This window comes from Coptis chinensis, chromosome 4, assembly GCF_015680905.1.
Source record: "Coptis chinensis isolate HL-2020 chromosome 4, ASM1568090v1, whole genome shotgun sequence".
In the NCBI taxonomy this organism is placed as follows: Eukaryota; Viridiplantae; Streptophyta; class Magnoliopsida; order Ranunculales; family Ranunculaceae; genus Coptis; species Coptis chinensis.
Genome location: NC_141459.1, coordinates 30,766,029 through 30,837,527, shown reverse-complemented (window position 1 = coordinate 30,837,527; position 71,499 = coordinate 30,766,029). Strand labels below are relative to the sequence as shown.

The window sequence follows — 71,499 nt, the reverse complement described above, 5'->3', positions numbered from 1 at the left end:
TAAAATTGTCCAAGTTACTTCAAAAAATCTACTCAGGTGTAATGGAAGATTGATTCTCAATATCGAGTCTTTGGTTACTAAAAACAATATTAAAATGAGACACACCTCCATGAAACAAGTGACTATTGAACAAGGTGAGGGTCACTCAAATTCATGGAAATTATATAAATAAAATTAAACCAACTTAAATAAAGATTTGAAAAAAATACCAAAGCAATTGAGCATTCAACATTTGGCAACTGACCGTAGAAAAATTCCAATCAATTAATTTCATATCAATACTTTGCAAGAGAAGCTTGCCAAAATAAAAACACACCAAGGCAAAACTATTTTACACTATTTCACACATGGCAAATAACCCAGCTTCTGAAAACATACTAGTGTAAGTGTTTGCTTAAACTTTCTATCGATTGTTAGCCTTTTGTTTTTGAGTAGAACATGCAGAAAATTATCCAATATATAATAACTTCAATAATTCTAGCAATGTGTAACACTTGTTGGATTAAAATTGTGTCCTTTAACTCAATAGTGTGTATGTCCCTTCATCTGAAAAAAAATTAGAACACGAGACAAACTAGAACAACACGCGATGCCCTCTTCGATATCGATCGGAGGAGACTTTGACACCAAGCCCGACAACAAACAGAACAATACCAAAGAAATGTTCCCTTCTTTTCCCAAAAATTCCTTCAAGCATGCACACGATTAATAATTAAACATAAATTATGATTCCAATTTGCTTAACATTCATAACATATTTGGCATCTTTAGTATTCGGGTTAATTTTCCTCGTGCATCTGCGACCTAGTCGAACACACACAAGTTGAGAGATGGGTACATAAAAGCACTTGAAATTTCACTAAAAATATAGTAGAGACATAAACTTGAAGAGGCTGCTCCTCATGCATCATTTTCTTATCAAAACAAGATTATATTGACTCGAGCAGCAAAACTTGTCTAATAACACCATACTGCCTATTGGAAGCCCAATCTAGCATATCATCAAACATCTAGTACGCACAAAACATAACCCCCACATTAGCAAATAATTTCAAATAACTATTCAACAACTTAATTACCGATCAGGAGATGTTTTCCAGCAAATTAAGGTAAGAAGCAAGGCATGACACATGAGTATCTACAATTTCTCAGTGATAGTACAATGCTAAGAAACAACACTAAACATACTACAAAATTCCCCAAAACAATAACACCAATTAAAGTTTGCATTTTTAGAGAGATCGAGAGTTACCCGAGAAGATATTTAAAGCTTCAAACTTTGATTCAATCCCTAACTTGAAACTAAACAAACAAGAACACAAAATTATTTCAAGGCTTCAAAGTTTAGATTCCTAACTTCAAGCAAATTGAACTTGAAATTTGATACCTGAATTGAAGAACGCGGTGGAGGTATTTCGGAACGAAGAGATAAGTGTTTTCTATTTTGCTGTTACAAAATAGAAAGAAGGGAAAATGAAAAAAAAAAAAAAAAAAAAAAAAAAAGAAAGAGAAAAGGAAGAACAATGCCGGCGATGGCAGCGGTTTTCTCATCACTTATCTCACGCTTTTTTGTTCTTGAAAGGGTGTGAGTCCGAGAGCTAAAGCGTGAGAATGAAAACATTTTCACCCACTTCCAATTGTTTTCATTTTTTATTTTATTTTCTGTATAGGCAACACTCAATTATCCGTTACTTAATATCAAGTAATTGTTACGAAAAAAATCAAGTATTTGTCTTGAGAATATGTAACGGTTGGTAGCATTTCCAACGGAACAAAAGTGTGATAAACTTTGTAACGGATGAATAAGTGTTAGCAATCAATTTTACTATATGTTGCAAAATCAGTGTTATGGTGTAGTGCAGTCTTTGGGCCACATTCCAGACCAGTCAGCTCAGCCAGGAGTTCGTCGTAGCCGACGAAGTAGAAACCCTGGTTCATCTTCTGCTAACCCTGGGGATTCCTAGTAGTTTTTTATTTTCCTTGGTTTAGAAATGACTATGTCATTTATTTCCCTTATGCATTGCCTTTTTATATTTCTAGTGATAAAAAATTATATATCATTTGATTTCTCATAATTTTGTATCTCTAGACGGTTTAAATGAGAAATTGTTTCTGATATGAAATTATTGTACTTCGTAATATATTAGTTGTTCCTTGATACACTGGGCCTACTCTCAAAGCCCAATGGACTGATCCAAACGGTTAGATGCCCAACGGACAGATTTCTAATTATAAATCCAACTCTCCTCTTCCACTTTCACTCATCCCTTTCTCTCACTCTTCAAATATTCCTCTTCACAAATTCTTATTTTCTTCAACATAATGAATCAACTTGAGCGATGGGAAAAGGAGCAACGTGTATGGGCCATCATAGTATTCATGATAACAGTGTTTATCATTATACTACTGTCGATCATGCATAACATGATCCAGAATATCTAAATCTATGTAACCGACAACTTTGTTTCCTTCTGTCATTTTGTATATTAGTATGGTGTGTTAAATAATTCTCACACATTTGTACGGTTTACGTATTAAATGGAGAAGTTCCATATTAAATATTTGTGTGTATTAAGTTGTATTTTTACCTATTAAAAAAAATAAAAAAAAAAAATAAATAAAAAAAAAAAAAAAAAAACAACAACAACAACTAAGAAAACCATAACAAAGAAATTACCATCCAAATCTCACCAAAATAATTCTATCTCTACTCATGGTGTTAAGAGAAGATCGCGCACGCTACACGGTATGCATAACACTTGTCACACACGCAGCTCGATTATTCTATCCATATTATATTACTGAGGTATGATCATAAATTCTGAAATTATGGGTAGGTCTAACTGCCATGTGAAACCTTCCCCCATACTTTCTATCATTTTAACATCTCATTAATTATTTGTGGAAATTTGACATGAAAAGACTTACTATGGATACCCATTGTTGCTGTTCATAAAGGTCGGTGTCACAACAACACATGAGTCACTTGTGTTTTCATATATTAATTTTGGATTTAACTAAACTTGGAATCCTGATTGGTACAGACTCATAGATTGCCTATAAATTTTTTCTTTTCAGCCATTCTCTTTTAAGCATTCTTCACTATACTTCTCTCCGTAATACTTCCAAATGGATCAACCAAGAAAAATAATGCCTGAGAAAGACTACCTGATTTTTTTTGAAGATGGCCGGTTTTCTCCTTATTTTGACACTGAAATTGTACGTCGAGGATGGACGCCTCTTCTATATCATTCAGCAACTGGTTATTCCCAAGAATTGGTTATGATGTTCTACCAATTTAGCGGAACTAAAAATGGAAAATGCTATTTCAATGCCTATGGACAACGATTGGAATTGACTAGGGAAATTATCTCCGACATACTTCAAATTCCAATGAATACCCAGGAGTTCCTTTTTCCAGAGTCATCATTTGATTCCGTCAAAACTTTACTATGAGCTACCGTATCTCATGGCGAAGTCGGAAATAGACATCACATTGTTCTTCAATGCTCTTTGAAACAGAATCAATGAGTTGTGTTCCACTGGTTGGGACACAATGTGGTAGGTACATCACACCAATCAGAAGTCACAAAGTCTTAACTTCACCTACTTTGGGTTTTGCAGACTCAAAAGGATGATTTTTGTCTAATCCAACACCTCTGGAATGCAATCACCAGGAAAACAAAAAGGTCAGCACCTCTACCTACTTTAGTCACGCAGATTATGATGCGTTGGGGTTATCCAATAATTTCTCCAGAGACACCCCTTCAAAGAGCAAATATTAGTGTGCTCCAAACAGATTACTCCGTTGGTTTTTGGACTCCTGACACTCTGACAGATGAACAGAACGACCCAAGTTCAAACTCTGAACTTTTCTTTGATGAAAATGCCATGCTAAACAATTTTAATCCCATGGAAGGCATTTAATTTCTTCATCACGGCATGCGGGAACTATACGCTCGTCAGAATATCATCATTACAACTCTTAAGGATTTCCAAGAACGTCAAACAATGCATGATGTTGAACAGGAGGAAATCTTGGAAAATTATTCTCAGTCCTTGCAAAATCACGCTCTCCTAATGGAGAATCAAACTACACTCTCTGCCAGCCAATGGGACATTCAGATGGTGCACGATATGCGTCTCTAGTAGCATCATACTAATCCATGATTTTTTTATTAAATAAAAATGGAATAATAATACTAAGTCAATAAATAAATAATCGTATATATTATTACGTTTTTCGTCGTATTATGAATTTTGTTGCTATCTTTATGTATTCTTTTGAAATGCTTACTAGAATTGTCATCATTTACGTTGTGACTAAAATAATTTTAACATGTGATTTTCAATGTCATTACAGGAGGGTTTATTTTCTTCCATACTCATTTATCCATCCAGTTTGCCTTTTTCATTGCCCATTTCTTTACTTCATCCACCATGGCATCTTTATCAAACATGGCATCTTCATCAAACATGACACCTCCAAAAATTATTCCTGAGCAATACTTTCAGTCTATGATGGATTCCAATACTTATGGCCATCTCTTCCGTGAATACATCACTAACATTGGGTGGTCTTCCCTAGTTCTTTAACCTAACCAAACTTATTCTCCGAGTTTGGCCGCATACTTTTATGCTAATATGGATGACACACCAGCATTCAATCATGTGCATGACTTCTACTTAGACGGGTTCACAATCCTAGTTGGTGACACACATCATATTTTTTCTGAACAACAGCTTGCCCTAACTTTGGATCTTCCATATCACGAACCGGTTGCATCATGACATTACATCTATCATAATTCTTACTGTTCCTTTCAGTGGCAAGTTTTTCACGAAACTTACGGTGATGGTCTTGAGATTAAACGAGAAGGAGATGGCCATGTACCATGGCGCGACATCACCATTCCCTTAGCAAGCATAACCATGAACATAGGACTGCGATGTTGTTTATACTCCTGAACATCATGTGGGAGATTGACATTTTTCTACTGCCAATGAGGCTGCCTGCGTAGTATTCAATGCACTAGCTCAAGGTCATACATTATTTAACATCTTAGGTTGTGTTATCTCCAACCTGAAATGAGCTCGCACTTTTCAGGATCAGTATATTCTTTGACCTGTAACCGCTTGCCGAATCATGAAGACACATTTTCCACAGTTTGCAGCTACTTTTCATGATTGGGTCAAGGTAGATTCTATGTGCCCAACAAACAAAATCATTTGCTCATTAAGGTTTAGGCAATGGAAACGTCCCGCTCGGTACCTGAGGCATGTTCGTTGTTACCCGAAGGATGAAAATATGAAGAAACATTTGAACAAATCCGGAGACAAAGAATGGGCAGAAATTTGGTAGACTATTATCTTTTGGCGCGATGCTAAGGAAATGAATTTCCTTATTGAGGACGTCAGACCTACACGGATGGTAAATTTGAGCTTGCCATTGTACATATATCTAGCTAAAAATTATGTTTCGTGTGCTATGTTTCGTGTGCTATGTTTCGTGTGCTATTATACATTTCATTGTTCCTTTCTGTATAATATATTATGTTCTCCAACCTTTCTGTTCCAGCAATCTAGCCCTAATTTTGCTTACGGTTCTCAGGTAATTTATCTCTTTATTTATTGATACTTCGAGGACTAAGCATCATTCTGTTTGGGGGTGCTTTTAACCTGTAGCAAAAATTAGGCAACTTGTAGCCTGTATATAGTTTTTATTTTCTGGTTAATAATTGCACTTAGTGACAAAGTCTTATTTCCTTTTCAATGATGAAAATTGTCTAGAAATCTCACATTAGTATCTGAATTAGGATTCGTTTTTAAGAAACTTAAGATAATACGTATGCAATAGTTTATACATCTTTTCATGAACATTCATGTACTGAGTATCATTGAGTGTACATAGCAGTAAGTTTCTGGAATCAACGGTTAGTTACTTAAACGATCAATCCTATGAGAATCTAACCAAAAAGCCTCGATATGTATGATATGTGAGTAATGACATAGAGGAGTAGTTTTTCCGATTAGAGAAAATCACGCGTCTACTTACTTGATCACCACCCGAATCCTAGGCGAGAATTTAGGCCTTTTTTGGATCGACATAACTAAAAAAATTCTTACCTGTTACAAATTTTACCGCTAGTCACTCCATTGAACCTTTCATCAAACCTTTCACTTTCACCAAAAATTCCTTACCCATCTATTAAACCAAATAAAAGAACCTACCTAAGTGATGAGTATGAGAAATAGGATGAAATGTGGAAAAATAAGGAGAAAGACTTGTCCCAAATAAAAGTCAGTTACTTGCTTTAGGAAAGAAAAATAGAATCATGTTCTTAAGTTAAAAAAAAAAAAAAAAAAAAAAAAAAAAAAAATCATCAGTATCCAGAGGCTTAAGAACAAGGTTGGAAAGCGCAGTTAGAAGAAGGAAAGAAAACAAGAATTTCTCTAGTATAAATATCTTGAAGACCCTATTCTCTCATACTTGTAAATTTTGATTATCCATTTCCATTTTCTTCTACACCACCACTTAAGCCCCCACTACAAGAAAATCGATTTTTCCCCACGGATTCCCGGTATTTTTAGCCACGGTCATAAACCCTTGCATAGTTTCCTACGAATTTTGACCGTAGCAAATACATTTTTTCTCGTTTCGTGCCTTTGATACCTTTAGCCATGGTTTATCTCTTTAATTAATTGGGTGGGTGGAGCTACGATAACCAAAACCGGCCGGGTACAATTTTTTAACCATGACACTGTTATAACGCGTTTCGACCGTGGGCTTAGAGCTGAAAAGTTTGGGCGGGCTGACCACTTGCTTCCCTCCCAACAGTTAAAACACTTCTAAAAAAGAAAAGAAAAGAAAAGACCGGACTGTTCCTTCTTCTCTCATCTCAAGAAGGTATTTCAAGCACCGATTTTTTTTTCAAGCACCGATTTTTTTTTGCCAAAACTGGGAGAACTAATTTTTCAATTTAAATTTTCTTAGGATTTACTAATGGGAAAGGGATTTTCAAGGTTTTTAAATGCGATTCCTCCATTACAAATTGAAGGTGACTTATTTTTTTTTTTTTTTTTTTTTTTTTTTTTGGTAAGGTTTTTAAATGAGGGACTCTTTGACTGGCGGGGTTCGAGCCCCACACCTTTGGTATCATCACCCAAAGGTTTTCCTTCCATTACAAATTGAAGGTGACTTATTATGCTATTAAACATTGATTTTTTATTTGATTTTTTTTTTTTTAGTTTTTAATCTAATATTAGATGTTGTTGTTATCAAAGTAGTATTCATTCCCTATTCTCTCTGTCTCTCTAAATTTATATTAACCGATCGCCATGTCATGTTTTCAGAACCATTTTTTTAGGGTTTTATATCTTTTGTTGGGTTTTATTTTATGAATCTGTTTTCTTGTTTTACTTTGTATTGAAATCATGACTTGTTTTGGATTGTGTGTTTCTTTTCTTTTTTTTATTATTCTCTCGTGCCGTTCATTATGCTATTTCTGAAATGTTAAACTACATGGTAATTCGACTCGCTACTTGAAAGGGATGTTTTTAATCAAGACCTAATCTATCTCGACCAAACACCCTCATTGTTCGATTGTCCTCAAAGTGCAACCTTTATTCAAGGTAAAGAATTTCTATTTATGTTTTGTATTTATGTAATACCAAATTCCCTGTATAGAACTGCTTGTAGTGCTTGTTGTTGGAACATTAGAGCTACCAACCATCCCCCGTGATAGAACTCGCTTTCGTGTCAATTTAAAAATGGTTCTTTGTAATTTCGGGACAAGTCTCGATACATTCACTTATGATATAATGTTCGATTGTCTATAAATTTGTGAGATAGCCTATGGATTTTAGAAGGTCGAATTGGAGATATTGGTGATTAGTCATTACTAGTCACTTTACTTGCTTTTTAAAGTTTGATTAGTTTTACTAGTCTGGACAGTTGTTATGAATATTTGATTTGTTTGACTAGTCTAGAGTCTGGGCATGTGCTATGAGTTAATCTTTAGTTGATTAGTTTTACTGGTCTGGACATGTCCATGAAATAATCTCTAGTTGATTAGTTTCACTTGTGGAAGTTTGAAATTTGTAGCTAGAATAGCGCTCATGAAATCAAACGCCATTTGCACATTCATTAGATTCATTTGTACGATGCATTCTTCTAGGCATTTTGGTATTGTAGATACGAACAAGATTGGATTAATGTGGTATATATGCATGGTGATATATTATTATGTCTAACATTTTTGAATGTTGTATCTTTTATTTATTCCTAGATACACCATGGAGGGTTCTACTCCAATCGATAGAAGTTGGATTGAATTAGATCACCATGACGAACGCTTTCTAAAGGGTGTTGATGAGTTTCTAGAGTTTGCAAAAAAATACCATCATAATAAGGTAATCGATACCGCGTCTGTCGCATATGTAGAAATGGGGAAGGCATTGACACACCTAAACCGTGAAATTTCATGTTTATAAATGGAGGTTTGATCCAACATATTTACGTTGGATTTTTCATGGTGAAAAAAGACAAGATGCACATGTAGAGTCCAATATGAATTCTAATGTGTTCGAGAATATGAATGATGCATTTGCCACTGTGGTAGACGAATTTGGTGGTGAAGATTTGGATGCATTTCTTGGGGGTTTGGGAAGTGGTGCTGAAGAGGGACTAGTCGATGATGATGAAGCAGAGCCATTGGTGTCGGATAAATTTTTTGAAGAGGCCACAAGTGCTTTATACCCTGACTGTAAAGACTTCACCGCCTTGAAGTTTGTAATTGCTATTCGAATTAAGGTCAAGCGTGGGTGGGTGGTCTCGACATAGGTTTCACAGAGTTGCTTCGCCATTTAAAGTTGTACTACCGCATGGTAATAAGATCCCGAAAAGATACATATCGAAAGAGAAAAGTTTGTTAAGGATTTGGGACTAAATTACCAGAAGATTGATGCTTGCCCGAATGATTGCATCTTGTATTGGGGAGATAACGAATTCCTGGAACAATGTCCTACTTGTAACTCATTCAGATACAAGTTTGCAACAATTCAAGACAGAAAAAAAAAACGTGTTAGGCAAGCTGCAAAGCAATTGCGGTACTTTCCTATAGCAGATAGGTTGAAGAGAATGTACAGTGTTGATTGGGTAGCAAAAGCAATGTGTTGGCACTCTACAAACCGATTGAAGGGTGGTGAGTTGGGTCACCCAGTTGACTCCTCATCTTGGAAACATATTGATAAAACATACCCAAGTTTCTCGTCAGAGCCTCGTAACGTTCGATTGGGTCTTTCTACTGATGGGTTCAATCCGTTTGGAATGCAAAGCACTTCGCATAGTTCATGGCCGGTAATGTGTGTCACATACAACCTCCCCCCTTGGCTGTGTATGAAACCGCAATTCACTATGCTTGCATTGCTTATTGAGGGTCCAAAACAGCATGGAAAAGATATTGATGTTTACTTGCAGCCATTGGTTGCTGAGTTGCGGTCTTTGTGGGATACCGGAGTGTTAGTTAAAGATGTTAATAAGGGAGATGTGTTCACCATGCGTGCGGTGTTATTGTGGACAATTCATGACTTCCCTGCATATGGAAACATCTCTGGTTGTATGACTAAGGGGAGATTTGCTTGCCCCCCTTGTGGTCCTAATACTTCCACTTTGAGACTCGTTCATGGGAGGAAAAATGTTTATCTTGACACGAGGCAATTTCTAGGGAAATCGGATCCAAGCAGATTTGATGTGAGAGAATCGACTTTCAACAAGAAAGAAGAACATCGGGCACCACCAGACAGATTGTCTTGTAAGAAGGTTAAAGAGCTGACCGAGCATCTTAAAGTGAAATGGGGAAAACGAAAGAAAGGGAAGGGTGGTGATTCTGAAGAGGAATATGATACCAGTGACTCTTGTTTCTACAAGCAGTCAATATTTTTGAAGGAGCTAGACTATGTGGAAGAGCTTCCCATCTTTCATAACCTTGATGTAATGCACATTGAGAAGAACGCATGCGAAATACTTCTTGCTATGATGTTGGACACAGTAAAAACCAAAGATGACATTAATGCACGTAAAGACTTGGAGCTCTTAAGGATTAAAAAGAAGTATTGGTTGACTGAAAATGCTCGTAAGAAGAAACGTGGGGTTTTGTGTCTGTTACCTGAGGAGAAGAAGTTGTTTTTTACTACTTTAAGGAATATGCGTGTTCCGGTTGGTTTTAGTAGTAATTGGAGGATTATCGCCAATGAGGGATCGTCTATGGAGCTGAAAGGGATGAAGTCTCATGATTATCACATTTTAATGCAACATTTGCTCCCGGTATTAATCCAACATGCGTATAAAGATAGGAAAGAGGCTCGAAATGTTCTACTAAGTTTTTGTACCTTTTTCCGTGCTCTATGCTCGAGGAGAATTGATGTTGAGTCGCTGACTATACTTGAGATGGGTATGGTACGAACCTTATGTGAGCTTGAGAAAATGTGCCCCCCTTCATTGTTTGTCATAATGATGCATCTGCCTATTCATTTGGCATATGAGGCCCGTGTTTTGGGACCCGTGTTCTACCGGTGGATGTATGTTTTCGAAAGGTACAATAATTTTTATTTTTTATAAATAGTTAGAATTTATTTTACAGAATCTTCCTAACTCATTTTAGCACTCGAAGGTTAATGAAAACCTACAAGGACTCTGTCACGAACAAAGCACGTCCAGCAGGTTGCATTGCAGAGAGATATTTGAAGGAGGAAACAATGACATACTGTGGAGAATATGAAGGAGGGGGTGGCATCCTTCAAAAACTAGATGAAGATGTCGAGGGTTCTACGGTAACAATACCTCCAGGTTCGATTCTTAGTGTTAGTGAGGAAGACGAAGTTGGTCCTCTTGGTCCTCAGAAACGTTATCTTCTAGAAGGTGTTGAGTGGGAACAAGCACGACAATGGATATTGAAAAGCCACCCCAAGTATGATATGTGGAAAAAGTACGTATTTTTCGTGTTGTTACATTGTGGATGTGCTTTTCAATTCCATATTTTATTTTTGTATTGTATGTGTTTTACATGAGAAATTTGCTCACTTTAGGGAGTACGATAGCTTCCTCGAAACATGTAGGAGGACCATGGGGAGAAGGGCAGGGCAGTACAAAGTACCTGAAAAAGACGAGTTCATGCCATGGTTAAGGAGACAACTTGACGCTCAAAACCCGAAAGATGATGAGCTCATACAAATAGCAAGGGGACCAACACGAGAGGCCAGAACTTATGATAAGTACACAGTGAATGGGTTTTTATTTGTCACCAAGGATTACAAGATGACTAAACGAAATCAGAACAGTGGAGTTTCTACCAAGTGCCCAACTACCTTTCGCTCGAGTGCTAAGGATAAGAATCCAATTGATGGGTTTGCTGAATACTATGGTGTTATTAGAAAAATCATTCAATTGGAGTACCGGAGTATTGACTATGAACCAGTTATATTCAAGTGTGACTGGGTTAAGCTCCAACATGGTGTGAAGGTCGATAATGAATCAAAGTTGTTGTTGGTCAATTTGTCCAATATATATGGGTCATCCCAAAGGAGTGACGAGCCATTTATTCTTGTTGAGCACGTATCACAAGTCTTTTACTCTCAAGACCCAGTGAATCCTGATTGGCATGCGGTGATTGAGGTTCCAAGAAGGGTATACTCTGATCTAGATGCAACAAGATTGGTGTCGGAAGATGTAGTTGTGGATGAATCCTTTTGCGGGCTAGTGAATCAAGAACCAATTAGAATGGAAGACGAAGTGATATTTAATGACCAAGAAGACATGGTTGAGGCTGTTGAAGTTCCTAGGCAAAAAAAAAAGACTTAGAAAGAAGTGAATGTATGTATCTATATATTGGAACTTAAAATAAGTGTATGTTTTTTAAAACTTTTTTCCTTTACATATCGTTTTTTTTGTTTGACGTATTGCATGTCTATTTTAACTCTGTAAGGACATCTATTCAATTTTAAACATCTTGACTTGTAGCCCGCGATAAAACACTTGACCTCGCTGAAAATATTATTAGCTATTGTGGCATTGTCTAGTGTAACGCCCCATGTGTGATTATTTGTTTGATAATGCATTTTTTTAATATCGGGTAATTTACAATGGTTAGCAAAGACATCACATGGTTCGGTTCCACTTCGAGGAGTCCCTAGGGCAGGTACATAACATTAGGCTACATAACATTTTACCGACATTAGGCTACATAACATTTTGCTTCTCTGACTTCCACCCATTTTATGATCAAGTATGTCTGCCACTTCACGGCGAAGGTCGGGTAATACTAGAGGCCCAGCTATACCGCTTTCGAAAAGGTTGAAACCGGGTGAGAAAATTGTTCTTCGATTAACTGAAGACACCTTGCAGCCTTGCTCCCCTAAAAAGGGTGTACATCACTTGTCTAGTGAAATTGCTACACTTGTTAAGCGCGAGATCCCGATTTACTATAAATCTTTTCCAGATATGATCATAGGTTGTGCTGAGAATGATATCTTCCCTTATAAATCCATAATCGATAGTTTGAATAATATGTTTCAATTTGAGGGTGATGATGATGATGAGGGGGTTGCTTGTGATTATGTTCGAGACAAGATAATGGCTGCTTGGAGGAGTCGCAAGTATGACTTAAAGAAGACATACCTTGATGGTAAGGATCTAGAAGAAGTGAGAACAATGGAATCCCCAGAAGACATTCCTTTGGAGGATTGGAGAGCTTTTGTGGAGCTTTGTAATTCAGACGACTTTAAGGTTTGTAAACCATACCCAATCATTTTACATTACCTATTTGATAGTATGTTGTCTGATAAATTGTGATTTCTCTTTGTATACTGGTTTGATTTTTATCAATGACGTGTAGGAAAAAAGTGCGAAAAATAAAATTAATCGCGCGAAGCAAACAGAACCCAATTGCTCAGGAAGGACACCGGCACAACTTGTTCGCCATGAGATTGCAAAGGAAAGAGGTGTGCCAAATGTAGAAATTTTCCGTGGTGACCTGTACCTAGGCATGCATAGCCATGGGAAAAACAAAATTCCGCAAAGACAAGATTTGGTGGTAAGTCTTTATATGGTACCTTTTGTGATTTTTCGATTTGCATACATATATGGTATTGATAACCGGAGTTGGTATGTTTATCTATCAATAGGGTAAGATTGGTGAACATTCTGCCTCCAATCCTCAATCAGACCCGACTTGTGATGCTGTGGCAGAGGTTTGAAATTTAATTGTTTTTTTTTCAAAAGGTAAATTAGTCTAGAATATTAGTTATAAGCATAAATTAAAAATTTTCAATTAAATAGGTTCTTGGCAAGGATGGTAGAGGTCGATGCGGTTGATGGGATCAGGTTGCTCCAAATCAAAATTGAAGAACCCGTCTCCTTATGTCAAGAGGAATCGAAACAAAGTGAAGGCTACTTCGGACTTAGCCGCTTTGTTTGAAAATAAACTTGATCGGGGTGACTAACCAATTTCAAGGGCAAGTAGATCACCGACTCAAACAAAGGCTGATTCTCTCTCGTGATGATACCAATCACGCCTAGTACCCCTAATGGACCATCTTCTTCTTCTAGATTCTCTTCACGTAACACAGTTTCCAATGTATGTAATCTATTTAATTTTTTATGTTCTTAATGAAACATGTATACTCGACTAGTAATGTTTCTTAATCGCTTTTTCAGGAAAGCAATTACATTGATGTTGAAGTGGATGTTAGAGCTCATTGGCCTTTGAGAAAAGTTGCATCCGGGAGGGTGATAAATGTTGATCGGGACATAAAATTGGTAGAAGAACCGTAGGGAGGGCAATTTCCTAGTCTGCATTGAAGCGATTATCAAAAGCTCATGTGAGATACCGGAACCATATAACCACTTTCGAACCCTTGGACAAATTGGGCAGGGAAATGTTATATGGCCTAAAGCGTTTCTCAATTTTCTCCCTCCTCGTTGTTAGGAAGCAAACTTGAACTAGTAAGCTTCATTTTGAGTTCCATGTAAGCTTAAGGTACTTTATTAGACATGTAAGCTTCATTTTATGTAGACTTTGTCTTTCTATGGATAATTTTGTTAGATGGAATAGTTTATCTTATTCATCTATTTAGTTTTATTTTTTTCATTGTGGAACTTGCATATGTATGTATGTCTATGTGTTTGATATTCAGGTGGTGGACTCTACTCAATTGTACTAACCCCCTTTTAACTCCGCCAATGCAAATTTATTTGCATTGTCGGTCCCAAGCCCGAATAAAGGAGGAGGGAAAAGGGTGGCGACTTGAAGGAATGTTGAAACTTAGGTATGTGCTATTCTACTTTGAAATATTTACATCTCACTCTTTTTAAAATTTCAAGTTCACTAAGTAAAGTTTGGTTGGCATCGAGGTGGTGGATTACAACAGTATTGGGGATTACTGGATGCGTTGTTGCACGAAGCGGAAGTTTTTTTTTTTTTTTTTTTCAGTGAATGGGGTGAAAGATAGAGTCTGTGGAGAGCTCTTGGAGAGACCTCATTTACAACCCAAACTGGTGGCGAGATCATGGGAAGGAAAAACTTAATGGACAGGTCAAGAAACTACAACAAGCGATGTCAATAATGTAATATAGTCATTGACGGTGTTGATGTCAATAATGTAAATTTCTCAAACTCTATTTATTTTTATCACCCTTTATTTTTTGTTACTAATATATATATATATATATATATATATATATATATATATATATATATATATATATATATATATATATATATATATATATATTATTTTGTGTTTTTGTTATTAGATTAAGTTGGTTGGGATGGTTTCTGATAGAGTTGAAAGGGCTATAGATGTTTCTTTTTCTATTAATGATGGCACTGGGCGTCTTGTTTGCCACAGATGGTGAGTTTTCCTTAAGTAGATATAAGTCATGCCTTTAGTCAACAAACCATCCCATTGTAAGAAATGAAAGCAAGAATTGTTTATAGTTATAATTTTTTTTTTCTATTTGTATTTTGGTTGAATGAGAGCATTGATTCGAAGGAAATGGAACAAATACAGTAAGTGGGTTCCTTATCAGTTTATTTTTAGAGTAATAATTTAATTACTTAATAGCCTTTTCTTTTGTTTGTATGTTGATCTTTAGAGATGGAATGTACGTCGAATCTTTATAATGAGAGTCAAGTTTTGAATGATTTGGAACAGATGTCGAGGAAGCTTCAACAGAATCAACATGAGGAGTCGGAGAGTGTTTTAGCAGAAATTGACGTGGCATAAGCAGGATGTTAGGCATCTTAAAGATGTTTCGTTGTGGAATCAGATTTATGATAAGATTGTTGGGTTGTTGGCTAGGACAATTTGTATGATCTTTGCTCGGTTATGTACTTTATTTGGGGATTCTGTTGTACGGGTCGAGTCTGCTGGGTGTTTGTCGGAGTTTTATTCGGCAGTAAGGTCTTCTTTTGTTCAAAACAGAAGCGGACTGCTTTCTGGTCCTATACATGTCCAATGGAATTGTCAAATGGCTTCAGGACCATTACATTAGTTAGCTTCTAGCAGGTCCAGTGCTTATAATTCAGGACCAATGGCGAGAATTCCAACAGAGAGAAAGGGGACACCTGCTCGACCTGGGTTGACACCACAAAGAAATCTGATCCCTTTCTTCATCCAGAAAATGTCACTTTTCCATGCGGAGCTAGCCCAGGAGGCTTTTACAGAATGCCTTCGTTTTAGCAGATTAAACCGGTAATGGCGAGATGATGATATCGAGCATGAAGGTCAAGATAGCCAAACTTTCGGTTGTTGCGTCATTGGTAATGGGTTGAGAAGAGACCATTACATCAGTCTTCAGTTGTTGCCAATTTCTATGGAAATAACTTATGGCCTTAAACGTATACTTATGCTGCTTCAGGTGAGCTTTGATTAATATCACTACCCCCGCTTATGCACCTTCTATAAGAAAATATTGTCAGATCCTAAGACATTATTTTCTGTTCGGTACTCTGATACATTTTATTTAAAAATTAATTTTTTAGGGGTCGATCATTTCAAGAAAATTCAGTATGCTGATGGAATTACATATGGAGAGCTTTTTATGGAGAACGAGTAAGCAAACTAATTAATGACTAAAGATCTATCAATAGTTCTTTTAATCGCTTTTACTTCTTTGTCTATGATATGCAACTTTTGGTCTAGTAAAGCTAGTAGTTATTATTTGGTTGGATGTAATATGTTTAATCTCGTTGGAATTTTCGATGATATCTTTATGTAATCCTCTATCGCATAATCGTGTTCGGTCTTGAATTTTCTCATGTCATTCATTTTGGTGCCTGCATGTATATATGTATGTATGTATAATTTTTGTTATTTTTTCTTTTATTTAATAATTCTGTAATCTTATTCCCTGCTTTTCTGAGCTACCTATTTCTGTAGAAGGGTTTCAGTCTTCTCATACTTTCACATGGATAATACTTGTCAACTTTGAAAGGTGCAACTAATTCTGATAACCAAATTCATTGCAGGAAAGAAATGAGTGCTTATTATTTGGAACATGCCAGTGTTGATCATCTACAAAAGCACTTTGAATTTTTTGATCAAGAAGCTCGGTCCTTGCTATCACTGGGTCTTGCAATCCCTACGTACGATTTTTTAATCTGAAATTTGTTGATCGTTCTTCTTGCTATTTCTAGATTTATACTTCCATCAATCTGTTAACATGAATGGTTACTCTCCAACGTGTTAGGTATGATCAGCTTCTGAAAACGTCTCATACTCTCAACATTTTAGATTCTAGAGGGAGGATGCATCCTATTGGGGGAGGGACTTACTATCGATATGCTGCTAGTTTGTTTAAAGGAAAATCTTGAGACTGAACATTCTTTTTCAAGCTTGTCACAAACTTCAATGAAATAGCTTACCACTTCATTGAGTGCATATATGTGCACCTCTATAACTCTAAATTACAGGTAATTGTCACTTATCTCGATAAATATGTCTATCTTTAACATAATTTTGTATGCTTTTGACGCCTCACATCTACATTTTTTTATTAATGTGGTGTGTTTCCGTTTAAACCAGATGAAAGGTAGTGCACAAACTCAACTCCATGCGACCAATTCTGCCACAGGCAGGAACTTGTCAACGGGATATCAAGGACCTGGGTCAACAGGATATCAAGGAGCTGTTCCAAATCAATCAAGACACGAAACGAATTGGGTCTTACGTTTCCTTCCAATTTCCTTTTCTTTTTCAAATGTATTTAATGGAATGTTTTCCAATTTGTAGGTTTCTGAGCAACAATATAGCTGCAACGGAATCAGTGGGACATCTAAGATGGTGCTTGATTATTTGCAGCTCCCTGCAAACCTGTAAGTTAGGCGACAAAACTAACCCCTTTTATTTTTATTTTCATGCGGACAATTATAATGATCGTGGTGCACTAGATGTGTTTGGTTCCTTTCTAATCACCTGGTGTGAATGTTCTTTGATAGTGCAGATTGTATATGTAGTGCTTTTCTAGATTTCTCCGAAGTGTCTTACTAATGAATTTTGGTCCATTTGCATCTCTTTGCCGTAATTTCAGTGATGGCGATGCGGGGGTACATATAAATGAACTTGCCCAGCATCTTAAAGTACCATTACAGAAAATCAGGTATCTCTTCCCACACACACACACACAGCTTTATGCTTTTTAGTCCTTAAGCTGTCAAAATTCAACATCTTCATCGATACTATTCAAGACTAGACAATACATACAGTTTTTTGTTTAGGACACCTTGCATTTCTGATTTTGGTATTCAATCATTTGACACAGGCATTTAAGCAAACGTTTGCCCCCTTTGGTATGTGTAGGGAATCTATCGGATTACTGAAAAATGAAGGTGTGATTACCGTCACTTGGAATACTATCACTGCAGGGTGTTTAAATGAGGCTAATTACAGAGGGACACTTGAATTCTCATATGAGGATGCCAAGGGGTTGGAGCACGATATGGTAACTTCAACTTCTAAATAATTGTGTCAAGTTATGCAATAAAGTAACGGGAAATATTTTCTCTATATGAAAAGAGTTCTTTATTTCTAATTGAAATTGTAATGTTCTTTCAGATTATTTGGTGGAGGATCTCTTGGGAGAATTTGAATACGAGATGACGATCCCATATTTGCTATATAAGAATGCTCCCTAAGAAGTTAATGGGATATGGTTCTACAATTCATCTGATTGTGAAGCCGTTGAAGATTTATTCATTCGCAGCCGAGTGTTTAGTGCTCTAAAAGTTATTTTCTCATGTAAGAGACTGATACTTTCTCTTTTTCTTTTTTATGACCTGATATGGCATCTGGTGGAGTAATGTTTCTAATGCTGATACTTGTCCTATATGAGGTCTGTGTGTTGAAATTTAATGTGCGTGTGACCACATATGAATTTATTATGTACGACCGGTCGAAGCTATCAAGAATTGATTGGAAGTATATCATAATCGATGAAGCACAACGAATGAAAGACAGGGAATCAGTTCTAGCGCGAGATCTCGATAGATATCGCTGCCAACACGTTTACTTCTTGCTGGCACTCCATTACAAGTAAGTTATCCTCTCATGTGTAATAATTAGAGATGTATTTGCAGTTTGAAATAAAATAAGCAACGAACCAAAGTGCATTTTTTTACCTTACTTTATATTGAAATTTGTGCTAGTAGTGTAATTTATGCTATTTATGGCTTCTTGCCTCTCGGTGATTGGTTAATTTGGCTAGTTACTTGAGATGTCCTCTATTTCCTTTGTTGCTTTCTCCGTACCTTGTAATTATATATATTTTTTATAGCTCAACCGCGATTCTTTCAAGATGATGAGGATGAATGGAAATGGTGATTTTGAGGTGTAGGATGGTTAGGGGAGTTTTGCTAGGTCTTTGTTGATGATTGCAGGTAAAATGACCCAACAGGAATTAAAATATCAATATTTTTTTTAAACAATAAATAACTGCCACGGCCCATACCCGTCGCAAAAGTACTTTTTCCCACGGTCGTCCACTTTACCCACGGTCAAATAACAACCAGCCAAAAACCAAAATTCACGACGCAAACACCAAATCCCACATACTAAGACCGTAGGAAATATCTTTACCCACGGCCTATAACCGTCGGTACAAATAATATTTACCTACGGACTCAAACCGTGGGAAATACTGACCTTTTCCGACAGCTTTTCTGACGTATTAAAATCGTGGCTATACCGACGGCAATGACCGTTGCAAAGACCGTCGCTATTGGTGAGCTTTACCAATGGTCATGGCTGTCGGTAGACCATTCCCGACGCACAAATAGCCCACGATCCTCTGACGGTCCAAAACCGTGGGAAAAGCCCTTTTTCCACGGTTTTAGACCGTGGCGTAAAACCTGTTTTCTTGTAGTGCCCACAATACCTAATAAAGACCTCTAGCTTATTTAGGAGTAGGAAGGTGTGATAATAAGTAGTAGACGTGATTGATCGACCTCGACTCCTCTGACTATCATTGAGATGTGAGGAGACGTAAGCCCACTCACTGTACATTGGAGTTAACGAAACCTGAGTGGAAAAATTTTGAGTGAATTTGTGTTTCGACACAGACCTATGAGAACCCATTTAGGTACGCTCTCCAAAGGATCCAGAAACGACCCTGCTAGTACATTTCAATGAAAAGTTCACTGCATGCATGATCATATGTAGATGTTTTAATTATTGAATGCATATTAACTTGAGTTTCAAAGAAATTAATCCTCGTTCCCTACTAAGGAGATGTATGGATATCTAAGATTAATTTAGGAAACGAGTTTTTGTCACTAAGTCGTTGTAGTATAAATGAAGTTTGTGAGTATCTTCTCTGGAAAACTCTCAGGAGGCTATAACTCGTCCACTAGGGAATTCCTAGTGGTTTAAGGCCTTGTTGCATATGGTCAATGCAACCGCACTCTGCAAAACGAGAATTAGTTAGGACTACACATTTTTGGCCACTTATCTGTTTTAATGTCTCTTCTTTGCTTGAGGACGAGCAAAGTGCTGTTTGGGGGTAGTGTGATAAGCACCCAAAACTGTAATATGAAACCCCATTGAGACATATAAATTTGGTTAATTATGTGTTTAATAATCATGAAATAAGTATATTTTCGTACTTTTGTAGGTATTCGCAGTAAACATGAAAATATTGGTTAAACCTGCGTTAAAGCACGGGAAATGATGTATATATGAATTCTTCCAAATCAGTCATGTGAAGCCCAACAAATCCGCACAGAAGCATCAAACTTCCGGAGCTCCTGCCTCTTGAACCAGGACTCGAATGCAACAAGTGAGCTGCTCAGACAATCAGGGCGATGAACTCTACGCATAGGCGGAAAGTTGTAAAATTGCCAAAAGCTCGGACCGCCACTGAACTGCACATGGACCCACTATGCGGGCCCATAAGATTTGATGAGTCATCAATCATGGAGCATGTCAAGACAAAAATGCCAAATTATTGGTGCAAAGTTGACACCTTGCATGTAATTAATTGGATTAGGTGTTAATAGTGAAAAAAAAGCAAGGTGTCACTTTGCTTTAATGTGGTTGATAAAAATAAAGTAAATGAGGTTTGGTATTTCACGTGGGATGAGGGGGAAGAATTCATATATATATCATTCCTTGTGCTTTAACGCAGGTTTAACCAATATTTTCATGTTTACTGCGAATACTTGTAAAAGTACGAAAATATATTTATTTCATGATTATTAAACACATAATTAACCAAATTTATATGTCTCAATGGGGTTTCATATTACAGTTTTGGGTGCTTATCAGCGATCTTTGATGATAAGGAAGAAATCGTGATGACATATCTTAAGAGTTACCTTTTAGATATAATCTTTCCATACTCGATGGGACATTATGATCAACAAGGAAACTTACCTCTCATAAGATATGGTCTAGATTCAGACTTCCATAAGAAGAGGAATCCTAATAGGAAGGCAGAGTCCAAAGATGGAAGGGAACTCACAAGCGGTGAGGACAGCCCTAACCCTAGGACTCTCGTAGCCTTTCCTATATAAACTATAGGGATTCGCTCTTAGGAACTACATAAAATAGGGTTTGATTCTCCAATAAAACAAAGGAGATACGTAGGTAGCCGTCAGACGGTTCAACCCTGAACTCACCACCATCTCATCCTTTCTCTATTCAGCAAAGGATTTCAGATCACAAGGCACAGAGGAAGATCAGGGGATACTTGGAATTTCCCCTACAGTACTCATACCCATAATGTAAAGTCCACTATAGTTCAATACTCATGTCAATAATTTTTTCTTTCAATTTTCACTGTCATGTATGCGTTTTATTGTATGATTATCTTCCTAGCATACTTGGCTAAAGCTTGAACATGGTATATATTAACGTATGTAGAGTCCCACAATGTTATAAGTGTAGACACTTATTTAGTAGTGTTGTTTGGTGTATAAGGGAAACTTATCACCCAAGTTAAGTTAAGTATAAATATATTAACTGATGGGTAGAGTAAATATACTCTAAACCCTAATTCCTTTTGTGCCTCCATCTCTCTTCTTTTTCACTTTATCTTCTAACCCTAACTAGCTAGTCATCATATGACTCTCATAGTATAAACTAACATGGTATCAGAGCCGACTATGTTGGGAGAATGCTAAAAAAGCAATATGAAGTTTCAAGGTTCCAGTTTTATCACCAGTCTCAGTATTGTCTCTTAGTATTGTTTCGCTTCCGCAGTCTCTGTCTTCCGCAATCTCTCTATCTTAGTATTGATAGAGGGGAACAACCTCTCTGTATCTTGCAGTCTCTGTGTTAGTATTGGTATAGGGGCGCACACCCTCTAGATTGCCTTCGTAATGGGGTGCACACCCTCCTCACTGTTCAGACCTATACCATAGTATAACACGCTCTCTTCATATCTGTATAGTGAGTACTTATTTTCTTTACAATGACTGAAGTTGTTCCAAAAACCGATGAATTCGGTAATACACCTGTTTTCTCTGTTGGTATGATATCTGTCAAATTGAAGGATGTTTATAATACTGTGCATTTTTTTAAACTTCTAAGGAGATTTGGGAGTATCTGCAAGAATAATTATATTCTCAATCATAGAATACTTCACGTATCTTCTAGTTGTATGAGAACACCTTTGATCTAACTCAAGGAGATATGTCTATTTCAGAGTATTATAATTCTCTTCGTATCAAGTGGGAAGAACTGAATATTTATCACCCACTGATTACATACATTAATCAGTTGAAGAAACAAAGAGAGGAATTTCGAGTCTCAAAATTTCTATCCGGTCTACATCCCGAGTGTGCTAATGTGAAGGCCCAAGTTCAGGCTGAATCAAAGCTAAACTCCCTACTCTGTCTGAAGCTTATTCTCGTCTGTCTCGTATTATTGCACCATTCCAAGGCACAATGACAGTGCAACTTTATTGATTCCTCTAAACAATAATAATTATAATAACTCCTCATTTGGTTGTGGTAATGGAGGTAGAGGGGGTAGATCCAGTCGTGGACGTGGAGGTGGTCGTAGCCAAGGGAGTGGTCGTGGTCGTGGTATGGGTGGTTTTGCTCCTTATGAACACTGTGGGCGCAATAATCATAGTTCTGATTTTTGTTGGGATATAACAGGACGCCCACCTATGCACAAAGCCAACAATACCACAATATTTGATCACAAAGATGCCAATTTTCAAAAAGTTCAAGAAGATCTTGCGGCCTTGATGAAGAGGCCGGATACAAGCTATTATAGTCAGTTCATCGAGTTTAGGGGTGTCAAAATGGCCCTCAAACTCTTAGCCCGCCCGCCCCGACCCGGCCCATGGGCCGAAAAATCCCTCAAAATGAGGCCCTCACACATTCGTGGGCTGGGCCTATCTGGCCCTCAAGCCTTTGAGGGGAGGCTAAAGGCCTAGACTTTGAAACTTAAGCCCTCTTTTAAGCCCGACCCTCATTAGGCCCTCAACATTTATTACATATATTTTAATAAATATTTTTATAATATATTTCATTTTAGCATTAATATGCTAAAAATCACTTAAAATAACGTTTATCTATTAAGTTTGCCAACCTTATAATTTTATTATAATATTTTATAAAATAAATTTAACTGATCTTAATTGATTAATACAACTTTAATAAGTGTTTTTAGTAGTTTGAAGGTTTAATTGTGAAGTGCATTCGATTTTATCATTTTTAACTAATGTTTCTGAATTTATTTTTTAAATCAAATGTATAACATAGCGGCCCTCACGTTTGGCCCTCAAGCCTTCTCGAGAAGGTTGAGAGGTGGGTAAAGGCTTCGAGATTTAAACATTGGTCCAACCCGACCCGGCCCTCGAGATAAATGAGAGTAGGGCTGGCCCGACCTTCAAAGCATGAGGGCTTCATTGTTTGAGGGTCGGGCCAACCCGGCCCGACCCATTTGACACCACTAATCGAGTTTATCAAACACACCTACTGCAACCTTAGCCGATTCAGGTAAAACATGTCTTCATACAAGTGGTAACAAATTTTGGGTCATTGACTCAGGAGCTTCTGATCATATGATTGGTAAACCCCAATTGTTTTCTAATATTGAGTATACCCATAAACCATCATATGTCATATTAGCAAATGAGGCTAAGGCTAGTATTCTTGGTCGGGGTATTATGCAGTTAACTCGTCATGTATCTCTTGTCTTTGTTTTACTTATTCAAGATTTTCCATTTAATTTATTGTCTATTCATCATCTTACCCACTCTCTTAACTGCAATGTCATCTTTTTCTCCACTCACGTTGTGTTTCAGGATCTACAGACAAAGACACTAGTTGGTGGGGGCTATGAGACTATGAGCACGGCGGCATCTATTACTTTCAAGATGGTTATGGGCACTTTCACCAGAAATAGGCCCTCACAGTTTCAGTATCTCTTGTTCAGTGGCATAGGCGCATTGGTCATTTTCCTCTGAATAGTTTACATTATTTAGTTCCTAGTATTTCTTCTAATATTCAGTCTTTAAGTTGTGAGGTTTGTGAGTTAACCAAACATCATTATGCTACTTACAAAAATAGGTTAAATAAGTATTCTAGTTCTCCTTTTCAGTTAGTTCATTCAGATGTCTGGGGTCCTTGTAGAACCACTGGCCTTTTTGGAGCCAAATACTTTATTACATTTATAAATTATTTCTCTCGTGTTTGTTGGGTACATATTATGGAAAATCGTTCTCAAGTATTCTCTATCTTTCAAAAATTATATGCTGAGATTACTAATCAGTATTCTGCAAACCTGCATGCATGTTTTTCGAACTGATAATGCCAAAGATTATGAATCTTCCTTATTCAAGTGTTTTAGATGACCATGGCATTACATATCAAACCTTATGTGTGGATACACTACAACAGAATGGGGTGGGTTGCTGAGCGAAAGAACATACCTATTCTTGAAGTTACCCGAAGCTTAATGTTTCAAACAAATCTTTCAAAGTTTTATTGGGCAGAGGCAGTCCTTACTGCCACATACTTAATTAATCGTATGCCCTCTTCAATGTTAGGTGGAAAAATACCACACTCTGTTCTTTTTCCTAGTCAACCATCTTTTCATCTCCCCCCTCGTATTTTTTGTTGTGTTTGCTTTGTTCATAATCTCCAACCTAGTCGTGATAAATTGGATACCCTCGTGCTGGGTATTCATGTACGCAGAAAGGGCACAAGTGTTATAGGCCTCATCTACATAAATCCATTGTTTGTGCTGATGTGTTTTTTGAAGATGTTTCGTTTTACTCTTTAGACGGTATGGTGTCCACTGATCCCTTTGAGGACTCTTCAAGCTCTCGAGGAAGGAGGGTGTGTGCCCCTTGCATGAAACTGGTGTTCACGAGCTCGAGGTCGCCTGTTCTACTGCTCCGCTGCCTCCATTGTACCTCTTCCCACTATATCTGTGGATCCTGTTGTCACTCCTTCTGATCTCCATGTTCCTATTGCCCTACGGAAACTGGAACGTCCTCCTGACAGTATGCGTCATCCTAGTAAGTATGCCCAGTACTCTATTTCTCAATATGTTTCCCATGATCATTTACCACCATCTGTCAAGTCTTTTGCTACATCCTTCTTGTCTGTCTCTGTACGTCCCTTCTAACTACAGGGATGCTCTATCCTATCTTGGCTGGAAGCAAGCAATGGAAGAGGAATTGAGTGCCTTGTATTCTAATGAAACTTGAGTCCTTGCAGATCTTCCTCCTGGGAAGAAAATGGTTGCTTGTAAGTGGGTTTTCACTGTTAAACATAATCCGGATGGTACTGTTTCTAGTTTAAAAGCTCGCCTTGTTGCTAAAGGTTTTACCTAGCCTTATGGTATTGATTACTCCGAGACGTTTCTCTTGTTGCCAAGTTAATTAGCCTCTGTGCGTATTGTTATTTCTATCGTTGTCCATCATCACCGGCCTCTGTATCAGTTGGATGTGAAGAATGCCTTTTTATATGGTGATCTCCTGGAAGAAATTTATATGGTACAACCTCCTGGTTTTGTTACTCCAGGGGGAAAATATGTCGATTATAGAAGTCTAGCTCTGTATGGGCTCAAGTAGTCTCCTAGAGTTTGGTTTGATGGCTAATGGAATGACTAGGTGTGAATATGATCATTCTTTGTTTTACAGAAAAAACCCAGCAAGGAATTATTATCTTAGTTGTGTATGTAGATGATATTATTGTCACAGGTTCTGACAAACAGGGTATTGCTCGACTTAAAGTTAATCTCTCAAGGCAGTTTCAGACCAAAGATCTTGGAGAACTGAAGTATTTCTTAGGCATTGAAGTTACAAGGTATCCTGGTGAAATTCATCTCTCACAGAGAAAGTATGTATTAGACTTACTCAGTGAGACAGGTAATTTAGGAGCTTGCCTAACAGAGACTCCTATGGATTTGAACAACAAACTCTAGTCAGATGTTGGAGAGTTATATGCTGATGTTGAGGGATATCGTAGACTGGTAGGAAAACTGATCTATGCTACTATCACTTGTCCATATATCTCTTTTGTCGTTAGTGTAGTATCTCAGTACATGTATGCACCACAAATTCCTTACTACTAGGCAGTTATTCGTATTGTGCGGTATTTGAAAGGTTCTCCAGGTCGTGGATTGATATATCGTTCTAATGGAAAGTTTGATGTTGTTGGATATTCAGATGCTGATTATGTAGGATCTATCTCAAATAGACGATCCACCACTGGGTATTGTACCTTCCTTGGTGGAAATTTGGTGACTTGGAAGAGTAAAAAGCAAATAGTTGTGGCAAAGTCTAGTGCAGAGGCTAAGTATAGAGCTATGGCTTAGAGTACTGGTGAGTTAACGTGGATTCGTAATCTGTTACATGGGTTGGGTTTTGAGGTACGGCTTACCTATACCACTTCATTGTGACAATCAGGCAGCCATCTATATCAACTCTAATCTAGTATTTCATGAGCGAACTAAGCACATAGAGGTAGATTGTCATTATGTCCGACATAAGGTTGAAACAAAAGAGATAAGTACTCCTTATGTGGCGTCTCATGATCAGTTAGCTGATATATTCACCAAACTAGTGTTTCGTCCAATTTTGAATTATATTTGTAACAAATTGGGCATGAGCAATATCTATGCTCCAACTTGAAGGGGGGTGTTGACGTATGTAGAGTCCCACAATATTATAAGTGACACTTATTTAGTAGTTGCGTGTATAAGGGAAACTTATCACCCAAGTTAAGTATAAATATATGAACCGATGGGTAGAATAAATATACTCTAAACCCTAATTCCTCTTGTGCCTCCATCTCTCTTCTTTTTCACATTATCTTCTAACCCTAACTAGCTAATCATCATATCATATGACTCTCTTAGTATAAACTAACACTATAATTAGTGTTTTAGCATATGCATACTAGTTGATTTGGAATAGTTCAGGATAGCAACTTATCAAATTGTAATTTAGTTAGGTGACGTAGGTCTAATTAATCTGTTATCTTTTTTTCTAAAAAGGGTCACTTGAAATTTGTTATATGACAAGATTTCATGGTTAGGCATTTTGATCGGCGTTTTAATTTGAACTCTGGTAGCTAGTTAGAACTTCAATGAAAAAAATTAGATCGTTGTGGCCATAATGTAGGGGATCTCTAATGTTCCACGAACTCATTGGAAGTACTTACTGTTACAATTCTTTACACTGTAGACCCTTCAAAACGATAGAAATGAACCCAGTAGGTCGGTACAACAAATTTATGTTCCCTCAAGATAGGCATTGCCATTTTCATGGAGCGCTTCAAAATGATAGACATGGACCCAGTAGGTCGGCACAACAAAATTTTTATTCCCTCCAGATATGCATTGCCATTTTCATGGAGCCCCATATCAAGGATGTCTTTATTGTGGTACTATTATTACGACATATAGTTATTAGTCTCCTATACTTTGGTTATACTGCTTAAGCTTTGGATTTATTTTATTTGTTTATTCGGTTTGTATATAATGCAGATTGAGCTGTCCCAACTTGGTTCCTTGAGGGACATGTCTCTACAATTTGAAGTCATGTCATTGATGAACCAATGTGAAGAAATTAATGAAAGCCTCACAACTAAAAGACCATTTGACTCTGGTGATATTTGTTGGAAATGTGAATGAATTTGTGTCCTCATGGGTTTGAACCCATGACCTTTTGTATCTACTACACTCTAATGTGGGGGGCTTTAGTCCCACATTGGTTACTAAACTTAAGACTCTTAAGTTTATATTGGTTGTGTCCTTATGGAGGGATAGTGTAGAGAGATATAAGGAGGTGCTCACGCGCACACAAGGCCTCCTTGGTTTGGGGGCTCTTGGGAGGTGGGAGCTCAAATCCACCCAATTGGGCTTAAGCGTGCAAATACCATGTTTTTTGGGTCTTCTTTCCAAACGAAAGTACTAGGCTTACAAAATCTTTCCTTGATTCGAGTCAAACCATAAAGGCAATGAGGAGTCCTGAATCTAGCCTTGAGTTGCGTTTTTTCAGATCTATAAAACTAAAACTAAGGTCTCTCCTGTTTTAAAAAACACAACATTATTTTCCACTGATTAAAAAACTTGTCTGGAGTATGCTGAGACTTCCTGCAGAACTGGTCATTGGCTGGTGACACGCTCATCCACTGTCGTATTCTGGGAGACGTACGCTTGAGGCTGGCCGCAACCATACCGGCGGCGTTTTTCGTCTTAAGGAAATTGTGCCGAGCACAATCCTCAGTGATAAGTCTTTATTACTGCATTCTTATTACTGTTTTTCATTACTAGGAATTACAATATTGTGGAGATTTCACAGTGAAGAAAATCATGCATTCTTTCCCTATGAGCTACCCATCAAGCCACAAAGGCTCATGGAATTGCTTTCAACCGGAGAGTACAGTGACATGGATATTTACGTTGATGATCATGGAACTGTTGTTCGATCACACAAACTCATTCTCAGTGTCTAGAGTGCACCATTTACTAAGCTTAGCAAATTAATATCTCATTTCATATCATCTCCGTCATTTATTAGTTTCTGCAGTGTTTTGTATATATATTTAGTTATTTAGTTATTTTTTTTCGATTCACCAGCTTAACATGCTTACACAATCATTTTTTCTCCACCAGTCAAAAGTAAAATTTGAACCAGTCTTCTCTATTGAATCTGTGGTTGTAGATTAGCTGATTCTTAGTTAACAGTGACTATGGTCATTTGTTTATGGCGACCTTCAAATTCCCACATCTAAACGATAACGTGGAAATTGAATTCTGAATTCAGAACTAGCCATGCAGCCAGGCCTATGGCCAGGCCTGTTAACTTAAGGTCTGTTACTTTAGGTCTTTATGTTGGGTCTGTTATTTGTGGGTCTTTTTTTCGCAATAGTTTGTATGGATAGCATGTTAATTTAAATCTTGTTAATTTGTTTTTCCGCAATCTTAGTTCAAAGCTTCTGTTTAGCATCCAGTTGCTTCTCTAGTTCCAGTATTTTCTTCAGAGCAGCAAATAAGGATTTGTTTGGGTAGTAGAGTAACAAACACGAATTTAACCTTCTGAACTTGCGCTGAAGGGATAATGATAGCAAAGATGAAGAATGCTATATTGTGAGCATGTGAGACCTCTCTAGAGATTCTCCAAAATTACGTGGGCTCTCTACTTTGTGTACTAAATGCAGGCCTATGAGACCACCAGCGAGCAAAGAATACTCAACTTCATTCATAGTAAACTTCATATTTTTGTTTGGTCTTAATTGCACAAAGCTCATATCAAAAATGTCTAGTGACTATTTTGAACAAAAGAAGAAACAGACTTGTGACAAATCAAAACCATGGAAATTATTTTGAACATACGCTAAATGGACAGAACATGAAATTTGGTGGCTTAAAAAGAATATTCATTCATGAATAAATAAATAAATTAGTGACTACATGCATTTGGCCGGGTTGCACATAAATAACAAATTGTAATTGATCACATTTCATAACAACATGAGACTGAAAAAAGTATGTACAAAATCCAACATTGTAACACACTCAAATCATCTCCTTCATGTTTGCATACCGCAGTAACCGTCAATGAAGATGTTATTCTGGTAATGCTTGTAATGCTTGTAACCACAGGAGCAAATTTAACCAAAAGCAAACTAAAAGGGTATGAAGCCACTGGTCTTCATTGCTTATAGCACAGTCAGACCGTTGAAGACATTCCCATTCTAATAGAAAGTACCAATCAAAATGTTGTAGCTATGTACTCGGCAGATCTTCATTACTTCCATAAGCGACATAGCGTGTCCTTTACTTCCCATTCAGACAAAGCACAAATAACAACAGTGTAATAGTACAACTGAGATATTTGTTCTCAATCTCAACTCCCTTGATTCTATCAATGCTCTTCCATAAAGCCCCTGAAGATATGTATGTATGATCTATAGGATTTCAATAGTTTTTCTTATGTGCTACTCAGTCCTCACCTGACCTTCCCAATAACTTCTCTACAATAGATGTTCATCAATATTGTGTAAGCATAAATGTTAGGGTGAGGGGTGAGGGGTTCACAACTTTATCAGATATAAAACAAACTCTTAACAAAAACACTTGATAGATCACTTCTAGGAAAATTTCATACCTTTCAATCCAAATTATATATAATTGTTTTGTAGAAGTTGCTCATTCCGAATTGACTATATTCAAGGTATTCAAGGGATACATCATTGGCGTGTAAGTGGGGTTTATAGATATTGGATTCAGAATCAAAGAGTGCAACTCACATAAAATCCTAACTCAAGGCTTCTAAAGATGACGGAATAATAAAATTATTCCTAGCTCCTAATTAAATTGCAATTGTACCTTGACAGTTCGTTCCTTGGCTCGATATAAAATTTGTATGGTAGACCTAGTTCGTCCACAACATCCTTATTCGTCAAAAGCTTCTTCAAAAGCTCATTCCAAAATTTCAATGACTCCTAAAAAGAAATGCATGTATTGGTGTTTACATTGCTTCAAGTAACAGGTGCAATTTGCAGGATTCTTAATGAGCTGATGAGTGCTACCTTTGTTTCTAGAGTGGTCATGTCAGAAAAAATAAAATAATTAAACCGTTATAATAATAATAATAATAATAATAATAATAATAATAAATAAAAAGTAAAATTGGAAACAATAAAAAGAGAATACACAAATACAGTCTGATTAGTTTAAAATGTTGCAATATCTATTCCCAAATTTTTTTCTATAAAAAACAGGCACGCTGATCTATTTTCTTGGGCCTACAAAAAATTTAGGAGGAATTAAAAAGAAAATAATTAAAGTATAAAAAAATTTCAAATTTGACTTGAGCTTTAAGTTATTGGTATGTCTATTGGTATGTCGTCTAGGCATCCTTGGTCCAGCCAATCAATTGATGTCAAACAAATTACTTGAACTTCAGTGCAAATGCATGAACGACTTAAATACTTCTCCAAACTTATTAACGGAGCATTTCACTATCACACAAAATCCATAGGTTCTTCATAAAAATATTTCATTAGGCTTGCAAAATCGTTGCCAAATCTTTAGGCCAGGAAACATCTATTACTGCATTGCATTTTACTGTATTGGTGAAGTACATATGAAAATATGCCCTCGACATTTATCACATATAAACAACCACCTAAGTATACACATGTGATACTTAGCAATTGATACTTCATAGAACATCACCATAGCAGGAAATAATGTAAGTAAAAAATTAAATAAAGAAGAAATCGTAAAAACTTGCACCAAAGAGCTAAGGGATGTGTGAATGATAAGATTGAAAGGAGTTATACCTGGAGAAAGAAGAGATCAGCAAGGACAGGATATGGAAAGAAAAAGCGGATTAGGTAAATACCAAAATAAGGCAACATCCAAATGAAGGGGATGGTACTTGGATAGGTAACTGGTGACTTATGATTGTACACGTATGTTGTTACGGAGAAGTTGATATATGAAACTCAAAAGAACTATTCTCGTTGTTGACATACAATTTATGCCACATTTTGATAACACAAAGAAATATCCTCGTTGTTGACATACAATTTATGCCACATTTTGATAACACAAAGAAATGAAGGGATGCAATGAATATGCTTCATACAAATATAAGCAGCATATAAAGAGAGGAATTTTATGCAACAACTAAATCGAACCTCAAAGATATAAAAAAGATGATGGTGCTCTAGTGCGGATATCATGACGAAGTGTCCTGTCTCACTTGCTTGCTCTTATAACTGCCTCAATCCATCACGATCAGCTGAAGACCCTTTTGCCACAGTGTGAACGCAGATGAAAGCCTACTACATAAATAAAATTCAGTCAGGTCCAGAAAGCTATTTATATGTAGTTATGAACATATTGTATGTTCCCTATGAGGGAAATCACCTCTTCGGTTCGTTTGATATCCATTCCAAAACGACTTTCACCTGGCTCTGGTGTTAACATAATAGGTGTGTGTGCATATTTTAGCAAATAGATATGTAACACGTGGTAGCATCTTCGTAAGGCTCGGATATGGTCTTGGTGTGGGTAGAAAGTACCAGAACACACTTCAAGTCCAAATCCTCTTACTTCCTAGGTTCGGAAGTGAGATAAGAAGAAGAGGTTCGTGGACTTTGGAACTAGTTAGAGTTGTAGGTTCGTATAACCAACTCCTAACTATGAACTCTAAATCCGGAACTCAACTACTAGGTTCGGAGCAAGTTCGTGGGCTTTGGAACTAGTTGGAGTTGTAGGTTCGTATAACCAACTCCTAACTATGAACTCCAAATCCGGAGCTCAACTACTAGGCTCGGAGCTCTAACTACGACTCCGAACCTAAACATGTTTTTCTGTTGTTTAAGTCAATAAAAGAGACCTATTTGACTTGGGAAACATGGGGCTTCTAGAAGAGTCAAGATGAGACTTAACAAGAGACGGTCTCCTAGTTAAACACTAATTGGGAAACCTCATCTATTCATCAAGGTGATACTTAACAAGAGACAGTTTCCTAGTTAAACACTAATTGGGAAATCTCATCTATTCTTATAAATAGAATAGTTGAACTACGCTTTGAGTTGGATTCCTACAAGAAATCAAATCAAATCAATTCTGTATAGCTTCCCACAGACGGCGCCAATTGTGTGATGATTTTTCCTAATCAAGAAACACAAATATTTTGTTGATGATCAAAGAACAACTAGAAGTATTGAATCAATAAGAAGAAGAGATTTAGAAGATGATGAGTTGAACCACGTTTCTTTAATGGCTGCCTACGTATCCTGTGTATAGGAATCAAACTCAAAGCGTGGTTCAACTCATCATCTTCTAAATCTCTTCTTCTTATTGATTCAATACTTCTAGTTGTTCTTTGATCATCAACAAAATATTTGTGTTTCTTGATTAGAAAAAAAATCATCACACAATGGCTCGCCTCGGGGGAAGCTATACAGAATTGATTTGATTTCTTGGTCGAAATTTTTTCAGTTCTAGGTTCTCCTACCCACCGATTTTTTTTTGGGTTGGTTGTTCTTTAAAAAATATATATATATTTTCTTCACTTTGATTCAAAATCATGGTTACTACAAGAGCCAATGCGAATCAAAGTAACGAGGGAAATAACGAGATCAATAACCCACATGTTACTTCTCAAAGACAACTGAACGTAGAGGAGATCGTCGTTTTGGGATGGTGGTCGAAGAAAATGAGCCTAACAACGATACTCCCCAATCTGCCATAACCAACCAAGCAATCATGGATGCTTTGGATGGCCTAACGCGGGTCGACATGGAGGCTCGTTTGCGTTTCTTACAAGACTACTACCGCGACGCCAGAGGGTCGCTCACCTCCAAGAGTGTTGCCTCCACCGATGGAAACGTGAGGGGGGCAGTTCCGCCCACCGAAGTCTCGACTCTCGGGTGAGGGTTACGCCCCTACACCTTATATACCTTACTTCACTTTGGGTATCATAGCGACCCAACAGATTCGAATTATAATCCCGAATGGATCCCACCCAACACTCGAGCTCACACGGAACCGACTTCTCTTGGTATTCAAGTTCTCAAGGTAACGAGGGATGGACGTCCAATGTGTTTGCTCGAATCCACAACTATTAAGGTCAACCTCTCGACCGCGAAGAAGACTTTCAGTTTTAAGGGAACCTTCATTGCCTCGAATCCCTCGGTTCCCGATCCAGTTTTGCAAACTCCTCCACTCGATCTCGAACAAAACCACGCTATCATCAAGATGAGAACTATGAGAGTCTAGGTCTGAGGTACAACAAGAGAGAACTCAAATTCATGAACCGACTACTCTTGCACAACTCAAGGCGCAAATACTAGAGGAACTACGAGGTTTGAAACTAACCAAGATGGATGAGTCAGTTGTTCGGTCAAGAATCGAGGGTGACATTGGAACCCCTTTTTCACGACATGTTATGAGTGGATACATCCCCATGATTATAAACCACCGGGTTCTCTAAATTTAATGGCAAAGGAGATCCGGTCTCTCATGTGCTCGGTTATCGTCAAGCTAATGGTGGGTCTTTCTACGAAAGATCATTATTTGTGCCGGTATTTTGCTTCAAGTTTGACGACTTCGGCACTCATCTCGGTATAACGGCTACCCGGGGCAGCATTCACGAAGTTTAAGGTGCTATCCATCAATTTCATTGCGCGTAAATTCAGTTGCAACCGAACCTACATTAAAACCGCCGATGCATCGCTTTGATATGAAAATCCGAAAAGGACGAGCGATCATCGTGGATTTCACCAAAAGATTTAACGAGGTTCAATTGCATGTTGACAACGTTGATGAGACCCTCGCCATCATTGGGCTTTAGAAAAGGATTAGATCCCGCTTCGGTCTATACACGCCTTTGAAGAAAAAGAAGCCTACAAACATGACAGAGTTGCGTGCTCGGATTGATAAGTATCGCGGGAACCGAAGAAGACCTATTGGACGGGGACTCTTCTCATAAAAGAGTGATAACCGTGTCACCTCCTCCCCGTTGGTAGGAGTTCGATAGTCATTATGATGATAGGAAGTCCGAGGAACCAAAGTCGGACCACAAGTCGGTCGACAGAATTCCTATCCGTGATAAGTCCAAGAGGCAAAAGGTTAGTGACACGCCGAAGTGAGCAACTACCCTCACTGGATAGGGACTTTACCACTTTAACTCATCCTTACGAGGACATCTTCGATGCCATCAAGAACAAGAACATGTTAAAGAACCCTCCAAAGATGAAACCCGGTGCTATTGGAGCTAGGAATACAACGATAATCGTGTAAGTTCCATAAACAGCCGGTCATGGAACTAAGAATTGTAGGTCTCTTTAAACATGGAATTTAGGATCTCGTGAGACCGAGGGTTACTAGATGAATATAAGGGTACTCGATTCAGAATACTACCGCAATTCCTGACACCAATGTACACAATGCAGAGACAGGAACGGATAAGGTAGTGATTCACACGATCGCTGGGGGCAATTCTAAACGCCCATTTGAAGAGTTGAGTAGAGGGCAAAAGTACCAGGAAAGACAGGCAAAGCATTTGCGAAGCATTAACAATGTCACTTCCAAACCGACCAAGGAATCTAACTCCGCGGTTGTTTTCACTGATGACGACGCAAAAGGGGTTTTCTTTCCACACTCGGATCCGTTGGTTCTATCCTTAGAAGTTGCTGGGTGTGATATGCATAGGATCCTCATCGACCACAGGAGTTCTCGCAGAGATATACTTTACTATCATGCTTTCAAACAAATGCCGATTCTAGAAACGGAACTTCATCCCGTGAAATCTTCTTTGTATGGATTTAATGGTGACATGGCCGATGCAAGTAGGAGAGATTGAATTTGACAAATAATGCTGACCGCCTAAATGTCAACTTCACGATTGTCGGGGGAGTTACGCAATATAATGCTATTCTTGGTAGGAGTTGGCTTCATCGCTTGAAAGCGATTCCAAGTACTTACCACCAAACCTTGAAGTTCCCTCACCAAGGCAATATCGTGGTGATCAAAGGAGATCAACAAGCTTCCAAGCGATGCTATGCAGCCTCTTCTAAAAAATGGTTCGTGAACCGCCCAATAACATCGGGGCAGGTTCGGTACCTGCCAAATAGCAATTATAGAACGAGTCTCCCTCTCAAGACATAGTGTTGGCACCTTTGGATATAATTCCATTAGATTTTATAGGGCCAGATGAGAGGAGGACTCCCCCAACATTAGAACCAGTTGATGAAGTCGACATAGGAGATGGTTCTGAACCTCGACGAGTCTCAATTGGCACCATGTTGGACCCGAAGACTAGAGAAGAGTTGATAAATTTCTTACAAGAATTCCGAGATGTATTTGCTTGGAGTTATGAGGATATGCCTGGAATTGATCCCTCCGTCGCCTGCCATAAGCTCAATTTGGATCCGAACGTCGTGCCAGTTAAGCAGAAACTCAGAAAGATGAGTCCCGAACGTACTGAGGCTATCGACAAAGAGGTGGATAAATTGCTTAAGGCTAAGTACATCTGAAAAGATCACATACCCTACTTGGATCTCTAACGTTGTAGCCTGTTAAGAAAAAGAATGGGAACCGGGCTTAACGTGTGTCGATTATACGGATGTGAACAAGCACCGTAAGAAGGATTGTTTTCCTCTTCCTCGTATTGACACATTGGTCGATGCCACCGCAGGACATGAGATCTTCTCTTTTCGCGGACGGCTTTTCGGTTACAACCAGATACTCATGTACCCTCCTCGATCAAGACCATACTACTTTCATCACGGCGCAGGGGAACATATTGTTATCGGGTTATGCCTTTTGGTTTAAAAATGCAGGGGCAACGCATCAACGCTTTGGTCACAACGATGTTCAAAGATCATATCGGTGATTTTGTCGAAGTCTATGTTGACGACCTCGATAAAAATAAACGTAAGTCCGATCATCTTGTACACCTTCGTGCGTCTTTCCGGATCCCGAGGAAGTATCGGATGAAACTTAACCCATTTAAATGTACCCTTCGGTGTTACCTCCGGAAATTCTTAGGACATCCGGTTACTAAACGTGGAATTGAAGCTAACCCGACCGGATCAAAGCTATTCTTGATATGCCTTCTCCAAGGTCTCCGAAAAGAGGTACAATGGGTTGGTCGGGGCCTTGCCGCACTTAACGTGTTCATTAGTAGAAGTTCGGATAAGTGTCGAGGGTTATGTACAAGTTACTAAGGAAGAATATACGCTTTGATTGGACGATTTAATGTGATGAGATGGCTTTTAGGGACTTAAAAATTATTTGTCCTCCCCCCTCGTGCTCACTACCCGAAGCAAGGAGACGCTTTTAGGGTTATACTTAGCCTCTTCCGAGCATGGCATCATTTTGATTAGTACGAATTGATGAGAGGAATATCGAAAAGCCCGTCTACTTTGTTAGTAGAGCCTTCCCGGATGCCGAAAACACGATATCCGAAGATTGAGAGAATAGCTCTAGCTCTAATCTTTGTTGCCGAGAAGCTACGACCATACTTCCAAGCACACACCATCGAGTCATCACCGAAAGTATCCTTTGAAGTCGGTCTTGGCAAGACCAGATAGGGCGGACATCTCTTGAAATGGTCCATTCAATTAGGGAATTTGAAATTATTTATGTGCTGAGAATTTCTCGAGAAGCGGGCAAGCTTTTGGTCGAGTTCTTGATCGATTTTCCTCTAGATACCTCAGCCTCGCAACGGTAGCAGATTTTGGAAAAGTCACCTCCCTGCTTTTATGGAGTTAGCGAACCTAACTCACTTCCTCATAGTCGTTCGACCTTGGAGTCATATCCGGGTTGGAAGTTGTTAAGTAGATGGATCTTCCAATGACCAAGGAGCAGGTATTGGCGCGGTACTCTTTGACTCTAGATAACATTAAGTTAGAAAAATCAAGTGCATTTGGGGTTCAAGGCATCTAACAACTAAACCGAAAGTAACGGCTATGCTAGCGGGCTTGTCTATGACATTAAACTTAGGAGTAACGACATCTCACAAGATTCACTCTAATCTCAATTAGTTCAGGCAACAGATTGAGGGTGGTTACTGGGCTCGAGACCCCTCGTGATGGCTCAATACTTGGAGTTGGTTAGATCTCTTACTTCTCATTTTGAAGATCTAAATTTCATTAATTTGCCTAGATCGGACAATAGGCATGCCGATTCACTTGCCTACTTAGCTTCTTTGCTTGGGGATATTGAAGCTCGTTCCATTCCGTCGAATATCATCGGCGCCTAGTATTGAAAAAAAGAATTAGTTTGTCTTGTGGCTCCAATTTTGCAAGCTCCGATTGGGACTGGATGGATCCAGATCGTTCTTATCTTTTAGATGGCACTCTTCCGGTAGAGAAGACGTAAGCACGAAGTTGTTAGCCAAAGTGGGACGTTATTTACTTGTTGGTGAGAACTTGTATAAGAAGTCTTACTTAGGACCTCACCCCGCGATGTGTTACTCATGCCGAGGCTCATACTTTACTTGATGAGATACACTCGGCTTAATGTGGAAATCATGTCGGGGCAGATCTTTGGTACTCAAGATACTCTCCGCAGGGGTACTTTTGGCCTTATATGCTTAAAGATGCGGACGCTTTATGTCCGGAAGTGTGATGCTTTGCCAAAGACATGCTAACTACATCCATGTTCCGGTCGAAGAACTCCATCCTCCTCGGCGCATCTCCCGGGCCATTCGGGCTTCAATGGGGAATGGACATTGTTGGTCCTCTACCTATAGCTCCCGGTAACATGAAGTTCCTTTTAGTTGCAAATGATTATTTTACTAAGTGGATAGAGGAGGTCCCTTTAGCTTAATATCGGGGAGGTTGATGTCACGAAGTTCATCCGAACAATATCATTTGCAGGTGTTGGATTACCTAAAGTCATTCTTTCTGATAATGGGACACAATTTCGGGGAACCAAAACACACGCTTTTTGCCGAGATTGGGGCATTATGCAACTTTTCTCTTCTCCTCGATATCCTCAAGGTAACGGTCAGGCGGAAGCCTCTAACCGCGTTATTTTGGATAATTTAAAACGGAAACTCGTGGAGAGAAGCGGATTGTGGGTTAAGGAGTTGCCTAAAGTACTTTGGGCCTACCGAACAACTCCTCGACGCTCGACCGAGAATCACCTTTCACTCTCACTTATGGTACCGGGTCGCCCTTCCATCGAGATGGGGTCACTACCCGTAAGTCGATTTAGTACTCACCCCGACAATGAGGAAATTCTTTGTCGGAATTGGACTTGTTGGATGAAAAGAGAATCTGCAGCCTTTACGATCGGCATCTTATCAAAGAAGTTGAAAAAAGGTCTTTAATAAAAGAGTACGACCTCGATCTTTTTCAAGGAAGGGGATTTGGTCCTCCGATGGACCCCCCAGCGCCTAAGAAATTAGGAGCTAATTGGGAAGGTCCCAGATGTCGTTGATAGGATAGTTGGCAATGATAGTTACTATCTTAAATCCATGGATGGTGAAGTTTTTGTTAAACCTTGGAATACCGCAAACTTGCGCAAGTATTTTCAATAGTAGTTATCTTTCTCTTTGTTAGAGTGTTACCCATGGAACACCGCACTTTCGCAAGTATTTTTAATAAAAGTTATCTTTTCTTTCGTGAGTGTCGTTTCTTTTAATTTATTATTTTTATGTTGGGATACTTTTTGGATGTTGGGTGCGAGATCCCATATGTTGGCCACATTTTTGTATCGTAACCTTAAGAAAGCTTTCTTTGGATAATGAGTGAAAGATCTCATATGTTGTTCCATGTGTGTGCTTAAGAAAGTTTACACTTAGCTTGGATTTTATCTAGCTAAAAGCGCCAATTCTAATGCCTTATGCTTATAAGTGTGGTTTTATGCATTAGATATCAGATCATTTAAGGACTCTACAGGAAATAATACAGGGGCACACCCTACGTTCCTACAAAATCTTATTTCTTAACAAAACTAAAGGTATTTACAGGAATTGACACAGGGACAAACCCTATTTTCCTACAAAACCTTGTTTTTCTAAGATTCGGAATATGAATTTGTATAAAATATAATTCAACACTTTTGTCATTTTCCCTCAATGGTCGAATGTGCAACCATCGTATGACATAAAAGTAGGGCATCTGTGTATACATATTTATGCAAATAAGGAGAAAAGAACACCACTTCCTAGCTAGCTCGAACTTCACGTTTTGAACTTGTCCAAGTTCCAAACTCCACTTCCTAGCTAGTTAGGAACTCCACGCTCGAAACTCTACTTCCTAACTAGTCTGGAACTCCACGTTCAGAACTTGTCCAAGTTCGGAATTTCATTTCCTAGCTAGTCAGGAACTCCACGTTTGATAGCACGCATACTTGATTATTTTGAATCAAATTTAGCAAAGTTTCACTCAAAATAAATACTCAAGTATAGCTAATCAAAAGTCAATTACTAATAGATAAGTAAATTGCAACTTAATAGCATTTTAAGGATTTACTTATCGGGACGTAATCAGGTTTCTTTCAGAGCTACAGCGAAGTTATCGGTCAATTCCTCGCCTCATGCACATGCAGATCATGGTCTTCTTCAGAACCTACTTCCAAACCTTCCCCCTCGGAACCTTGTTGGTGCTTTTGTGAGGCCAAATCATCCTCTAACTTCTCTTGAAGTTTGTCAACATCAATCTCAAGATCGGGATACAGGACGTCATCATCATGAGGGAGGGTTCCGGATGCCCAAGCTTGATCGAGTTTCTCACCATATCGCTTGTCGTACTCTGGTTCAAGAATGTCAAGCACGCGACAAGCGGTGGAGATACCATTCTTGTATGCTTCAGAACTGACCACATCAACTAGCTCGGTGTAGAATTCGTTTCACCTCCTTTACGCTCCTTTCGTGAACTTCGAGAATCGAACTGGGGCAAGCAAGGAATTGGAAGGAGATGCAAGTTGATCTCTCAGTAGCTCAAGCTCTGCGTTAGCTTTGCTTAGTGATTCTCCCAATTCCCTATTTATCAACTGAGAGCCTATCAACTCTAGTTCTCATTAACGCTGCACTTTTGTTAACTTCGGATAGCTCGGATTTTAAAGGGTCCATTCTTTTTGTAAAGTCGTGGCTTTATCCTCATAATACATCTTTCGATTCTTCAACGTTGCAAACTCGCCATTCAAACGGTTTCGATCAACTTGCCATGCCTCACCGACACACCGGCCAAAGTGGGAAGCCTCGTTCGCTAAGTTGTTTTTACTTTAAGAACTTCTTGATGCTCAAGTTTGGTGAATTCAAGGTCTCTTTCAAGATTCTTGTTCTTCTCTCTGGTCTTTCTAAGATCTCTCTGAACGGCTCTGACCTGCTAAATCTCATCGGCTAGGCTTTCATTCTTCCTCTTGCTTATATCATAATCACCTTCTAATCTTTTAATCTTTTGGTTGGATATGAGGAGTTGCTTCGTCAAGTCACCTTTCTCTCTTGTGAATTTATCCACTTCATCCTGATTCTTACACAACAGAGCATAAGTCGTGGACGCATCCATGCTAGCCTGCAGTGCCAGAAGAATTACAATTTATGTATCAGGAGCTAGTGTATATAAACAAAAAGACAACCGGAAACGATGTCAGGAATTGAAGTACAAAATGGTTACCTTCAACATATGTCACATTCGTTTCGCTCCAGCCCGCCAAGTACAAGTACTCTTTTATGTTTTGCTTTCTCTTTGGGAAGCCTCATAGATTCAACCAATCCCAAAGCAACTCCGTGGTCCTTAAGCATATCTTGGTCAAGAATCAAGGGATTCTCCGTAATCCAAGCACTCTCGAATCGAACAAATGGGTTTGGAGTAAGTTTAGAGTTCAAAGATGTCGATTTAGTCTTTTTCCTTAAGTTTAATGTCCTCATCTTGGGAAATTGGAGAAGGAGATTTCCTTTTATTCGACTCAATGGATGGAACACGGTTATTGTCGATACAATACTTTTGGTAGAGTAGGTTTGTTCCACATTTTCGAGGTTCGTTATCAATTCGGATCGGATTGCATGAAGTCCACATTTTCAATATCACCAAAGGGAACTCGACATTACTATCTACCCCCATAGTGTCACCACCCACTTCAACATTTGACTTATTTGTATCATAAACGTAAAGTTGAAGGTTCGGTGTTTCCATTTGTACTCTTGATTCCCGAGGATTGAACGCGACTCTAGACTTTCGGTTCTAATGGGATTTTCATCTTCATCGAGAATGATAGCGTTGGAAGCTTGCCCAATTCCTCGTTCGGTATGTTTTTTTTTATAGCCTTACTCACCTTCGCAAACCTGACAACCTCGGGAGGAGGTTTATTTGATTTGCTCGGAGCTCCCTTTTTTATGATAGAATTTGACTTGGAAATAAGACCATGGACCTTCTTTGCCATAAAGGCCTCCCTTGGGTACGAAGTTGTAGCAGTTTCGGGGTTCCCACCCATATACCCAACTCCGGGCTCCAAAGCTTGCAACTCCATTGGTGACATAGTCAGATACTCTGAGATTAATAATGGGTCTAGAACTATGGATGCAGGGCGTTTCTCGGAGTTTGGGAGTGCAATAAGGGCTATCACAACATCTCATTCCACAGTAGTTAGAGACGGGAGTCCCACGTCCACTCTCTCCTTTGACAAAGAAAAGCCGGACCGGATCCTCTTTCGATTATTATCAAAGGTGACATCACCCCATTCACCACTAGTTACACGGATAGCATATTTACGTCAGTAGTCATCGTTGTTTTTACCTTCGTATAATATGACGCGTTCAACTCTTGGTTTAGCAGAAAGAGTGCAATCTCCATTATTTAGGATCATCAGTTTATAGAAGAAGTATGATATCACTCCGCAAGTCACCAATATATTGTGCTTTCGTCCAAATATGTGCATGTATGTGACATTGCGAACAAACCAAGGCATTACTCTGTTGATTGAGACTTGGAAGTACTCAAGGGCATCTGCCATAAACGAAGGCAAGGGAGTCTGAGTCCGGCTTTCAAAGAGTCCAAGGAATATCAAGGGATTTTCATCGGTTCCAAGGTTGGCAGTCCATGGATATTCAATTTTGATTTCTTTTGGAATTGCAAATGTGTTACGGATCTTTTCCAAATCCGAAATATCACCGAATGGGATAATATTCCAGTCAAAAGTGGGGATTTTAGTTTTCGGCGCGGTCGAAAGAGAAACATCGGTAATTTCTTTATAACCTGGAACTGCTATAGCAATTGAACCTGAAACGGCATTGCCCAGTACTGAATCCGAAACTGCATTGCTATTTAAAGGACCCGAAGCTGATGGGTGAGACAATGAAAGTAAAACTTTAGACAGAAAAACGTGGCTGTTGACACCTTGACACCCAAAGCTTCAAGTTCTTCTACACAAACCTTAGCACACTTTGAACTCAATCTCTCAATCAATCAAAGAAAGTACAGGTTCAACACCTTGTGTCTGGCAGTCTGCTAATGGAGAAATTATCACAGAAAAGTCTAACTATAAATTTGAGGTGGTAATGGAGGCTCACAGGAGGTTTATATAGTGTTCAGAACTCTAAAAGGGGTTATACAAATAGAAAGAGAAAAGGAATTCAGCAGGGAAACGAATTCAAGGAAGGCTTCAACAAGTATAAAGATTCTCCTTTATTCTCTCTTCCGGATGACTCAATTCCGGATAAGTAGTGGATTTCACATCTCCTGATGACTCAATTCCGGATAAGTAGTGGGCTTCACATCTCCTGATGACTCAATTCCGGATGAGTAGTTTGCAACAAGCTATTAGAATACTGATGACTCAATTCCGGATGAGTAGTTTGCAACAAGCTATTAGAGTACTGATGATGGGGCGTTTGAGACTACTACGGTTGAGACTACGAATCTGGCGGATTTGTTGGATTCGGCAGATAAGGATATGTTGGATGCTAAGTATTGGGAGATTAGTATGTATAAGACTGCTTTAGAAGGGAGGAAAGGGGAGTTGGCGGATGGAGAGACGGATAGAGATGATGATTTGAAAATTCAGATTGGGAATAAACTGAGGAGGGATGCGTTCTTGGTGTTTAGAGCTCTTTGTAAGCTGTCTATGAAGACGCCTCCGAAAGAGGCGTTGACTGATCCTACGTTGATGCGTGGGAAGATTGTTGGAGCTTTTGAAGATTTTATTAGAGAATGCTGGAGCTATCTTTAGGACTAGTGACAGGTTTTTGGGTGCTGTTAAGCAGTACTTATGTCTATCCTTGTTGAAGAACAGTGCTTTTACCCTTATGATCGTTTTTCAGCTTTCGTGTTCCATATTTATTAGCTTGGTATCAAGATTTAGAGCTGGATTGAAGGCAGAAATTGGTGTATTCTTTCCTATGATAGTTCTCAGAGTCTTAGAAAATGTTGCTCTACCAAATTTTCAGCAGAAGATGATAGTACTCAAGTTTTTGGAAAAGCTTTGTGTTGATTCACAGATCTTGGTGGATATTTTCATAAATTATGATTGTGATGTCAATTCATCTAACATATTTGAGAGGATGGTCAACGGACTCCTGAAAACTGCTCAAGGTGTTCCTGCTGGAGTTGCTACTAGCTTGTTGCTGCTACTGCCTATGTTCTTGCATATTCTGTGATATTGTTAAACACGGATGAGTAGTTTGCAACAAGATCTTCAGAGTTTCATGAACTAACGACGGATGCATGTACTTGAGCGTTGCCGGGTGCATATGGCATCAGTAACTGTGTCTTTGGAGAATTCTTGAAACCCTGGAAGATCCCTGAGGATACGTCACCAAAGCATGAAAAGATTGGAGGCTTTACAGATCGATGCGACTGGTTGCTGGACAAGTCCTTAAGAAGTTGTGTCATGATACCATCATAGTAAGGTAAAATTTTATCCTCCAGGGCCCTGCATATATCGCCAACAACACCAACTGTGATGGCACAAACCTGATACTCTTCAAAATTCTGAAGGCCCATCTCAAGATATTTATAAAACTCGGGCATGTATTTTGCAAAAGCTGGGCCACAGGGTGTAAGCAAGAGCTCCAATGGCAAGCATGGCTTCTTCATGCACCGTGGCACTTCTGCAATCAAAGACCCTAAGGAATAGGGTCATCATCTGGTCAGCGTACTGCATAAATAGATATTTTGTTGCATCGGATGCTCCTAATTTCTGTATGAACACCTGCAAACAGCCACAGAGAAGACCTTGCAACTCTGCCTGTCTCTCCTTCTCATAAGATGCCAGATTCTGTGCCTCGAACGTTTTGTGAAGCTCCATCATTATGAGAGGAACAAGTTGCAAAACCATGGGAGCAGTCTCATCAGTAGCAGACCTCACAACTTCATTTAATGCCTCATAAGCAGCAGTTCGGAGGCGTGACTCTCCGGCATCTTCTCTGTGGGACACATCGAGAAGTGCTTGGACAATGTCCTGGAAAAAAGGAGTCAAGGGGAAGGATAACGAGCCTGAATCCTCATAACCTTGGGCAAGAAAATAAAGAGCACCGCAGGCTTTCTCAGCAACATTTGGAGCATCTTTCATACTCTGGACAAGAACTGTGACAATTTGCTGACAGTTTGCAGGGGTAACTATGGCACTTTCCATCGTTGAGCCATGAAGGAATTCAAATATCCTTCCAAGTGTCCAGGCAGTAGTGTCCTTCACATGGTTATTAGGATCTTTCATCAAAGCGCTAAGCATGAAACTTAGAGCGACATTCACAATAGAAGTGAGCTTGTCGGGAGATGGTCCCTCCATGATCGAACCAAATGCATATGTAGCTGCTTCCCTTTGCCTCCAATCTGCTTTTGTTATGTTCTCCTCAATAAATGGCATGACAAGTGGGACAATATCGTCTCCCACAGTCCGTGCAACCAAACCCAAGCAAGTTCCTCCAGCCATTGCAAGGTTCCAAGCCCCTTCATCCTGATCCTGAGCCATTGCAAATCAGCAGCATCTAAGACAGGAAATCGAGTAGGATCTTTATGAATGAGTTCGCTCATGACAGTTGCTGCAAGTGAGAATACCCCACCACCATAATCTTTTGCTCTTTTGAAGATAATACAAAGGCAATGAGTGTGGTTTTTTGTTTTGACACTTTGACTTTTTGTTGTCAATTCCGGATTTGTAAGCTGCGATTTGATTTCCACCTCCGAAACCAAGTGAAGAAAGAACATAAACAAGTTACAGTTCCGGTTATGGGCTTATGGGATGTGAGCCCAAGTTCAGGGGTCCATGTCCGGACCTTAAAAAAAAAAAAAAAAAAAAAAAAGAGTTACACTTACGGGTTATATAATATGAACGTGCCCGAACCTAAATGAGTTTCCTGTTCAACAATTAACGTTTCGCAAGGCTCGGTTCCAGGTTGCACTTGTAGGAGTTCAAGTCCGGGTCATCACAAGGCATTGTATGTCCGGATTTCACCAAGTTCCTAATGTTCAAGTCCGGATCATCACAAGGCATGGTAGGACCGGTTTTCACCAGGTTCGGCCTAATATACAAGGTTCGAGGCATGGTCATGGCAGGTCCGAATTTACAGTTCCTTGCACTAAAGTAATGCGAAATTTTGCCGATATATTCCACAAAGAAAATCGAGGCATAAGATGTCGCGTACATTTTTACCCGGCCTTTTTCCTTAAGGGTTTGATTCACAACCCATGAATAAAAAAGGGGGGCATCTGTGTGTGCATATTTTAGCAAATAGATATGTAACACGTGGTAGCATCTTCGTAAGGCTCGGATATGGTCTTGGTGTGGGTAGAAAGTACCAGAACACACTTCAAGTCCAAATCCTCTTACTTCCTAGGTTCGGAAGTGAGACAAGAAGAAGAGGTTCGTGGACTTTGGAACTAGTTAGAGTTGTAGGTTCGTATAACCAACTCCTAACTATGAACTCTAAATCCGGAACTCAACTACTAGGTTCGGAGCAGGTTCGTGGGCTTTGGAACTAGTTGGAGTTGTAGGTTCGTATAACCAACTCCTAACTATGAACTCCAAATCCGGAGCTCAACTACTAGGCTCGGAGCTCTAACTACGACTCCGAACCGAAACATGTTTTTCTGTTGTTTAAGTCAATAAAGGAGACCTATTTGACTTGGGAAACATGGGGCTTCTAGAAGAGTCAAGATGAGACTTAACAAGAGACGGTCTCCTAGTTAAACACTAATTGGGAAACCTCATCTATTCATCAAGGTGATACTTAACAAGAGACAGTTTTCTAGTTAAACACTAATTGGGAAATCTCATCTATTCTTATAAATAGAATAGTTGAACTACGCTTTGAGTTGGATTCCTATACACAGGATACGTAGGCAGCCATTAAAGAACGTGGTTCAACTCATCATCTTCTAAATCTCTTCTTCTTATTGATTCAATACTTCTAGTTGTTCTTTGATCATTAACAAAATATTTGTGTTTCTTGATTAGGAAAAATCATCACACAATAGGAATCTCTAGAACTCCAGGCAAAAACCATAGACGTACTCCTTGCACAATATTGATGGTCGTGTTGAAAGTTTGCTGTCTGCCCCAAGTCATTTCTCGTCCAACAGAATTACTTCTCTCCTTCAATACATAAAAGCAGACTTAAATAAAAAAAAAATCGCCAAATTTCATATTGAACATTTAAGTTTAGAGATGTGAAACCCATATCCGACCAACACTAAAATCAAAGCTTTAGCTTGTACTAAATATCGAAGAGACCGAACTCCACAGCCACACATTGCTTAATAAGCAAATTGGTGCGGGATGAACCATATAAAAATCAATTTCAAAGGACAAGCGAGAGCGTGCATTTTCACATTGTGCTTGCAACTCGCTGCTGTGAACACCTTTATTCATCCTCCAAAGCAAGTGCCAAGCCAACGTTGTCATCCAGAACTCCAGAAGGCATTAGCACCTTGCTCCATTCCAAAAATATTAGAATTACAACTCACATACACCTATCAAAAAGAATAAAGAATGAACAGTCATGGTTCAGACTGTATTACGACATGGAAATTCTTAACTGTGCGTCACCCTACATGGTACAACTGTCCCCAGTTTAATGCATCCCAAGAATCTCCTGAAAGCTTTCAATGATTACTGTAACTGGGGGAAATTGTTTAGAGGTATAATAACATAACATGTATCTCCAGTCCATTTCGGATTGAATAGCAGGAGACCGTTGGTATTTTAATTCCACGCATCACCTGATCACGACCAAGCTGCTTCCAAATCAATCATCACCGCCACAGCCATTTAGATTTTCTTGAAAGAATAGTGAAAAATAAGATTGGGTGTTGATTGAGATAAGAGAGAAGATAGTTGATGAAGACTTGTTTAAGGTTTTGCAAGAGTTTAATTACGAAGAGTTTCAATATATGGAAATTGTGGAAGGCTTTTTGGATTTTTAGGTTTGGTAGTTTGAAGTCAAATGGTGTTTTTCATTAATAGTAGTCGGATTTTTGTGTTTTTAGGATTCCTAGTTGAAATTGAAGGTTTTTTTTTTTTTTTTTTTTAGATTCAAAATTTGTGTTTGAAAGATTCGTGGTTATTGCGAATTGGTTTAAAGATTGGGCGTGTAATTGTGTTGTTCTTATTATATGTACCTCAAACAAATCCAACGTCTGATGTAATTTGTAGTAGAGACTGACTCACAAATAATCAACATACTGTCCTGACTTTTAATTAACTTTGTGTACCCACTTAAAAATTGTGGTGGACGGATTTTTTTAAAAAATATGCTGACATGGATCTCTATGAACGCCCTGGGAGAATGAATATTAATGTAGGTAAGATTCATTTGTTTGGACTTTCTCATGATAAGTCCAAGTCAGAAAGAGAGTCTCTGTGGGAGTGCAGTAGTGTTTCGTTACTCCGTATGGCTAGTCTGCTGAATCTCAGCGTAGATATAGTCTGCTTGGGATGTCATGTAATGGAATTGGTGAATTAGAAAAATCCCACACATCCAGCAACAGTTATAGTTCGAAAGTCCCACACAGGAACATAATAGTACATGTAGATAGATGTGCATTCTCTCCATGGTACCGATCAATAATGTTCAGTTTCAAGAAAATGATAATTAAGTTGTTTTGTCGAAAACCGGCCAACCTAAAATATCCAAAGAGTCCGACATTAAACGGATACCCAAACATGAGTCTCAGTTTAAAAGGTTCATAAATGGTAGTACTAATGGACTGATTTATGCGGCCTCTTAAAACATCGGCAGAATCAATGGGACTGCTGGACTACTAGTAATTGACTATCATGAGCACATGAAAAAGAGATTATCACGATTCATGATGAGCACACTGGACCACATAACAGAGAATACTGTAGACAACAAATAGAAAGAAATAAGATCTGTTAAAAGAAAAAGGAGTTCTTTTGAAGCTAAGCAAGACTGCTGCATCCCCGGGAACCCAACAATTTTACTTGCATCCAGATTATAAGTTTATAACAACACTTAAGGTTTCACAGTTGTTCAAAGTCGGACACCACAAAAGGGACAAGGAACCCAGCATTGTTTCTCATGATAGGCTCTACCATACCAAATGAACTTTCATACATATTTAGTAACCAACCATACCAAATGAACTTTCATACATATTTAGTAACCAAATGCTATTTTAACTAATGGAGCGGTTATATGAACTCCACTTAAGTGATTCCTAAAAAAACTCCACCACTCAAAACTATGAATTAGAAGCTGATTTTTGGTGAAAATGTTCTCCACACAATAGAGATCAACCTCACAAATAACAGCTATTTTGAAGATGTCTAAACCCTTCAAAAATTGTTTAGAACATTGTGGTATCTAATGGACCTAATTCCGAAAAAACGTTTGACAAGTTTAAATATATTGTATAAGCTGATTTTTGGTTGGGGTGTTTTCCGTTATGGGATGCCTATCTCCACCAAAAATCAGCCCTCAATTCATCTTGTAACTCCACTTTTAGAGGTGGGAGTTATTTTCAAGTCTCGATAAGGTGGAGTTCATATAACCACCCCCTTAACTATCACACTATAAACAAGACTAGCAAGTACTAGAAAACATAAGAATAATGTACCAAACGAATGCACAGTATGAGGTATATAATAGTTTTGAAAAGTCTAACAAATCACACTAGGAAATCCGAGAGGACTGTCTTTTGTTTAAAATGGTAGTCAAGCAACTCACTTAGTTCATCAACAAAATCAAGGAACTTTTAGCAGATATGATAAGATGAAAAATCACAGTAAAGAAGATATAATACCAGTTAACCTTAACCACACTATCTCAAGAAATAACTAGTTAGCCATATAGTAAAATCGAGCACATCACCTTTAGCACAACCTTTTGGCAGGTGCTTGAGAAGCATCTCCATTTCTTTAGAATTTGGTCCACCTTCCACAAACAAGTCCACTAGAAGAGAACTAGTTTTTGCATCTGGTGAGAAACCCTTGTCAAGCAAGATATTAAGAAGTTGCATTGCCTTGTGGGTATCATTTTTTTGGTCTAGGTATGCTTGGACCATGATATTGATTATTGAACGTGAAATCATCTGCAGCAAAACCCTTCTCTTGCATCTCATAAAACAAATCTTGAGCTTCTTTCGAATTCCCTTCTCTAAAACATCCACTAATCATTATGTTATATGTCCTAGTGTTAACAAGTTGCAAATCCCTGGCTGAGAGGGTACGAAAGATTTCCTTGGCCTCACTTATTTTACCACCTTTGCACATGCCATTAATCAGAACATTAGCTTTCATTCCATTATTTTCCATCACACGGAACAGTTCCATCTGAATCAACTTATCGAGTCCAAGTGTCCCTGATTTACAAAATGGGAGAAAGAGGAAGTAGTAGAACTAGCCATGGAATGGAAAAGAGAAAGAAAAATTGTTACCAGCTTATTATTACGTTGGCGACCCAACAATCCAACAGCACATGCTGCCTTCTCCACATCGCAGCGAGCCAACTACTGAACTTATTTTTTTTATTATATGTTTTTTGAACCGTAGCACGTGATTTCGATCGAAATTGTCGTGGTATTTCAATTGAAATGGTCTGTCTGAATTTCATTGAAATCGGAATTTTGGCTGCAACGTGGAAATTGTTAGTGTGATATGTATCGAGGGTAGTTAGGTCTTTGCACATGTTTCTAGGTTTACATTATGGTATTAAGTTTGTGGACATACCACTATTTGCTGTCAGAAGACCTCATTTCCTGATTAGTGGAGGCTTCTCAGCAAAACTGTTTTACCTGCCCGAAAAAACTGTTTATCTGGCCCACAATGTATTTGGACTAATAAGAAGTTTTGTGGACAAATCTGTCTACAAATTCGCTCTCATTAGTATAAATAGAAAGTATTGTAATAGTTAGGTTAATTATTGAATATATCGTTATGTTATCAGAAATATCAAAGCGCTTATCATGCATGGATCTTACTATAGAAGTTGTAACTGTTGTACGTATGTAGAATCGTTTTTTGTGGATAAAAGCAATATTGGAGAAAACTAACGACTCATATGCTGATGTTAAAGTGGACAGATGCCCATATTGGATGTAACAGTTACAGGAATAGATTCTTTCTACCCGGTTTTGGAGGAGCTGGCGGACCCTCTTCTCTGTTGAGATTTTGGAAATGGAAAGCACGAGCCTAGCAAGCAGTCTTCTGTCTTATTTGATTTCAGAGAATGACTATATAAAATCAGCTATATATTCCATTACAACTACTAAGAACAAAATATCAGGCCTATAGGAAAAAAGATATTCAACATAGAAAAGGCGATTGAACTTTATATTTAATTAAAAAGAAATAACTCTCTGTCATTCACATAGAAACCGAAGTGCCTGAAACAGGTTCAACTAGAAACATATGTTCATAGAAAGTATGACGTGAAAAGAAACAAGTTATTGCCTCACAACCAAATTAAAAGCGAAGATATCCACCAAGGCGCGTAAGATTCAGTTAACACTCCCCAGGGGCAACTTCTGTTGCACACAGTTGAACCCCCAAACCCCCCATCGATGCTCAGAGTTATATTTATGTATAGACAGTGGTAGTTACTAGCGATCCTTCCTTATGATGTCAGTCTCCTAAAAGAAAATGTGCGGGTTCCAACTTCGCAGCATAACCAAACTTAAACGTGCTGTACTTCTTATGTACACCAGCTAATTTCCCTGTTCCGGCCTTCTGATGGAAAGTAACCATCCGTTTGGCGCATTCCCTACAAATTAACAAAGCCACACTCGGAAAATGTATCTATCTTGATATGCATATCACTAATCACACTTATTTACGTATAGATAAAATAAAGGCAGGAAATACTCACAAAAGCTGATTTTCTGGGTATGTAGTGTACCAGACACAAGTTTTGTTCCATTGCTTAAACCTATTAACAACACACTGAGCAGTGTATATTGCAGCTGCAGCTAACAGAGAAGGTGGGAACTTGAGCATTTCATACTCCACCAAGCATAGTTCAATCATGTAGAAGGAAAGGAGTTCGAGCTGTTCAAGCAAGTAAAAGTCATCTCATTTCAGATCCATTTTCTAAGTAACATATACTCAAACCACCACTGCCACTAATAATAAATTGACATGTTGAAATGTACTGACCTTCTTGTCAGATTGAGCCGCCTTTAAAAACCTCCTCATGAACACATATGGGGTTGGAACAGTCATGTTAAACTGTAATGTGTTAACAATGGACTTCTCCTGCAAGCATCCAAGTTCAAACTTTAAAACTTAGCAAAGCAAAAGAACACATTGGTTAATCAAAGAAAACCAAAAAAATATAAATATACCATGTCAAGGACTTCGGATCTTGTGTAAGCCCTGTCTGAAATAATGATCAAGTCCTCCACAACAGGGACACTGACTTCTTCATACTTGCAAGCTAAAAGCATAGCTGTAACTCCAACTAACTGAAGTCTCTTTCTATCTATTGCTTGGTGCTCTAAGAACCTATCTATAAGATTGACAGTCAGGAAGAGAGTCTCGTCCATGAGCTCAAACTTGTAGTGCACCTGTAAATTCAACCAATTAGGTTAGAAATGCAATTTTACTGAGCTACATCTTGCAGTGTAAAGACTAAAGACATCATTCAGCTGGCTACAAATAGAATAACTCTTCAAAACTTTTCCATTCCAATAACTGACATAATTAAATTTGGTGCCACGTACCTCGATTAACCAGTCAATAAGGATTGCTCTCATTCTCTCATTGATGTCATACTGCTGAGCCATATAATTTGGGGAGACACAACTAGAACTCTGCAAAAGAAGAAACTAAATTCAATCAATCTCATTCCAAGTATTCTTATTTCTTCGTATACTAGCAGTAGATGCAGCATTTAGAGAACATTTTTAATTGACTAGCAGGATACAGAGTGTGGTAGTTCTCCTCACACATACTCGATACTGAAAATACAACCAAACCAATTGTTCGTTATGTGTTACAAAACTATCTGTCTATCGACTTCCTTGGGTAAAAACCCAATCCTTTCAAAGATCACTATATTAAACTAGTTTTATATGTATTCATGACCAAATATCTGAAACCAGATTCAAGGTACTCAAGTATTTACGGTACAGATTGGATTTGAAATATTAACGTATAGTAGTTTATTCCAAGCTTACCACCCCAATCTACCAATAAATTATCCATAGAAGTTCTCCACAGAAACTAGTGCCAATCAACCAACCAATTGGTTTCCAAATTCGGTGGCACTCTAACCAACAGGACCACTTACCATAATCAATCAATTCAAGGATCACACGAATGCTCTTGATAATAGGACTCTATGCACCACTGGCATAAGTAACCTTCAAACTGATGGTTTGGTAAATATGACTGCTTAAATAAGTGTTCTATGCATTTTAGTTCCGCAATACAATTTGCTATAGTTGAAGGACTTGAAGAAATTTGAAAAACAGAAATCGTGCCAAGGATGCGACAAACCTCAGAACTTTTGTAGAAGGAGTAGATATCTTCAACATACTCAACAACTGCAAGTGGGTTCTCTGAATCTCCGCAGTCTATATCCATAACAGATTCTGGCATAACATCCTCCATCTCAACCTCTTCCTACAAAATATTACACCAAGTTATTCACAAATATCAAAACGCTTGTGTCACAGAATTTCAAATTGATCACTATTCAATTAATGAAAATACCATCAGATCGATTTCATCCATCATTGCTTCTGTATGCTTCACATACATTGGAACAGAAGAATCACCACTCATGTTGTCGTTTTCCACATCTATGATCACACAATCTTCTTCAGGCTCACTTGTGTCCAACACCGATTTTGTTGGCTGTAACGAAACAAACCAGTATCAGATCAATACACTGTACTCAGCTGGTATACCAAATAACTTCTACCCCAAAAACTTTCAAATAAGTTGTACCCCATAAAACAAATACCTTAACAGAAGGTTTCTCCTGGTTGTTCGCCAATTGCGCAGCAAACTTCCTAATATAAACAACAAGAGCAAACTCTTAGCTCAATAGAAATACAAATTTGAGCATAACCAAATTGAGAATAACTAAAATGCTAACCTTGTAACCGGTCGATGTGCCGGTATAACTGGATTCTTACTACCACAGATCACATGTTTCCTATAAAAAAACCAAGCAAATTACACTACAGAAAAAACAAAAGGCCCTTCATATTGAAAGATTGAGATCAGGATTATAGCCTTACTCTATTAATCCTCTTTTGTTCACTGCACAAGGATAAGGTGCAACTCCAACGATATTCCTATTAAGCTCACTCAATGCTCTTCGATTCTGTCCTGGTTCTAGCCCAATCTTTCCTCGCATTCGCAAACCCCCTTCATAGATTAAACAAAATATCAAAAACCCATGTTTTCAATTAGGCTTTAATGCTAAAACGAATATAATCAAGACCAAGTTTCAAAATTTAATCAAACTTACCCTGGGAAATTGCTGGTCCGATTACACCTGGATTGTTTTCATCGTTTCTCCCCATTGCTACTTATCTACACAACAAGAACAAACACCAAGAAAATCAAAACCCCTTCCACAAGAAACATCCATAAACCTCAAATCTACAAGCCCACTTCATATAATCAAAGAAAACAATCAACTAACCTGAAGTTTTCACTCAATGATTCAAACTTCAAACAAAGAAGTCCAAAACTCAGTTCAAAAACGTGAAGAAGAGAGAGATAAAATGTTAAAAAACAGAAACCCACATTCAAGAATGAAACAATGGTGGGGTTCTTGAACTCTCTTCTTCTTTTCTTTATCTCTCTCTGTAATCAAGAAAATTGATGAAGGAAAAGAAGAAAGAAGATGGAAATAGGGGGATATATGTCTGTAGATGTGCAACTTTTTCTTATTTTTGAACTTTCAACGGCTAGTAAATTATGACCGTTGGATTTGATTTATTTCAGATGAAAATGAAAAGACACGTTGTTTCAATTAGGGTGTTTTAACGGTTACCTATGCCATGTGCTTTCAAAATTTTAAGTTGTTCCTGTTTATTATATTATAACATTTGGTTGTTGACGTTGTTGTTGTATTAAGAGGTTATTGACTTTTGACACCAGTTGCTTTATTTGACACGTGGTGTGCTTCTTTTGTTGTTCTAATATATTTCCTGTGAGCATATCAGATTAGTGTGTCATAATCATAATAAAAGACCTTAAATTAATAACATCTGTACTCGACAGTGGAGGTCCAACGATAATCTATGAACTTCCACTTTCGAGTTCAACAAATGGTCTATACATTCATGTTCGTTGAATTTTGATTAAGGAACCTAAAGTTGGACACTCAATGATAATAGATTGTGTTTAGCAGGTGCCGACTGGCAAAGTCGGTAAAACCTTTAGGTGATGATACCAAAGGTCACAAGTAGATGGCAGCTACATTGCCAGCCGTGTAACAGGGCACGAATGTCTTACAATGTAGTTAGTGACATCGAGGGCTTCATTATAATTCCCACTCACTAGTGGAATAATGCCCTCTTCAAAGTTCAAACCAGTGCTAAATTGCCATTTGAAAGTGGTAGCATTCAAAGTTCCCATGTGTACACTAGGAGCCTTGATCTTATTAAGATCGTTCAAAAGAGTGCATTAAGACAGCAGATATGACATTATATCTAACTCAGTTTGTCACCTATAATATTAGTTGTTGTTCAATACGCCAAAATTATTACTATTAAAAAAAAGATTATGAAGCTCATTCTGTATAAATAATATGGCCAAAGAATATTAATTGTTATCCTGTGAGAAAGCAAAGCCTGGCAGTATTGCAGTAAGCAGCAGGCGGTTTCTTGAAGCAATGCCGTTAACATTTGTCCCCTTTCCAGTTTTGAGACGAGATGAGATTAAATTTGACTTTCAGCTTTATATGACTGCCATTGACTGAAACTGCAAGGCTTAAAACTCCATTACTGATTAAAGTTTCATGCAGACCGAATTCTAATGTGAACTCAGTAACGCTAAGAGCAAGAACAATGCCTGTGCTAAGCACATGATCGTATGTTGCACTCAGTTCTGCCAAAAATTGCAATGCACATGTGCTAGCCATCTCACCTCCTATTCATCAAGTGTTTGATTCTCAGGTGAATGTGGCAAAATCATTTTGTTCATCTAAAACTTTCCTTTAACTTGATTTAAACTAAAATCGATGTCATGTCATAATTGGCTGTTAAACTTGTTTGCTAAACATGCTTTTTCAATCTCGCAGGCTAAAATAGCATATTGCACTGGACTAGCTCTCATGAGTATGTGTATACAATACTGTACATGGAATATTAAAAATCGTGTCATCTCTTTGAGGGGCATAAATTTGAACTTAAAATGATCGTTTAATTCTAAACTAAAATACACGAGATTTTGTTCGTTTCATATTTTTCTTGATTATCTTTTCTAGGTCAATGTTTTCGACAGAAAAAGAATATGCGTTTTTCTTCATCTTGTAATGCAAAATAATTAATCAATCCATAACCCAAATCAATTTGCTAATGCATCAATCATGAGAACTAGGAGAAACGAAGATTTGGCTCCTGGGCAATCCATATCCTTAATTCCTTATACCCCAGCAGAATTTATCAAAATTTCCAACTGTTTTGTGTCTTGGTCAACGAATAGTTGATTCTGTGACTTCCAAATTTCATCATCCTTTATTTTTTAACTTCTCAGAAAGATTACGCTAGTGATAGACAACATTTCCTGATCTACCTGAAATTTCATGGAAAATCCATCGATTGAAAAGAAAATCCAGAAAACAATTAGGCGTACACAGTTCTCAATCAACAGGGCAATAACATGATTTACATTCTACCACACCACTACTGCGTGCAATAATTCAATTCACACGAACAAAGAAGACAATTTGCGGTATATACTGACCACAGCTTGTGGTTCTGGATTAGACTCTGAACGATGATGTTTATTCTCCTTGACCACCTGCTGCTTTTGGTTTGATATATGCATTTGACACCCCACCACTGCCTGTGGTTCTCGGTTAGACTCTGATTGATGATTTTTATTCTCCTTGACCACCTGCTGCTTTTGTTTCGACCTATGCATTTGACGCCTCACCACACGCTGTGGTTCTTGATTAGACTCTGAACTCTTCTCCTTGAACACCTGCTGCTTTTGGTTTGATATATGCATTTGACACCCCACCACAGCCTGTGGTTCTCTGTTAGACTCGGATTGATGATGTTTACTCTCCTTGACCACCTGCTGCTTTTGTTTTGACCTATGCATTTGACGCCCCACCACAGGCTGTGGTTCTGGATTAGACTCTGAACGATGGTGTTTATTCTCCTTGACCACCTGCTGCTTTTGGTTTGATATATGCATTTGACACCCCACCACAGCCTGTGGTTCTCGGTTAGACTCTGATTGATGATGTTTATTCTCCTTGACCACCTGCTGCTTTTGTTTCGACCTATGCATTTGACGCCTCACCACAGGCTGTGGTTCTTGATTAGACTCTGATTGATTATTTTTATTCTCCTTGACCACATGCTGCTTTTGTTTCCAGCTATACATTTGACACCTCTCAAATACCTTTAACAATTTTCTCGTATTTGAATTTTGTGGACAGTCTGTCTCAGCCATATCCCGTTCTTGAACAGGATGAGATGAAATTAAAAAACTGTTGTCCTTCTTAACTACCTCCGTTGATTGCTCCACATGTGATGATGAGATTGTGTCAATATCTAACTTAATTGAACCATCTTTCTCCCTCTCAAACACCTCCTTTCTTTTATTCGAATTTGAATTCTGCAAATGGTCTTTCTTGTTTCCATCAACCTGCCGTTGCTCAAGATGAGATATCATCAGACAACTTGTTTCCTCGCTGCCTACCTTTCTTTTGTGTTCCAAATGTGACACTGAGATTATGCCTATATTTGACTTCTGTGACCGTTGTTTCTCCTCCTTACCCACCTGACAGTTATTATTGTATCCAGGTGAATGTTCTTTCTCATTCTCAAACACCTTCCTTCGGTTAAGACGAGATGTAATTTTACGCATCTCCTCCCCAATCACCTTTTGTTGTTTATCACTATGTGATAATGGTAGATGCTGCAACTCCTGTAATTGATCATGGATAGACACACTGCCCAAAGTATCCATGATGACCTTGCCAAGCACAAACCTTATCTCACCGTGATTACCCTGTTTAAGTAATTCGTAGTCTATCTCAAAACAACTCCTGTTCTGGGATTCATCAACATCGTCAAGCAGGACTTCAAAAAGCTCAGCAACTGTTCTACCCATGTGCTTTGATATAAATACCTGAAATGCATATTTTCCTTCTAAATGATGCACATGAATAAATCAAATATATCGAGCTATGCATGTAATTACAAATAATACAACAGCAGCAGCAGCAGAAGCAGCAAGAAGAAGAAGAATAAGAATCAGGTCACTTGTTAATCCTCCCTATAGATTACTAATGTTCAGAACCAGGCAGGATGAACGAAATAAGAAAACAAATGAGTCAGCAAGATAGACGGTTCTGCCCAAGCCCACATCAAGTAAATAACACAAACAGACAGTGGCGGGGATGGACTAGGGAATGCAGTCCGGAGGCCAACTTAAATGATTGGTGTGGCTGTGGACGTGACGACATGGGCAAATATAAATAATGTAGGACACTGTCATGTTACATGGCAGGGACACATAAGGGATATGAGGGGCAAAGCCTTATAGATTTAGGAATTTTTGTGCTGATTATAGTGTAATTTCTTAGTTTTTCAAATTGTTGCGCCGCCCCCACCCGCTGTCTCCGTCCTTGCATGTGTCCACACATGCATTCAAAGTAATAGTGTCAATTGTTCTCATCTTTGTAACTTATTATCACAATCTAGTTTGTGATAAAATTAGAACAATTGTTTTGTTAGATTTGAAAGATACATTGGTCATTACCTAGAAGCTTACAAAAATGGCTTTTAATGGTGTGGTTTGTGTGTATCGTGTATGTATATATAAACTATGCTATGAACAAGACAAAAATACTTACAAAAGGAAATAATGGCTGTGCTGATTGAAAGTATTTCTAAAAGCACCTAAAATTCTTGGGAAAATTCGTAAATCATTTCAGAATTCTCAGATTGGATTGATTTTAGATAATTCAAAAAAATCAGAAAATCAAAATTTGAAATTACATCCGATTCCGATCTGAATTATTTTCGGAATAATCAGGAAAATCAGAACCTGAAAATTGCTTCCAAATTCAGAAATGTTGTGGATCGGATTTCGGAAAAAGATTGACACCTCTAAGCATCGGACACACTTCCAACTTTCCAAGCCATGTTGGCATCAACACAAACACACATGAGATTTTCTGTTCTGTCCATGACTCCATGCCAAATATGGTTGAATCCCCTGTAAGTTACAAGAATGCCTCTATGTCATGTGCACCGATCACTGGACAGTTCAATCACATCTTTCAGATGCTTAACCATTTTCAAAAGATAAATAGGCACTCACCATTAAGAAGAGATGTCTCAACTCTCAACTACTCTACTTTCAAACCTGAAAATGTATCTATGTATTCAAGGTCGGGATTTTTTTAGGTATCTCAGTATCTGCACACACTTAGGGTTTTGGGATAACTTTATGATAGGACAGGTATAATGGTCCAGGTTCCAACCAAAATCCGAATATATGGGGTTTGAGCTAAATAAAAAATATCTGAGTAGAGTACAAACGTATACACCGATCAGGTATGGATCCTGATACTGTTTATAATAGAAAAATTCGAATGAATAGATTTGAAACTTGTTTTCTTGAAATGATCTAGTTTTTTGGTAGTACATAATTTGTTATGTGATAACATTAGCGCTAAAGGTGCATTACAATTCTTTTTTAGAAAGAATAAACAGCAATCAAAATGGAGAGTAGAAAGAAGAAACGATGCACATAGAGAATAACGGGGTTTACCAATGCCTACATCTGCCAAGAACAATTAACCACAAAATCTCTGATGTAGATAATTGCAGTAAGACACGATTGATTAGTTTCTACAATAATATAAAAATATCACGAACCCTAAAAGACTCTTATAATAGAATATCAAATAACACCAAATAGCTGTTTAGTTTTTTTTGGTGGGAAGCTGTTTAGTTCAATTAAATAGACACTTTAAAATAGACTCAATAACTTGCTAATCAAGATACTTGTTGAAGTAGAAAACTACTATAAGTATTTGATATCCTAGCCGTGCCCCATTTTTTTTTATAATACTTAACATATATTTCACCAAGATAGCAGAATCTTATTTTTTTATTTTTTTTATTTTGTTTTTTTTATCAGTAAAATTCAATTCATTAATAATGACATAAAGATATAGTGTTAAAATAATAGGCTAAGATAGCAGAATCTTATAAAATAAGAATAACGTATTATTCTGGTTTTTGGGAGTTTTGGATCTTTTCTTGTTCTAACTTTTTCTTTTTCTTTTCACCATGTTCCTTTTCTCTTATCTTCTTTATTTATGTCGGTTTTATGCTCGAGTCTAATGTAGGTATGTTCTTGCTACTTATATTATCTTCGAAGTGAATGGCGACTCTGACTATATCAAATTATCAATACACAACTACCACCAATTATATTAATTAGGACGCAGGATATAAAACAATCAGGAAGGAAAAAATTAGGCTAATTAGAAAAATATACTACAACACACATCAGTTTCTTAACCGAAACAACAACAATTTAGATCCACTTACCGAACCAAAACATGGATATAGTGGATATCTTTCCATTGACAGGAAAAGACTTTGCGGCTCAGTCAAGGCATCGATTGAAGATATCACTTGCGAGGCAAACTGTTTAACATCTTCTGCAAGTGCTTTGTCAGATTTGTTGGAACAAGACTGTGAAATCTCGGGCGAAAAATCTACATGCGTTTTCGATTTTTCTCTTGCAAACTCCACTGCTTCCTTCCAGTTTCCATGATAAAAAATAGAGGACAAAGCCCAAACCACAAGAGCGTCTTGCGGATTATTCACTAGTGCTAGATGAAATGCCAATACTCCAACCCTGTATGCATAAAGTCATGAATAGTCAGCTAAACCCTAGAAACAAGTACTTAAAGAAACTGAAATGAGGTACCACTTGCTTATTTAGATGTAGAATCTTTCAAATCTTACGGAAAACTATAGTTCCAACACGGTTTGACACAGAAGTCTCTAATGTCACTCATATTGGACAAATGACACTAATTAAGTTGTGATTTTCGGGAAAGGGTTCTATCGGACCCACCATATCCAAAAAATAATTCAATTCAAAATTTCTAAAATTGTTTAAGGAAAACAAACGTAAACTATTTTACGCGCAATTGACAGCCAAAATGTCCGAAACTCATGTAGGAGTACACGTCTAAATTTGGTAGGTTACAAATTTTGGATTCAGCTGACTTTTAAATAACACGATGCTGAGAACATACTACCCAAAAAAACACAAATACTGGGAAATGTTGGATTATGAGAGGAAAAAAGCTTGATTTTAGAGATTTAGAGAGAAAGAAGGGGTTCCAAACCCTAAAAGTCAGGGGTTGGAAGTTCTATCCTGAGAGGACAAGTTTCTCCTTCCTCTTCCATAAACAATTTAGTGGGTTTATTTTATGAATTCGAGTCATAATTGGTTGAACTATTCGGAATTTCCCCTGTTCTCCCTTCATAAAATTAAGATCTAAGGTTCTTGCTTTATTACTGGTGTTCATCTTTACTTCTTGCTTCTGCAGGTAGAGGCGTTACAGTAGCCAATTGCTCCAGGAGCGCATAGTGACTAGTCCTAGTAATCATAATTAATCAGAACTAATCGAGTGATTATCCTGATTAAGAAACTTTCCCTCCCCCTAGGTAACACATAACACATGCCACATATAACACCATAAATCAAAAGAAAGTCAGAAAGTACTTAAGTCTCACTTTAAAAGGGCCAAAGTGCAAAGTGCAAACATAGCCTCATTGCAACATAGTTACTGTCAACATAAGTTATACACACCAAACATAATCTACTAAAGTGCCAATCATACCCAAACCTGGGTATTGTGGACCTTTATATGCATATATTGTGTTTAAACACCAAAAAAAAAACACAGAAACGACTTACCACACAGTGGGAATAGAGGGTCGATTAGAAGCAAACAACTTATCCATACTGGCAAAAAGTTTCTGCAAAACCGCACAAACTGGACTTAGATTGCGAAGAAGGAATCAACAAACTAACAAAAGAAGAATCACTATTTGATCAAAATATTCGCTGAACATTGCAAAAGATATGGATCATGTACTTAAGAGATTCTCCCTTAACCTTTCAGTAGGGTTTAATGGGAGATCTCACAAAGCTGAGACTGATTAACATATTTGTTCCTGATCTGCCGGTGAATAGCTAGGATCGAAGAAGATGCCATTCTTTGATGATAAATAAAAGAGAATGAATTTGTGGACATACACTTAAAACTTGTGGACAGCAAAAGCTAGTTGGTCCACATAGTAAATGTAAGTTAGTCGACCAACAACCCAAACCACAGCATCACTTCTTTTTCTTTTATTATTTTCTACAATAAATAAAAGAAAATTAAAAATAACATGATCAATTAATCAAATGGGTAAAACTACACTGTTCATCTTCTTCATCTCTACCACCTATCTCGTCGGAATTCAAGCCGGAAAAGGTTCACCAGTCTTTTAATCCAATTCACACAAGCTTAATTTTCTTTTTTGGGTCTAGTCCTGATCGTCAAACCCCATACCCATCATTTCAGTTCCACCAAAAATCACTACTCGTTCCATCCCAATATACAAGTTCATGAAGAAAGAACAAGTGGGCATGTTTCTGCCTCTTTGTTTTCTCAATTGAAGTTTCTTCACCGTCACCTCTTTGACGGAATATTTAACTTGGTTATTTAACTTGGTTATCAGGATTGCCAGACATACGTGGTTGAAGAATTGGAGTGATGACCATCTGTTTGGTTTTCTTTTTGTTGTTTTATTTCATTTATTTATGTCCTTTCCATTTTTTTAATTCATTGATGTAGTGGTTTTGGTTGTTGGTTCACTAATTTAAGTTTCTTACGTGGACCAACCAGGTTATGTTGTCCTGTGGACAGTTTTAAGTGTATGTCCACAAATTCATTCTCTAAATAAAAAGGCATGATTACAGCATTGGTCAACTCTATGTGAAGATAAAAAGGGCTCGCAGTTTGATGACTTATTATTCAACTGAACTGGGCTCCGAATGGCAAAAAACATATATAGAGAGACGTTAAGTTCTTTGTAGTAATTTCCTATTAGAGTGCTGCCCTCCATCAATCTTAAGCCTTTGTTTTCCAGTAGGCAGCAAATAATGAATGAGCTAACTAGGTAAGGGGGGTGAACCTAATTAAGAAGTTAGTGCCTAGGCTGTCATTTCAATCAGTAATGTACTCACAAACAGCATTGGGGAACCCTGGGCAGTTTGATCATGGGCCTCTGCAGATAGGTATGCTGCCTGCAATCAAATAATTATCCAATGTCATAAATAAGCATTGCTGTGAAGTTATCAAAATAAAACCACTACAACAAAAACAACAACAACAACAATAGTAATAATTATAATCCTAACAACAAATAAAAACAAAATATTGAATAGAAAAATAGTGAAGCCACTAATAAAACCACCAGTACTCACATGAAATGGGAGCACAATGTCTAAAATTTTGAATCTCTTCAGTAAACTGAGAGAAGATTTAGCAGATCCATAAGAAAGCATATAGTCCATTTCCAGCATCACCCTTGCCTAAAATATGAAACATTGAAGATTAGTGTCAAAAACAAACTATTATGTAGGAAAACATTGCTGGGTTATTTCAAACCTTTCTGAATTCTGCCAGAGATTACCTTGTCCATATCCAATATAGACATATAAAGGTCCTGAATTGCAGCAGCGGTCTCCTTGGAAAATGACAGGCCAAGACGAGCAGCAATTCTTACGCCACGCAAAATTCTTGCTGATAAGAGTTTCCATTTCAGTTAAAACTGTTCAATACAAAATTCTGTGACCTTGACCATTTCAGAGGTCAAGAAGCATGAATGTTAGAAAGAACCAATCTCGGAAAACGAAAAAACACCAACCACAGTCCTCCTTGAAAGACACGCGAGCAGGGATTACAGTTTGCACCTGAATATATAATCATACAAACAAGATAAAAGAGTGTTACAGACGAATATTTCCTGAACCAGCAAAAACATAATGAAAATCGGACAACTAAAACTAGATCAGCGAATGAGAACATCACCTTGCACAACTTCAAATCTCTCATTCCGTTGGCGTAGTCATAGATTTTATTAGCAGATGGATCATAAAATAAGCTGTTCCCATCAAATCACGAATATCATTTTAAAGGTTAGAAGGCATCATCAAGAACCTCATAAAGTGGTTTTAGGAAACTGCTAATATAGTAGTGGACAACCACACGATAATGTAACAGGATATTTAAAACAAATCAATTATGTGCAGTGAAAGTTATCAATATACCACATATACAAGAGGAAGAGACCTTAACAAAAAACATACCTGTTAATTGTGAAGTCACGACGCAGGCAATCTTTCCAGCGAACAAAGTCTTCTTTATTACAACCAGTTGGCCGTTGAGAGGGAAATACTGTTCCCTTTCCATCGGCAACTGTATCAACAGTGTCAAAACTAGATACCTGATATGGTAGGATTATAGCGGCTAGTGTCTTAACAAACTTAGAGAATTAAAACAAAAACAAAGGAAAACTGACCATTAAGACAATAAACAAGCATACTAACAGAACCAATTACATTGAAGTTCTCTACTTACCTCAATCCTGGAGCCTTTAATAAACACATGACATATAGGAAAGCGCTTGCCAACAATCTGAGAACGATGGAATTGTTTTTTGATCTGCATAAGACCAACATAAACCATACATCATGAACCAACAATCCAACTAAGAATTAAGTAAGAGAACCTAGATCTAACTCAACCTGCCATCAATACCTGTTTGAGGTTAGCATTGGTCACCACATCAAAATCCTTAGGTATTCTGTCTAGGAGCAAATCCCGCACACATCCACCTACTAAATAAGCTTTAAAACCTGCATATCCACTGAACTACTCATTTTCAAAACCTTTTAACTTGTGGGTTGAAATTAATTAAGAATGAATAATTAATGATAGAATTGAACTACACTTAACGAATGAGGGAGAAAAACAGCCATCTCAATCCTTCTAGTACATCTATCTTATATAACTCTATTTAGAACCAAAATGCTTGAGTGATAGTCCCTTAAAAGACTAGTCGAAGTTTGGATGTTATTAAAAAAAAAACTAAGGTCGTGTTTGATTTGTGGAAAATTTAGCGAATGCAAAGTTTTATCCAATAACAGTGACTGCAAGAAGCTTGATTGTTTCATGGCATCAAAAAGTATAGACGAGGTTTCTCAAACCCAGTGCAATCCTTTTTTAAATGATTTTAACACGTCTATATAATAAGATAGGGTCTTTTCGGGCACTAGAAGGCAAAATAACAAAGAGGTAAATAAAAGGAACGCTCCAGACTGATTTCCACCAATGAATGGCCAATATGCCTTCTAATTCCTTGAGATGCGTGTTTGATTGTGATAATATGATATTGTCCAATAATTTTCGTGTGACACAATGGGCCGAAACGGCTCTTGCGTCAACTTCCGTCAAGTTGGTCAGCTGTTCGAGCCTGGCCACTGTCATTTTTGTGCCTTTTTTTAAAATTTAATTAATAATCTAACGGCTGGGAAATAATTCAAATATAGCCACCAGGTGATTCGAACTTGATCCCAACATGACAAATACTTGTGGTATGACCAATACATTACCTAATTTGCAGCATGTAAGAGGTACATAATAAAATATAAAAATCATCTATTAGAACCTATTCTAGGACTGCGGGGATGCCTTTAAGCTACATGAAATTGTTGCTTAAGGCACAGGACATATTCTAGTTTCATGACAAGTGTTGGTGATGATATATTCGCAACATTTCGTTATATTGATCGGAAAGTAATAACTTGATACTAATGAAACAATATAAAAGCAATAACTTACTAAAAACAGCAAATAACTAACCCTTCATACGAAGAATGTGCAAAATTGTATGTGATTCAGGTGACACTTTCTTTCGGTCAACTCTCGCAATCCTTGAATCCACGACCCTCCATTTCCTCTTGTCAACATAGTCATCAACAATACTATCTCTACCTAAAAAAATTGCCATACAAAAACTACACTTACACAACACAACATAGCATTCCAATACATTACTAACAAAAAACAAAATTTCATATTAAAACACCTACTAGTTTGACTCGTATGACAGTGCGCATTTTGGATATCTCGAGCCAATGTATGATTTAATCTCTGAAAAGAAACGAACTTTAGATAAAGATATACAATGTTTGACGAAATGCGTGAAAGAAAGAAGAAAAATATATATTGTTAGAGAGGGATGGGAAGTACCTGGAAATTGGAAAGAAGGGCTTGGAGACGAGAGATGTTTGAAGGAGAGAGGAAATGATTTGTCATGAGAGCTGTGTCAGTGTGTGTGTGTTTTGTTACAGCCGCAAAGGCGCCATTTATTTACGTAGACTAGAAACTCTTGGAATTAGAGACAGAGAGATCTGAAATTTCTATTGGCAAAATATATCGGCATCTACAAGGGGTGTTTCTTCTCGTCAATACAAGTGAAAATAATTCCTCTCTTATCACCGCCACCTCAGCACTTATTCACCCATTTTTTAACGTTTTGGTAAAAACAAGGTGAAACTGTGCAATGCAAAGGTGAATAAAATATCTCGGACCGGATGTTAGATTCCGTCCGAAGCCTTTTTGATCTAGACCGAATGTAACATCCCGTCCGGTATTTTGTCTGAAGTTAAAAAAATCGAAAAAACACGCCGTCAAAAAAAAAAATCGAAAAAAAGCGTACGAGATGGAATCCAACATCCCGTCCGAAGTTAACAAGTCAGCCACTATCTCGGTGAAATATTTCACCTTGAAATCAACTGGGGACTAAAGTCACCAGTTTTTCACCTCTGCATTGCACAGCCATTTTCCAACAAAATTGGTAACTATAGTCACAAATCCCCCTTATTCACCTGCATTGCAAATGCTCTTAGTGTTATAGATTACCTGAGGAGTTACATGGTAAAGAAAGATAACCCCCTACTAAAATGAGCCTAGTTTTTGTCTGTGAGATGACCAATTAAATGAGCCTCAAGATCACTTTTATTTTTTATTTTTTTCAAAAGGCGTTTTATATTGAGATACTTAGTTCCACGCGGGATATATTAAGTTTCTATTGGGAAAAAAACAAACGTGGGATATATTAAGGCTTGCATTGAGATATATAAGTTATTGGGTTACTGCACTTATCACCAATTGGTTTTAAGTTTAATATTTTATATTATATGTAGAAACAAATGTGAGGCTTAACCTTTCCATATCACAAATTTTTTTTTTAGTCCCCAGCTTCATCAGAAGAATTGGGAGCATAAGTTCCTGACTGATAAACTGCAAATAAAAAACAGCAAACACCATAAATAAAACACTAGCTTTCGAACCCGTCCTACGAACGAGTGTCGTTATATTAAATTATTCTAAAAAATATTAGTAACTATTCATAGCTATGAGATATGGAAATTATATTAATCACTTGTTCAAAATTTCTTGCAGCACTCTCTATCAAAAGAAAGCACCAAACCTTGGTAAAACTCATCGATTTATTTTTGTTGTTATGTTTAATAATAGAAGTTTGATTGAAATTTTGTAAGAATGCCCAATGTGGCGAAGATGATATTGAAGCTACTTAAATAGCAAGACATTTCCAATCATAATAAAATAATTATAATAAACACTACTTAAAATGCAAAACTATACTTGTTGAGATATTATATTCTCCCTATATATAATACAACTATGTTTCGAGGTTAGTTTAATGTATTTGCATCAAGTTTCCGATTTTACGTTAATTATTCTTTGAGGTTAATTCAATGTAGTTGTATCAAGTTTATGATTTTTCTGTTAATTATTATTTGAGGTTAGTTCAGTGCAGTTGTACCAAATTTACGATTTTCCGTTAGTTATTTATTAAGGTTAATTCAGTGTAGTTCCATCTAGTTTTAAATGTTTCGTTAATTCCTCTTTGAGATTAGTTAATTGCATTTGCATTAAGGTTCCAATTTTCCGTTAATTATTCTTTGAGGTTAGTTTAATACATCTGCATTCAGTTTCTGATTTTCCGTTAATTATTTTTCGAAGTTAGTTCGCATCTAGCTTCAAATTTCCGGTTATTTATGCTTTGAGGGTAGTTTGATGTAGTTACATCTGGTTTCCGATTTCTAGTTAGCTATTATTTGAGATTATTTCAATGCATTTGCATCCAATTTCTGATTTTTTGTTAAATATTCATGAAGGATATTACATCCAATTTCTGATTTCCCGGCTTGTTAGTTAATATACGATTTTAGTTTAATACAGTTGCATCCAATTTCCGATTTTTCATTAATTATTTTTTGAGGTTAGTTCAATGCAGTTGCATCCAATTTTCGATTTCCCGTTAATTGTTATTTGAGGTTAGTTGTTTAATGCATTTGCAGCAAGTTTTCGATTTCCCATTAATTTTTTTTAGGTTTGTTCAATATAGTTACATCAAATTTATGATATCCCGTTAATTATTCATTGAGGTTAGTTTAGTGCATTTGCATTTTTTTTTTTTTTTTTTTATGTTTCTATATTCGTTAATTAGTTTTTAGATTAGTTCATTGCATTTGCATCCAGCTTCCGATTTCTCATTAATAACTCTTTGAGGTTAGTTCAAGACATCTGCATCTAGTTTATGATTTCTGATTATTTATGCTTTGAGGTTAGTTCGATGCAATTTCATCCGGTTTCTGATTTCTCATTAACTATTTTTTGAGATTATTTCAATGCATTTGCATATAGTTTCTGATTTCCCGTCAATTATTCTATGATGTTAATTCAATGCAGTTGCATTTGGTTTTTTATTTCCTATTAATTATATTTTGAGGTTAGTTCAATGCATTTGCATCCAGTTTCTGATTCACCGTTAATTATTATTTGAGGTTTGTTTGATGCATTTTTGCATACCATTTCCGATTTCCCGTTAAATATTTTTCAAGAATTTGCATCCAATTTCTAATTTCCCATTAGTTATTCTCTGACGTTAGTTTAATGCAGTTGCATCCAATTTCCGATTTCTAGTTAATTACTTTTTGAGTTTAGTTTATTGCATTTGCATAAAGTTTCTAATTTCCCATTAATTACTCTTTGAGCTCAGTTCAATGTATTTGAATCTAGTTTTCGATTTCCTTTTAATTATCCAATGTGGTGTGTAATACCAACTTTCTACCTATCTATCTGTAGTGTCCTTGCAAACATGACATAAAAATAAATCATGTTTGATATACTATATGGGATCATCAAAGATTATTCAATTCTCAATTTCCCGTTAATTATTCTTTAAATTATATACCTGACTCACTATGTGGGATCTTCAAAGATTATCTACGAACGGGTCTTGTCATATTAATTATTTTGAAAAATATATGCATAACAATTATATACAAATATTATATTGATCACTCATCCAAATTTCTTATAACATGAAAACCACACGTACTCTCTATTAAAAAAAAAACTCGCCATTGATAAAACCCTTCAACTTCATTTGTTGTTTAATAATTGAAGTTTGATTGAAGTTTTGTGAGATTGTCTAATAAGACGAAGTTCATATTGAAGCTACTTGAATAGCAAGGTGTCCCCAATTATACGAAAAAAGATAAGATAAACACCGTTTTAAATGCAAAACTATACTTATCGGGACATTCCCACAATATATAACACAACTATATTTTGAGGTTAGTTCAATGCATTTGCATCCAATTTCTGATTTTATGTTATTTATTTTTTAAGGTTAATTCAATGCAGTTGCATCCAGTTTTCGATTTCTTGTTAATTATTTTTTGCAATCAATTTAATGCATTTGCATCTAATTTCCAATTTCCTACTAATTATTCTTCGAGCTTAGTTCAATGCATTTACATCCAGTTTTCGATTTCCCGTTAATCATTTTATGAGATTAGTTTAATACATTTGCATCCATTTTATGATTTTTCGTTTATTATTCGATGAGGTTGCATTTGCATCTAGTTTCTGATTTCTCGTTAATTATTGTTTGAGGTTAGTTTAATGAATTTGCATCCAGTTTTCAATTTTTCGTTAATTATTTCTTGAGGTTAGTTCAGTGCATTTACATCCAATTTATTTTTTGAAATTAGTTCAGTGTAGTTGCATCCAGTTTTCGATTTCCCGTTAATTATTTTTAAAGATTAGTTTCACGCATTTACATCATGTTTCCAATTTATAGTTATTTTTTTTTAGGTTAGTTCAATATAGTTGCATCAAGTTTCCGATTTCCCATTAATTTAATCTTTGAGGGTTAGTTCAATGCATTTGCATCCAATTTCTGATTTACCGACAATTATTTTTTGGTGTTAGTTTGATGTATTTGCATCCAAGTTTTGATTTCCCGTTAATTATTCTTTCAGGTTAGTTTAATGCTTGCATGTGCATCCAATTTCCGATTTCTCGTTAAATATTATTTGAAGTTAGTTCGATGCATTTGCATTTAGTTTTCTGTTTCTCGTCAATTGATCTTTGACATTAGTTTCAGTATTATATATATTTTAAAATATTTGTCATTATTGGGGTTTTTTTTTATTTGTTATTATATATTTTGTGATATTATTTTTTGTATAATTTAATTTTCCACATGTAATTTGTTTTGGTTTGATTTGGTTTGGTATATAATTTATTTAAGCCCAACGTCCACTTTAACTAAATCAATAGTTATATGATTTATTTAAGTCAACGTCCATTTTAACTGAATCCGGTTATTCCGCTAAAATTGGAAATTATAAAATTCATAAATTTAATTAGAATATATCGTAATTATTGTGGCCTATGATTTTCGAAATCCTTAACTATGACTAAATGTCTAAATCCAACAATGGATGACACCTCAAATTGATCCAACTTTATTTGTTAGAGCCATATATATAGTGCATACAATACAATTTTATTGTTTTGGGTATACACTATTATTTATTTTGTGATTAGTTTACTTTTTTTTCCTTTTTTCCCAGTCACATGTGTGGTTAACAAATGCATAAATAAAATGTTCAAGCAACTCAATTCATTTTTTCCTTTGTTCTTTCATAATTTCATTATCATTTTCTAGAAAGAAACTTTGTTATGTTAAACTTCACTTGAGATTAGTGTGGAAACTATTCTTTTTGATGTAAGGATTTTAGGAAAATCATTTTTGATTGAAAATAATGTTTTTTGCAATTTAGTATTTTTTTTTTTCCGTAATTAGCTATATTGTTTAGAAAAAGTTGGAGACTCTGTGAAACTCTAGATGGGATTGTTTCTTTATTTATATTATACTTTTTCATAATTAGTAATAGAGTTTAGAAAAAACTGGAGTCTCTGTG

General features: G+C 37.4%; 4 protein-coding genes, 4 long non-coding RNA genes and 2 pseudogenes across 10 annotated transcripts; 5 read left to right on the top strand and 5 right to left on the bottom strand.

Moving 5' to 3' along the window:
• Window positions 1-8,593: 8,593 nt before the first annotated feature.
• LOC147503164 (uncharacterized) lies at window positions 8,594-11,857 on the top strand. Its single transcript, XM_086604727.1, has 4 exons — window positions 8,594-8,823; window positions 9,043-10,593; window positions 10,671-10,985; window positions 11,086-11,857. Exons 1-4 carry the CDS (start codon window positions 8,594-8,596, stop codon window positions 11,855-11,857), a joined length of 2,868 nt encoding a protein of 955 aa, XP_086460853.1.
• Window positions 11,858-12,244: 387 nt separating this feature from the next.
• On the top strand, window positions 12,245-13,454 carry LOC147503163 (uncharacterized). The gene is made up of 4 exons (XM_086603944.1): window positions 12,245-12,781; window positions 12,891-13,088; window positions 13,180-13,245; window positions 13,334-13,454. The coding sequence occupies exons 1-4, from the start codon at window positions 12,284-12,286 to the stop codon at window positions 13,367-13,369; spliced, it is 798 nt and encodes a 265-aa protein (XP_086460070.1). The 5' UTR covers window positions 12,245-12,283; the 3' UTR covers window positions 13,370-13,454.
• Window positions 13,455-16,044: 2,590 nt separating this feature from the next.
• On the top strand, window positions 16,045-16,964 carry LOC147503162 (uncharacterized). The gene is made up of 3 exons (XR_015221181.1): window positions 16,045-16,110; window positions 16,527-16,643; window positions 16,792-16,964. It is a non-coding gene; the product is annotated as an uncharacterized LOC147503162 (long non-coding RNA).
• Window positions 16,965-29,467: 12,503 nt separating this feature from the next.
• On the bottom strand, window positions 29,468-30,740 carry LOC147503161 (uncharacterized). The gene is made up of 2 exons (XR_015220134.1): window positions 30,355-30,740; window positions 29,468-29,999 (listed from the first exon to the last, which is right to left on the bottom strand). It is a non-coding gene; the product is annotated as an uncharacterized LOC147503161 (long non-coding RNA).
• Window positions 30,741-31,844: 1,104 nt separating this feature from the next.
• Window positions 31,845-46,961, top strand: LOC147503158 (uncharacterized). Its single transcript, XR_015221916.1, has 2 exons — window positions 31,845-31,970; window positions 46,914-46,961. It is a non-coding gene; the product is annotated as an uncharacterized LOC147503158 (long non-coding RNA).
• LOC147503160 (brefeldin A-inhibited guanine nucleotide-exchange protein 3 pseudogene) lies at window positions 42,017-44,095 on the top strand (annotated as a pseudogene).
• LOC147503159 (importin subunit beta-1 pseudogene) lies at window positions 43,898-45,660 on the bottom strand (annotated as a pseudogene). The gene has a single exon (XR_015221915.1). The product of XR_015221915.1 is annotated as an importin subunit beta-1 pseudogene (transcript).
• A 2-nt stretch (window positions 46,962-46,963) lies between the features above and the next one.
• Window positions 46,964-49,909, bottom strand: LOC147503157 (uncharacterized). Its single transcript, XR_015221917.1, has 2 exons — window positions 49,772-49,909; window positions 46,964-47,031 (listed from the first exon to the last, which is right to left on the bottom strand). It is a non-coding gene; the product is annotated as an uncharacterized LOC147503157 (long non-coding RNA).
• Window positions 49,910-51,210: 1,301 nt separating this feature from the next.
• Window positions 51,211-54,746, bottom strand: LOC147503156 (G2/mitotic-specific cyclin-2-like). The gene is made up of 12 exons (XM_086607946.1): window positions 54,557-54,746; window positions 54,380-54,444; window positions 54,147-54,276; window positions 54,002-54,061; window positions 53,867-53,915; window positions 53,614-53,757; window positions 53,398-53,523; window positions 52,620-52,709; window positions 52,242-52,463; window positions 52,054-52,152; window positions 51,767-51,945; window positions 51,211-51,661 (listed from the first exon to the last, which is right to left on the bottom strand). Exons 2-12 carry the CDS (start codon window positions 54,432-54,434, stop codon window positions 51,523-51,525), a joined length of 1,293 nt encoding a protein of 430 aa, XP_086464072.1. The 5' UTR covers window positions 54,435-54,444; window positions 54,557-54,746; the 3' UTR covers window positions 51,211-51,522.
• A 1,906-nt stretch (window positions 54,747-56,652) lies between these two features.
• Window positions 56,653-66,638, bottom strand: LOC147503155 (Polynucleotide adenylyltransferase family protein). 2 transcript variants are annotated; one of them, XR_015221914.1, is made up of 15 exons: window positions 66,443-66,638; window positions 66,283-66,343; window positions 66,053-66,184; window positions 64,949-65,046; window positions 64,769-64,852; window positions 64,498-64,634; window positions 64,220-64,292; window positions 64,056-64,101; window positions 63,822-63,931; window positions 63,613-63,720; window positions 63,373-63,432; window positions 62,053-62,114; window positions 60,666-60,978; window positions 59,149-59,319; window positions 56,653-58,227 (listed from the first exon to the last, which is right to left on the bottom strand). XR_015221914.1 is itself a non-coding variant. In XM_086607945.1 (14 exons), the coding sequence occupies exons 1-14, from the start codon at window positions 66,506-66,508 to the stop codon at window positions 56,788-56,790; spliced, it is 2,790 nt and encodes a 929-aa protein (XP_086464071.1). In that variant the 5' UTR covers window positions 66,509-66,635; the 3' UTR covers window positions 56,653-56,787. The 2 variants fall into 2 exon arrangements, 1 of the variants encoding a protein (XP_086464071.1); XM_086607945.1 differs by lacking the exon at window positions 59,149-59,319 and having other exon boundaries at window positions 66,443-66,635.
• Between the last annotated feature and the right edge of the window lie 4,861 nt (window positions 66,639-71,499).

Coding starts and splice junctions, on each gene's coding strand:
- LOC147503156 (XM_086607946.1), bottom strand. CDS start 54,434: ATGGGGAGAAACGATGAAAACAATCCAGGTGTAATCGGACCAGCAATT. Junction 53,758..53,866: donor AGGAGAAACCTTCTGTTAAG/GTATTTGTTTTA, acceptor GTTTCGTTACAG/CCAACAAAATCGGTGTTGGA. Junction 53,524..53,613: donor TGGATGAAATCGATCTGATG/GTATTTTCATTA, acceptor AATATTTTGTAG/GAAGAGGTTGAGATGGAGGA.
- LOC147503164 (XM_086604727.1), top strand. CDS start 8,594: ATGAATGATGCATTTGCCACTGTGGTAGACGAATTTGGTGGTGAAGAT. Junction 8,824..9,042: donor CGAATTAAGGTCAAGCGTGG/GTGGGTGGTCTC, acceptor TAACTCATTCAG/ATACAAGTTTGCAACAATTC. Junction 10,986..11,085: donor AAGTATGATATGTGGAAAAA/GTACGTATTTTT, acceptor TGCTCACTTTAG/GGAGTACGATAGCTTCCTCG.
- LOC147503163 (XM_086603944.1), top strand. CDS start 12,284: ATGTCTGCCACTTCACGGCGAAGGTCGGGTAATACTAGAGGCCCAGCT. Junction 12,782..12,890: donor GTAATTCAGACGACTTTAAG/GTTTGTAAACCA, acceptor AATGACGTGTAG/GAAAAAAGTGCGAAAAATAA. Junction 13,246..13,333: donor CTTGTGATGCTGTGGCAGAG/GTTTGAAATTTA, acceptor TCAATTAAATAG/GTTCTTGGCAAGGATGGTAG.
- LOC147503155 (XM_086607945.1), bottom strand. CDS start 66,508: ATGACAAATCATTTCCTCTCTCCTTCAAACATCTCTCGTCTCCAAGCC. Junction 64,853..64,948: donor CCAATGCTAACCTCAAACAG/GTATTGATGGCA, acceptor GGTCTTATGCAG/ATCAAAAAACAATTCCATCG. Junction 64,635..64,768: donor TTAAAGGCTCCAGGATTGAG/GTAAGTAGAGAA, acceptor CTACCATATCAG/GTATCTAGTTTTGACACTGT.